Here is a 72,089-nt window from a genome sequence, read left to right on the forward strand (position 1 = left end):
TGAGGACAAGGCTATGGAATTTGCCACTTTGGTTCAAGGAACAATGACGGTACATCAGTATGCTGCTAGGTTTACTGAGTTATCCCGTTTTGCTACTTATTTGATTCCCGATGAGAAAAAGAAGGCACGCAAATTTGAGCAAGGACTGAGTGAGAAACTGTATGTGCGTGTGGTGGGTTTCCAGATTCGGAACTTCTCAGAATTGGTGGATAAAGCAATAGTTTTTTAAAGAACCCTTCAAAGAAGCGCTGCAATGCATGAGCAGAGGAAAAGGACTACTCCTACTGGATACCAGTCTGGCATGGACCAGGGACCATGGAAAAGGAGGAATGAAGGTAGTAGTTCGGGAAAAAGGCCGGTTCAGAGTAATCAACAGCCCTACCAGTGTAGAACATGCAATCAAGTGCACTCCGGAGAGTGCAGAAAAGGGGCGGGATTGTGTTTTCGTTGTGGCAAATCAGGACACTACATCAGGGATTGCCCAATGCAAAATAGGAGCAACCAGACATTCATACCCGCCACCTCAGAGGAATGAAGTATCAGCCCGGGGCAGCAATCAACGTCCTACTGCGCCTGCTCGAGTCTTTGCACTAACACCTGGAGAGGTTGAGGGTAGGAATGACGTGATCACTGGTATGACTCTTTTGTTTTACTTTAAGGATTTATAGTTTCTATTATTTTCTTTTCTTTGATTGGTTCTGGTTAAGACTTTGAATATTCTTGGTTCATGTATGAGTTTGAATGTGATCACAGGTACTCTTTCTTTGTTTTCTAATAATGCTTTTGTGTTATTTGACTCGGGAGCGACACATTCTTTTGTTTCCACAACGTACTCTAAATTTTGCACTTTAGATGCTGAAAGGTTGAGGAACAGGTTAGTGGTTGCGACCCCAACAGGGAATTCTGTAGTCTGTAGTGAGATGTTACCTGGATGCCCTCTTTCTATAGAGGGAAGACTAATGCCAGCAGATTTAATAGTTTTCCACATGGTTGGGTTTGATGTGATTTTGGGTATGGATTGGTTGGCTTCCTACCACGCCAGTATTGATTGTGCTAAAAAGGAAGTGGTGTTCAGGCCCCCTAATGAAGGTGAATTTCGGTTCACAGGGTCGAAAGTGAGGTTGACTCCACCCATCATCTCTGCCATTCAGGTAGGAAAACTGTTGCGTGATGGTTGTCAGGGATTCTTAGCCTGTGTGGTTGAAGCACCAAAGGAAGAGTTGAAGTTGGAACAGATACTTGTTGTGAGAGATTATCCAGAGGTCTTCCCTAAAGATTTATCGGGACTTCCACCCGAGCGGGAGGTAGAGTTTGCTATTGAGTTAATTCCAGGCACGTCACCCCTTTCGAAAGCACCTTATTGCATGGCACCGTCTGAATTAGCGGAACTCAAAGAGTAGTTGCAAGATTTGTTAGACAAGGGTTTCATCAGGCCCAGTGTTTCACCTTGGGGAGCTCCAGTTCTTTTTGTGAAGAAGAAGGATGGATCGATGAGAATGTGTATCGATTATAGGGAACTTAATCGGGTGACCATAAAGAATAAGTACCCGCTACCCCGTATAGAAGATTTGTTTGATCAGCTTCAGGGTGCTCAAGTATTTTCGAAGATTGTTCTTCGATCGGGCTACCACCAGTTGAAGATCAGAGCTGAAGACGTGGCTAAGACGGAGTTCAGGACCCGTTATGGCCATTATGAGTTTTTGGTCATGCCTTTTGGCCTGACTAACGCCCCAGCAGTATTTATGGACTTGATGAACAGGGTGTTCCATGAGTTTTTGGATAAGTTTGTGGTTGTCTTTATTGATGATATACTGATATACTCCAAAAGCGAGACCGAGCATGAAGAACATGTGAAGTTGGTACTTGGGACACTCAGAGACAAGCAGTTGTTTGCTAAGTTGAAGAAGTGTGAATTTTGGCTTAATTCAATCACGTTTCTAGGGCATGTAGTTTCGAAGGATGGTATTTCAGTAGACCCAGGAAAAGTGGAAGCAGTGGTTAATTGGTCGGCACCGAGGAATGTTCATGAGGTTAGAAGCTTCTTGGGATTGGCGGGGTATTACCGTCGATTCATTGATGGGTTTTCCAAGATAGCAGTTCCTCTCACTGCACTCACCAGGAAAAATAATAAGATTGAATGGACAGCAAAGTGTGAAGAAAGCTTCCAAGAGTTGAAACAGAGATTAGTGACAGCTCCGGTGTTAACAGTTCCCACAGCTAGAGGCGGATTTGATGTCTATAGCGATCCTTCTAGGCTTGGTTTCGGGTGTGTACTGATTCAACATGGGAAGGTTATAGCTTATGCCTCATGCCAATTGAAAGTGTATGAGCAGAATTATCCCACTCGTGATCTAGAACTCGCGGCAGTTATTTTTGCACTTAAGCTTTGGAGACATTACTTGTATGGGGAAAAGTGCGAAATTTATACGGATCACAAGAGTTTGAAGTATTTCTTTACCCAAAAAGAATTAAACATGAGACAAAGGAGGTGGCTTGAGTTGATCAAGGATTATGATTGCACCATTAATTATCACCCAGGCAAAGCTAATGTAGTAGCCGACGCTCTGAGTAGGAAGTCAATCGGACCAACAGTTGCAGCCATTACCACTCAGCATAGGTTGTTGATGGATTTAGAAAGAGCCGGTATTGAAGTCCTTTCTAGTGATACAAATGCTGTTATGGCCAATTTAGTGGTTCAACCTGCTTTGATAGATAGAATCAAAGCTGCTCAAAAAGTGGACTCAGAGTTGATGAAGCTAATGGAAGGGATCGGAAACGGGGACAAACCTGATTTTTGTGTTTCCAAGGATGGAGTTTTAAGGTTTAGGGGTAGAGTATGCGTACCTGCTGATGATGAACTAAAAAGGTTAATTCTTGAAGAGGCACACCGTTCTTTGTACACTGTTCACCCAGGGAGTACCAAGATGCATCGGGATTTGAGAGAGTCCTTTTGGTGGAATGGCATGAAAAGAGAAATTGCTAAATTTGTAGAACAATGCCTAACTTGCCAACAAGTGAAGGCGGAACATCAGAGACCTGCAGGATTATTACAGCCACTTCAAATTCCAGAGTGGAAATGGGAACATATCTCCATGGATTTCGTGACAGGTCTACCAAGGACCGTAAGCGGGCAAGATGCTATATGGGTGATCGTGGATCGCTTAACGAAGACCACCCGTTTTGTGCCCATTAAAGTTTCTTATAAACTAGAGAAACTAGTGGAACTGTATGTACGGGATATAGTGAGGTTGCATGGAGTACCGGTATCCATCGTGTCGGATAGAGATCCTCGTTTTACTTCTAAGTTCTGGCGAAGCTTACAAGAGGCAATGGGTACTCAATTAAGTTTCAGTACTACTTTTCACCCTCAGACAGATGGACAGTCAGAAAGAACTATTCAGATTTAGAAGATATGTTGAGGGCATGCTTGATGGATTTCAAGGGATATTGGATGCAACATTTACCATTAGTTGAGTTTGCATATAATAATAGTTTCTAGGCTAGCATTGGGATGGCACCTTACGAGGTTTTGTATAGCAGGAGATATAGGTCTCCATTGTATTGGGATGAAGTAGGTGAAAGGAAACTTCTAGGGCCCGAGATTATTCAACAGACTACAGAGAAGATAGATACCATTCGGGCTAGAATGAAAGCAACTCAAAGCCGACAGAAGAGTTATGCAGATAAACGCCGCCGTCAGTTAGAGTTTGCGATGGGAGATAAGGTATTCTTGAGAATTTCACCAATGAAATGAGTTATGAGATAAGGTAAGTTGAGCCCTAGATACATTGGACCGTTTGAGATTGTTGATCGGATTGGACCAGTGGCGTACAGGGTGGCTCTACCACCGGCGTTCTCGGGAGTGCATAATGTGTTCCATGTGTCCATGTTGAGGAAGTATATCCATGACCCCACTCACATCATAGATCATGAACCCTTGCAGATTCAAGAAGACATGACCTACACCAAGGAACCATTGCGGATTCTGGACAGGAAAGAGCAAGTGTTGCGGAATCGAACAATTTCTTTAGTTAAAGTATTATGGAATAATCATGCTATCAATAAAGCATCTTGGGAATTTGAGGAAGAGATACGGGTAAAGTATCCTCACTTGTTCGAATGAAATTATTATAGCTTGTAGCGAATTCCGAGGACGGAATTCTTGTAAAGGGAGGAGGATGTAAGGCCCAGATTCTTCATCAAGTGGCCCGGACCTGGCGTGTAAATGGCCCAGCCATTTTAGTGTTTAGTAAGAGTCCCGAACGACGTCGTTTTTGGAGGTGAGTGTTTCTCTGCTTCAATTTCAGTTTCTTCCGCAACTTTCTTTCTCCCACGTCTCTCTTTTTCCTTTTCGGTTTCATTTTTTTTTTCTTGTTGTTGCGTTAGTCTGTGAGTTTCGATTCTCTGCCCAAGTTTCCTCAAGTTCGGTTTCTCTCTTGTGCTGCACTTGTTTCAGTTGCCGTACTGCATTCCTCTGTTTTCTCTCCTTTTTGCATTTCGGGTCTTCCTCTGCAAGTCCGTGTGCGGTACCTCTCATTCCTCCATTTTTCGACTGGTAAGGGTTTCTTTCTCATCCTTTTAAGTTTTGGTTTCTTCTACTATAACCGATTCTGCTTCTTAGTATTTGGTTTCACTTATCTTCATTTTCTGTAGTTTCTGTTCTGGCCGTGAGGTTTGGGTTCGTTTTGTGAGTCTGGGTGTTGTGCGTGGTGAGTCTTCGGGTTTGTGTGTTCCGTGTAGTCAGTGAAGCTTTTGCTAGAGATTCTTGTTGCCATAGGTAAATTTTCTTGCCTCTGTTTCCCGCACACACTCACACACAGTTACACTTCCTCTCATTGATTTTTTGTGGGTAATGGTTTCATTTCTAGATTAGCTTAATGGGCGGCTCTTTGGGCTTTTCTTGGTATATTGAATTTCTTGTGGTGATTTGTCCGAGGTTTGAATTGTTTGAAGTTACATTGTAGTGAAACTGTTGGATTAGTGGTTGAGAAAATATTTAGAAGTACCGGTTCATATTTCCTGTTATGGAGTTGTGAATGGAAAGAAGTGTGCTTTGTAAAGTGTTATTTGGTTTGGAATGATGGGTTGTAATTATTTAGGAGGTTGTGATATTTTCTTTTAATACTTAGTTTATATATTTTTTTTATGAATAGGTGGCGAGATTGATAGAGGTCAATTTCAAGGTATAGATAATACGCTGCAGGAGTCAGGTAAGCGGGGTTCCTATGCTAGGCCTTACACGAATTATTTGAAACTGAGGTTGATTTTCTGAAAACTTTACATATTTTTGTGGTGAAATGAGAACTTGGGAAAAACAAAACCAACCTGGGTCATTTATTTGCATACTCATGAAATCTGTACGAAAAAAGAGAAAAATATGTTCTGACATGCATTGTATAGACATGAGCTAAATTCTGTCATGTGATTTCTGAAATCTGAAAAATGAGCGATTTTGAAAATATGAAAAGTTGTGTATTTATTTAGAAAGATGTTCTGGCTTTTGTGTTTAGCGTGTGTAAACTGTCTGATTCTGTTTTGGTACTCTGTATTATTTTGATATAACATCTGAAAACCTTTGGCATGGTGTACTGGTTTTCGTATCTGACTCTGTCACTGCTTTGCTCTGCTCTGCTCTGTTATGCTCTGCTCTGTTTGGGTCGGAACCAATTTCTCTGTCTCTGAGTGCACCCACTTTGGAAACAAAGTGGTTTTATTGTGGTCTTTCCTGTGTGCACACTCGGGGCTCCGAGAAGAATAAAGGAAAGATTTCACCTCTGTCTCCGCCTGGTTTGGCCACCGGGGTTAGCACAACCCTACCACGGGGGTGAAACATGGTCTCTGCTCTGTTTTGATCTGATGATGATACTTAGTTTATGTTATGCCAAAGCACTATGGGTTTTTACTTATCAACACATGCAATCGTCCACTTGCAATATTATCCAGTGAGATCTGTTCAAAGAACATTAATATGTAATGAGTTTAGGAAGATATCATATTAAATTGAATCCAATTGGAAGATTGGAAGATGGCCATTGTCAACATTTCTATCCTTTGTACCAAAGTCTTATGTGATTATTAGCTAACTTTATTTATCCCCTTTAAAGAAAAAGCCATTTTTCCCTCACAGAAGCACATGCTTGTTATATTATTCAAAGTTTTCTTGACACCACTTGAGCTGTATCCTAAGACTTAGCTTGCTTCTGACACAAACCAATCCAGAAAGAGTGCCCAATCAAGTAGAAGTATGGAAAACATAATCTAAATTATGGCGTGTTTGTTAGAGGGAAAAAAATTCCAGACTCGGTGCTTATTGCAAATGAATGCCTGAATATAGAGATATAGGATTGCTTTGTAAGCTTGATATGAAAAAGGCATATGACGATGTTCATTGGGACTTTCTATATTATTTGCTCGGAGAAGAGGCGTTCTTGGACAATGCAGTATATCTCCACAGTTCAATTCTCTGTGTTGCTGAATGGTACTCCTGGTGGTTTCTTCATTGGTTCTTGTGACTTAGACAAGGCGAACCACTGTCTCCTTTACTTTTTGTAATTTTCATGGAAGCTTTTAGTATAATGTTGTCAGTTCAGATGGAGGGTGGTTTTCTATCTAGATTTGCAGTAGGAGATGTCAGCATTTATCATTTGTTGCTTGCAGATGACACTTTAATATTCTGTGGGCATTAACTCTCCAAGGGCTATTCTCTTATGCTTTGAAACTGATTCTGGTATAAAAGTGAACTTAGCCAAGTCAGAATTAGTTCCAGTGGGAAATGTTCCTTTCATAGGGGTTTGGCTAGCATATTGGGTTGCAAGGTATCAACTCTGCCTAATGAATTATGTTGGTCTTCCTTCAGGAGCCTCCTTTGAGGCTAAGTTAAGTTCGAAGGTTAGATTGAAAAGATGGAGCACAGGTTGGCTAGTTGAAAGAGGATGTATTTTTAGGACCACCTTAATTAAGAGCATTTTTTTCCATTTACCTACATATTTCTTATCATTGTTCCCGTTTCCCTCTAGTGTAGCTAATCGCATGGAGAAGCTCCAACATGATTTCTCATGGGGAGGAATTGGGATTAGTTCAAGTTTCACCATATTAATTGGGATGAGGTATGCTCTCTGGTTTTCATGGGAATATTGGGAGTTCAAAACTTACTTAGATTCAATAGAGACCTACTAAGAAATTTTTCGTGGTGTTTCTGATAGGAGAGGGATGCTTTGTGGAAGGAGGTAATTGACTTAGTGCTTGGGGTGGGAGGGTGCATGAAAGAGGTAAATGGACCTATAGCGTGGGTCTGTGGAAATGTGTCAGAAAATGATGCGTCTGTTCACTAAACACCCTAAATTGGAGATGGGTGATGGTTCCAAGATCAAGGCTCTGGCATGATTTATGGCATAGGGACAGGGTCCTCAAGAATACTTTCCCAATAGTCCATGGGATTTCTTGTGAGGTGACTTCAGTGGCTGATTCATTTGAAGTTTTCTATGGCTCTCTTCAGTGGGATGTAAGTTTGTTCAAAGCAGATTTCAATTTGGGATATAGGGGCCTTCACCGATTTCTTCAGCTTATGATCCTCTATTGATCTTGGAGCTGGAAGCACAGACAAAATGCTTTGGAGCGCTTCCAAGAAAGGGAAATTCACTTAAGCTCATTTTACAAGGTCCTCACTTCTCAAGTGAATTCTCCCTTTGCTTGGAAAAGTATCTGGAGTAAGGCATCACTAAAAGCCATTGTTTGCTGGGACAGCTTCCTTAGTGAAGAATTTAACCATTGACAGCCTAAGGAAGTGTCATATCATTGTGATGGATTGATGCTACGTGTGCATGATGAGTGGGAAATCAGTTGACCACTTGCTACTCCACTATGAAGTTGATGGGTAATGCCCGAGAGGGTGGTAGACCTTTTCTTGAGTTGGAGAGAGTTATATGGAAATCCACAAAATGCAGTCATGTGGAAGAAGTGGGAATATATATATATATATATATATATATATATATATATAAAAGCTGACATGGCTAGGGCAAATTTTTTCTCTCGACTTTGAGGCATCCTAGGGCTTTCGTGAGAGAAGGGGAGGTTTGAATTTGTTCTACAGAGCAGTGGGTGACTAATACGGAGGGGAAGGATTTAGCGGATGCCTCGAGGAGGCATTTTGCCGATGTGGTGGGTTCAAATCCTCAGCAGCTACCAAATGTTAACATACCACATCATGATCCAAAGTTTCAAGATGATGAAATGTTTTTTGTATTCTCAATAGCGGAAGTGCAATTATCTTCTGAGCCGTTTGTTTCTTGGTAGTTTTGAAATTCTTATGCCAGAGACCTTCGCTTGATCATATTCGGGGCTTTATAAATAATCGGTGGGGGTTGAAAGCAATACCAGTTACTGGTCAATTGAGAAGCCCACATAATGTGTTGGTGTGGATGGCTAAGGAAGAGGATTTTATCTCGGTGATGGTGAGAGGAAATTCTAAAATACTTGGCGTGCCTTTTCGAGTTTTTCACTGTACTCTGGAGTATGTGCAAGATGAGGATTCGCCTTGGGTTCCGATGCGGATGAATTTGCCAGGATTACCTCCGAGTTATTTTCAGGAATCAATATTGCGTAGTATTGGCGATGGCTTTGGTAAATATCTGAAGCGGGATAATGCTACAGCTTGTGTTTCTCGCCCAGAGGCGACTCGAATTTGTGTGGAAGTAAATATTTTTGCTCCTTTGAGGCATTCTTTTTGGTTGGGTCCTTCACATGGGAGTTCTAGTCTTTTTCAGGAAGTCTTTTATGAGGCGGTGTCGAGTTATTGCGGCTCTTGTCTCAAACAGGGTCACATGGAACTAAGATGCAAACAAGGTCGGGATATTAAGCAGCAAATGAATGTAGCGCCAGGAGGTGGTAATAAGAAATCAGGAAAACTAACGTGGAAGGAGGTCGATCATAAGGATACAAAGGAACAAAGGCCTATTGCACAGGTAGAGATTGGGGAGGCATCAAGGTCTCGGCGTCAGGCAATTTTGGAGAGTATCCAAGTTCGAATAAATGCACAATCGGGTAGATTGGATACAATTTTATTTATCTAACAATTGGGAGTGTACATGAGAATTGTGAGGCTGTCATTAGAGAAGCTAATCTGGTTGCGGCGATGGCTAGCCCTAAGATGCGTATATCTGATGTGTGCAGCTCGAGCACAGTTGTGAATCACCGGCAGCAAAAGGATGAGAAAGATGGTGTGATGGATGATTTCTCGCATACCCAGACGCCTATAGTGAATTCAGAAAAATGGTGTGATATGGCTGAAGAGGTTTTAGAGGAAGAGGCATTGCAGAAAAGGGCTAATTTTGTTCCTAGGAGCTTGTTGAGGGTGGTTGATGAGGCCTTGGAGTTTGGGTTAGGAGGGTTGGGAAGAGAAGATTTTTTGCAGTTAATGATATTATTGAAGAGGATGCTCTATGTCGGGCGGTTTCTGATGTGGAACAAGAATGTGAGTTCAATGAGTTGGCTGCAAAATTTTTTTATTCTGATCCAGAGATGCATGTTCCTTTGAAAAAGGTAAAGGGGCTAAGAAAAGAGAAGTCTATCATTGTCTTGGAGTGTCGTACGCGTTCCAAAAAAATTTTTGTTTTTTATTTTTTTGTCTATTCTCATATGGAATATTAGGGAAATTCTTTCGTCGAAACATAGGCTTCGGTGTATTTTGAATAAAAGCCGTCCATTGGTGGCGGCTATTTTGGAACATTTTCTTAATGCGAATAAATGTAGTAGATGGGCGACATGGTTGCATTTACCATCTTTTGTTAATAATGCGGACATGGGTGGGAAAATATGGTTCTTTTGGGCAGAAGAGCTTGAGTTTGAGCTGATTTCAACTACAGCACAAACTATTTCGGGCTGGTTCTCTTATGGTAATAGGCGTGTGTTGACATCTTTTGTGAATGCCAGTTGTTTCCATGATCAAAGACTACAGCTATGGGATTATCTCAGATTGCAAGACTCTCAAGGGCTTCCATGGCTCATTAGGGGGGATTTTAATATTATCCGAAATGATAGTGAAAAAGTTGGGGGCTTGCTATAGGCTTCTCGGGCTAAGGCTGATTTTAATAGGTGCATTAACGATTGTGCTTTGCTAGATCTCCCTTTCAAAGGAAATCGTTTATCTTGGTGTAATGGAAGACTTGGAGGAAGGCGAAAATGGGCCCGTAGATTGGGTTTATCTGATAATTGGAGAAATCTGGTTTATAATGCGATTGCTTCTCCATATCACTCGATAATGTTGAATGGATGCACTAAAGGTTTTTTTAAGGCTTCGCGTGGCTTACGGCAAGGTGATCCTTTATCGCCTTATCTTTTTATTTTGTCTCAGGAAATTCTCTCTCGTATGCTACATCAACAATTTATTGTGAGTCATATTAAACCTTACCGTCCAGGTGGGATACCCCTATTTCTCATTTGTCGTATGCAGACGATATCCTGATTTTGCAAATGGTGGAAAGGTGTCCATCCGGAATCTTATGTTAACTTTGCACCGGTAAGAAAATATGTCTGGCCAGTCGATTAGCCCTAGTAAGTCTACTATTTTTTTCTCATCTACCACTTCTACGAATAGGAAAAATAGCCTCAAGCTGATTTCCAGTTTTGAAAAGGGATCATGGCCTTATCTATATCTGGGAATTCCACTTTACGTGGAACAGTTGAAGATTAGATTATTTGATTTTTTATTGGCAAAAATTCAGAAAAAGTTAGCAGGTTAGAAAAGTAAGATTTTATCCTTTGGGGGGAAGATCATTCTTATTAAACATGTGTTGAACAACATGCCAATCCACATGTTATCTGTTTTGAAGGTGCCGAAAGCTGTGTTTGCAACTCTTAAAAAAATCGTTTCTGATTTCCTTTGGGGCTCTTCGATGGAGATTACAAAGCGCAAGTGGATATCATGGAGGAGTGTTTGTAAGCCAGTGGAGGAGGGAGGCCTTTGCATTAGAGATTTGATGGAGGTGCAAGATTCTTTACTTATGAAATTTGGTTGGACATTACTAAAGGGGGAATCTATGTGGGCAGAATTTTTCCAGAAAAAATACCTTGGGCAGGACCATATTTATAACGTAATGCAAGTGAACAAAGGTTCCCGGCTCTGGAAGTGAGTTATAGCGTTATTGCCAAACGTGATGTTGAACTCTCAATGGTTGGTTAGGAATGGTCAGTTAAATTTTTGGGTGGATAATTGGGTGGGGTGGGGTGTGGTCCTTTGAGAAGTCTTTGTCCGATGGTAGGAAGTTGTAATCTGACGGTAGCTGAAGTAATTGATGATAGGGGGCCAAAAGTTGAAGAAATTCAGAACCTGGTAACACTGAGGTATTGCAACTAATTTCTAAATCGGGTGTGAGGATTTGGCAGGGGAGGGATGCGTTGGTATGGAAGCATTCCGTGGATGGAGATTTGACCACTAAATCTGCCTAGGATATTTCTAGGTAACGTGGTCAAGTTTGTGAATGGAGAAAGTGGCTTTGGCAAGTGGACATACCCAAGAAAATGTCTTTCTTCTGTTGGAAGGCGAAGCGAGGAGCTGTGCCGACTAATGATTCTATTCAACGTCTGGGCATCTCGTTGGTCTCTAAATGCCACTGTTGTAGCATGCCTCAAGTGGAAACTATGCATCATATTTGATGTGAGAGGACAAATGCTCAAAAGGTATGGAAGTTTTTTGCTGATCTTTGTCAGGTAAGATTGCCGTGAATCCGGAACTGGAAGGGTATGGTCTCTTATTGGTGACTACGAGCGATGGCTCAATCTCAAGCTAGGTGGATTCGTGGAGTTCTTCCCATTATTATTTCCTGGGCTTTATGGAAGTCTCGTTGTGAGGCTAGAATGGAAGGTGTGTTGTTTAAAATAGAAGATGTTATCAAAACTGTGAAGTTTTTACTTAAAGATGCTACTTGTAATTAGAAAAAATTCCAGCATATAAGCAAGAATGAGAGGTCGGTGATGGAGAGCTTAAATATCCCGATTGTCCCTATTCATAAAAAAAGAGCTTCGTTTATTAAATGGAGATTGCTGCCAACAGGTAGGATGAAGCTTAACGTAGACGGTGGTGCTTGTAACAATCCGGGAGAAGCAGGGGGTGGAGGGGTCATCCGAGATTCCAATGATAGAGTTATAGCAGGTTTTGCACACTCCTATGGTGTTGCATCTAATACTATCGCAGAGTGTCGAGCTTTACTTGATGGGCTTCAGGTATGTAAACGTTTAAGTTTGCGCGATGTCTTAGTAGAATCGGATTCGATGGTTATCATAAATTGGCTTGCTTCTGGAATTTGTGGACTTTGGTTTCTTTGAGATTTTTGGGAGGAGATTAAAGAACTTGTTCATGAGCTCAATGTACAGTTTAAGCATATTTTCAGAGAAGCAAATATGGCAGCGGATTTTTTGGCGAAAGAAGGGTCACATGGAGTCACTATGGATTTTATTGGTGCGGAAATATTACAACCTCGGTTGAGAGGATTGTTGCGTATGGATCGTTTAGGAATTCCTTTTCTTAGAGAGAAATGAGGTTGGTTGTTCACGGATTTTTGTTTGGTGAGGTCGACTCTGTTTTTTGGTTCAGGGGTTTGGGTATCACCTTGGTTTGGAAATTATTGTGTGTTTTTTGTTTTGTAGCTTAGTTGGTTGAGTTTTTTGTTTCCACGGTGTTCCCCCGCCATAAAGGAGGGATCTTTAATAATACTTGGGGTAGGGGCCTCTACTGGACATGGGGCCCTGACTTTTTATTAAAAAAAAAAACAAAAAAGAAAAGTCGTGTGGAAGACGACTCTCATCTGTCTTTTGCTGTGCATTTGAAAGGAAAAGAATGGTCGGAATTTTGAAGATTAAGAAAGGAGAATGGAAGAACTTAAATGCCTCTTCTTCAACATTTTGTTCCATTGCGTGCTAGCTATAGATTTCAATTGACTAAGCTTTCATGACTTCCTTGCATCTACTTATCCTTCTTAACTAGGTGGGGTTCTTATATTCATCCCATCTACTTGGGCTATGCCAATTCTTTATTATCAATAAAATTTTTGTTTAACTATCAAAAAAGAGATTAAGCAGCGTATAGTTTAAAAATGACTCACCATAAAGTTTTTCCTCATAAATTGAGGATCTGCGACACGCCATAACATAAAAACAGCTACAATAGCCATAATCAAGCCATAAACCACACCGTCAACAGTGAATCCTTGAAACCATGATCTCCTGACAACAGGAGAGAACTGGTTGACATAGAAGAGCTTAACAACAGTTTTAAATTGCAAACTATATAAGAGCAGAAGTGTCCCATTCTAACAATGGATTACAATATTGAAACCCATCCATTTTTTATGAAGTTAGCACACAAACTGGTAATCTATAAATAAAAATGGATTTTCCTGATTTAAAGTAGAAATAACTTGTAAAATTATTACAAGGAATACTAGAGATCCTATGATTTTTTTACAGTTAGTCAAATTCTATCTATAAACAAAAAGGTATTAAGGTCAGAAATATAGAACGAGCGGCACAGTAGCACAATCCTATATTAAAAAAAGGAAAATTCTTTTTAGAAGCCCAATTAGCACGATCCTATATTAAAGAAAGGAAAATTCTTTTTAGAGTCCAATTATTTTGCACGTACAGTGATAGGATCACTATCCTTATACTATTTATTTACTATTTATAATATTTTTATTTTTTATTATTTTCTTTTAAGTATCTTTTTAACAGTCAAATCATTAAAAAAATTTAAAAAATATATAATTTTATTAATAATTACTTTCTTAACTATTAAGTAAAATAAAAAATTTAAAAAAAATTAAATATAAAAATAATAATAAATAGATAGTAATAGGTATCATTTTCCTATTTTGCACACCTCCACACTTTCCACGTCACGTGGTGAGATTGTCAATTTTACCCCTGTTTAAAACCCCACATTTTTTTCTCCGGAAGCTCGAAAAACTTCTTAGAGGCAAAGTTCTCTTCACGTTCTCGTTTGGGAGGGAAGGTCTCCTCCTTCAGCCATTCAACGGAAAACATCCTCAGGCAATCACAAGTTGCGGAAAGGATCTACGGAAAGGCTCATTCCGGCAGAAATGGATCTTCGTCAGCGTTTTGGGAATATGAACGAAATGGGCATGTTCTTCAAGGATGAAGGGTTTGGAAAGATGGGGTTTAGATCTGGATTTTGACCGGCCTGCTTGCATAAACATTGAATAGGTTTGGACCCATGTACTTAGATTCACACAGCTCACGTTTCTCAATCTTTTGGTTGGTTTGCAGTGAAAAAACAGAGACAGAGAGTGGAATAGAAAGAATGAAGAAAAGGCCTGATTTTGGAGGAGAGATAGAGAGAGAGTAAACTTGCTAAATTGCTAATGCTCCGCCACAATTGGATAGACACTCGAGCAATTTTTTTCCTTCCCTCTTTCCTTGCGCCGATCTGTTTGTTGTACGCAGGGTGTGCAAAATAGAAAGGCTTCTCCGCAACAGAACTCATTGAAAAATGAGCAGGTATTCTTTATTTTTAAATTTTAATATAAAATATAATAAATAATTTAATTTTTTTAAATTTTAAATTAATAATAATATTAAAAATAATATTCTAATAATATTTTATTATTTTAATTCAATTCAATTCAATTCAAAGTTTAAACATATCCTTGATGATAATCAAAGTATAATTTCATTTGAGACTGTTGATATGAGCACATATTTAAAAAAAAAAAAAAGTTAAATAATTTTATTTTTAAAATAATTTTTTTTATTTTATCTTTATTTATTAGTAAGACTGCAAATTATTAATAAGTCTGTACAGGCAATTCTTCATTATAAATAAAATTTTTCTTAAAAAATATCACGACAGATTTGCATTTTAAAACTAAATTACCAAAAATAAAATTTAAATCTTAAATTCAAAATACTAAGATCAGAAACTGAAGAGAAATGAAGTTTTGGTTTAGAAGACGGTTGCTTTTGGTACAAACAGAAAGAGCAATGGAGTGTTTAACCAAAAATGGAAATTGTGCATTTACACCCCTATCTGACACGCACTGTCCTTTTCTGGCCTTGGTATACAGCCTTTACTCTTTCACAAATAAAATCCCCCATGAACCCAGAAGCAAAAAAAAAGGGCTCTGTATATTCTTTTAGGAATATGACTACATTGTGTGCTTTTTCCCGGACAGATAAACAATATAGAAAATGCTTGGATGCAGAGAGAACAAAATAAGATTCCACAAAAGAAATTCCAAATGTTCTTCCTTTTTCTTATAATGTCTAAGCAAACAGACTCTTAAGCACAAAGCAAACACATTACCAGCCATGCCTACGAGAATCAAGACTCGGGTTGAACCCAAAGCTCTGCCTATGAAATTTAGCTCCAACAAACCGAACTGTACAATCTGCAACACTCTTGCTTGAGGCTCTCAAGAGATTATTTGTGGAGTCAAACAAGAACTGCTTTGCAATCGCCGGCTTTGAGAGAAACCCATAAATAGATTTCCCTGAAAAAATATGCCGCGAATGAGACTGGTGGTGAAATGGGTGAAAAGAGCAGAGAAGTTGGTTTTGGGCTGGGTTATTCGGTTTGATAGCAGAATAGAAGGGTATGAAATGGCGAGCATGGAAAAGTGAAGAGGAAGTGGAGGTGTTAAGACTTAAGAGAGTTTCTTGGGGAGGTTTGAGGCAACCTGGAGAGAGAGAAACCTCTGCATTTTTGGGTCAGAGAAAACCACTTTGCCTTCGGTCCTTTGGGGGCCCTTCTTTTAGAACTTATTTCTAAGGGAACGTTGGGGACTCCAATCGGAATTAAAGAACGGAACTTGAGGACATGGGTGAATTTTTTTTTTTTTTTTTAAAAAAAAAAAAACCATCTTTCTTTCATAACTTGCACTATTACATAGACATTAAGCAGTTAGGAAGGTCTTCTATATCAATTACACGTTCTGTTTCACATGGAGCAACCTTGGGCAACTTCATTGCCTTCACCACTTATGTGACTAACAGCAAGTTTCGAGTGTAAGATGAGACATAAAATTTTCATCCGATCTCGTTTCATCTCATTTTATCTTATTTCAAAATATAATAATATAAAAATTTTAAACTAATCATTACAACATTTTTAAACTTTCAAATAAAAATAAAAAATAATTCTAATTTTTTCAAATCTCTAAACAAAAATAATCTTATAAAACTATATTTACAATATTTTAATTCTATAATATTTTTTATTCAACTTTTTCTCTCTCCTTTCTCAAAATTCAAAAAATGCAGAACTCAAACTATTTCAATACTATTCACAAACTATCTAACTATTATTTATAAAATTATCATCTCATCTTACTCCTCAAAGCAGCCCTAAAACAACACTTTTCATACTAGCCATGTTTGTTTGAATATCAGAGATGAGCATTCCAAAATAGCTTTCATCCTTTTTCTTCTGCTGTATTGCATTATCCACTATCTTGGAGTTCCCTTCTAATATTGCCTTTTTCTTTCCCAATTCAAGCACAAAATTGATTACATTAAGAGCTACAGTTACCTCCGCTAGGAGTGGATCTGGAAGTGCTTCATGTTGCTGCCTCAAAGTTGCCAAAAGATTCCCTTCCTTGTCTCTTACATCAACTCCTATACCTATTTTACATTACTTTGAGTCAACTACCACGTCCTAATTTATTTTACAAAAATCTTGAAGTGAACATTCCTAAATAACCCTCTTATTGCTTGTAGTTAAATCTCGAGAATCCTCATCAGTGTTTGATATAGATAATTCAGACGACATGCTTTTCACTATGTGCATCACATTCTAACTCTCGAATTCAATATTAGTAAAGCTGGAATACGGATAATTATTGAGTTTAAATTAGGTTGAATCGATTATATTAAATAAGTACTGAGTTATTACTGATCGAAATTGATTAGGAATTTTTAATTAGTCCATAAGCCAAGAATTCATTTTAAAGCCGGTCAAACTTTAGTGGATAATTTTGAATGATATTAATATTCTAATACTATTTAGGAACCCTAATTAAAATTTATTAGATAATATTAAATATGCTAAGGCCCTAAAAATTATGACCTAGTTATATGTCGCCAAACATAACCAAGTTATAATTTTTCTTATTGAAAGACCCATTTGTCTTAGCGATACATGTGTTACCTTGACATGGTTGAAATTATTAGTTTGAGCCAGATTATCGGTAACACCTCGTCCCCGTGAGTCCAGGGAATTAGTTCATGTCACCTAAAATCATCTCCAATAACACATTTAAAATTATCCATAGTCTCCATAAAATATTAACTTATTTGTTCAACACATGTTCCTCCACATGGACACAAAAGAAGTACCTCAATAACATATATTTAAGTTTCCGCAAATATTCAAAAATATCCATGGCTCAAAATACCAAAGCAACATAAAATATCAATATTACCAAAAAGACTCTCCAAAAAATTCTTGTACCCTAAGGCACTTAATCTTCTACAATTATCAAAACTTGCTTGTACTTGCTATTCTTGAGTTCCAGCTAATGCATCAAAATTATCTAAAAAATATTGTGGAGATAATGTGTCAGTTATCAAGAACTCAGTAAGCAGAGAACATGTACTAGTATGCAAACGTGAGCATTTACAGAGTTTAGAATGCAGAATCAGAACATGTTATCAAAAATATCAGAGCGGAAGTTTAAAAATATTTTTATTCAAAATTTCTTTGGCACAACATAACTAAAACATCATATAATAACAGAATTTCATGTTTAACCCCTGCGGTAGGATTATGCAAACCTCAGCGACCAACCGAGCAGAAACAAAATGTGAATCTTCCCTTTATTATTCTCGAACTCCCGAGTGTGCACACAGAAAAGACCACGCAGAAAACCACTTTATTTTCAAAATGGGTACACAGAAAAGTTGGTACCAACCCAAACAGAGGCGACAGTTTTACACTCGTGGTAAGGTCAAAACATAACAGAAACAAAATATCATGCCAGAGGTTTTAGAAATCACATCATATCATATCAAAGTGCAGAACATTTTTAGAACAAAACAGAATCAGATCACAAAAATATAATTTATTCACAAATTTTCATATTCATTTTTTTTTTGTACCGTTTAGAAATAAAATGTCAAAATAAGATCATATCTTCACCAGTCATGCCTGAAAGTATTTTATTCTTATACAAAATTTCATGCGTAATGTCGAACAAATAACTGAAATTATTTCAAATTTCTTTTCATAACAAAACATGCATATTTTTCCAAAATTGACATCAATTCATTTTATTTTTATACAAAGTCTAATATAAGAACTCCGCTTACCTGAACTTCTTAATTTTTCAGAATATCTTCACAACAGTGCCAAACCAATATCAATCGTCACCTATAGAAAATTCATGTAACTTGAATAAATATCTAATTGAGCAGTTACTTTGTAATTACACCTGAAATACTTATTTTAATACCTCAAAACCTAAAATTTCTCTTAACTCTTAAATACCATCTTTTTCTACATTAATCAATATTCACTTGATGATAATAAATTCTGAATTATGTACTACTAAAATCTAATTATAAAAATTTAATACTAACTAATATAATTTAAAAATCCTAAATATTTTCTGTTAAACAATTTTTTGGAATAGTTTAAATTGAACTGAAGTCGTCTTAAAATAACACAACAATTTTCTACAGTGAAGTTTAGGTCCAACGTAAAACAACCCCAACGAAAAATATAATTAAAACACCTTATGATTTTTTTTTTTTTTTTTTTTGAAATAACCTCAATCATTGATTAACATAAGAGTCCCGCTTCTAAGCGGTCAGGCTGCTTTTCTCAGTATTACAGCCTTCCACACATCTGCTGCCACGTCATAAATTATACCAAACTTACAATACACACTTGCACATGGTAAAACACTGAAATCAAAAGAGGAATAAGCCAAGCCGAGAGGAGATTTTTCATTTCCTTAGCACCGCCGCTTAGAAACCAGAGTTCCACTGCCACTAGTCCGACGCCGATGGTTTTGGGTGTGAAAAAAGAAAAGAAAAAACAAAATATCACAAATATCACAGACCCAAATATGCATCAAATATCACAAATCCAATCCAGATCAAAAAACCAGAGCATCAAAAAATTCTGTATTTCTGATTCACAAATTGAATTCATAAGAAATAATATCACCATTTGCTTTAAAAAAAAAAATCACCATTGGCCTTCATGACTGGTAGTCGTTCATTAGCTAAGAGCCCATTCAAAAAACAAAGAACACCAGTCCGTCGAATAAGAAAAAATTGACTTTTGAATCAGAAATGCAGAACTCGAGAGCGAGAGATAGGGGAAAAAATTGTTGAGTTCAACAGTCTTCCTCTGTTTCTTCACTATCTTCTTCCTCGTAGCCTTCTTCTTTGAGCGGCCATGGTTTTTTCATTACATTCACAAGGATAGCAGATGGAATCGAACCCTTACACTGCAACTTTTGGAGGAGGCAACTTCAAGTTCGGTTTGAACTTTGGGCCTATTGCTTTGTTGGGAGCTGCAGGGGGACGAAGAGATCTGAGGGTGAGAGAGGAGACAGTTGAGGGAGAGGGGAGTCCGGCATCAATGAGAGGAGAGGGGTGAGCTTGGGGCAGCCATGGAGCGATGGGAGAGAGGAAAGGGGACAGTGTCGATCCGAGCGATTTCAGATGGGAGAGAGGAGAGGGGTGGGTGGCATCGATGGGAGCGGTGGGAGAGTGGAGAGGGGGCGGCGTCGATCTGGGTGATTGCGGGACTCGATCGAGCAGAGAGTGATGGAAGAGGGCGCGGGCAGAAGAAGATTGGAGAGTTCTGTATTTTTGGATCAGCTGTAGGCAGGCACGAGATGTAAATTAAACAACTTATGTGGAGGGCTGTGATTGGAGGGCTGTGATTGGACCTTATGATTTAGATTGTAACTTAGAGGGTAAGATTGTAAAATACAAAACAGTTTTCTCCCTTAAAAAGCTTTACGTAACAATGCAAAAGAAAATCATGTTCACTTACAAAAAGAGACCCCGGGCCGTGCGACGGGCTCACCGTGTGGCAGGGAGTTGCGACGGAGCAGGGTGAGTGGGAGGTGGCTGACCCGACGGCTGAACACAGAGAAAAAAAAAGAGAGTGATGAGCAAGAGAAACCAAGTGATGAGAGAAAGAGAGTCCGAGAATGGTGAGAGAGATCGGAGAGGGGACCGTGAGCACGGCATGAGCTTACCAAGCGAGAGCGGCGGTTTGGGGTGGCGTGAGGTGCCGGGCGGAACTTTCTGTGCAGTGTGGTGACGACGGGGTGGGGCTGGCGCCGTGCGATGGCTCCGAACGAGATGGGCACTGAGCTGTTGTTGCTCTGTTTTCGGGAGCTAAAACAGGGAACAACCGGCTGGGTTTCCGTGAGATGGGGGAGGGGTGGTGGCGTTGGTGGCTTCTGCCGTTAGTGGAAGACCTCGGCAAGCTAGTTTCTCCTGAGTGAACGTGGGTCTCCGTTGCTAGATGCCGTGCGTGGAGAAGTTTACTATTGCCTCCGAGTGAATAGAAATTGAGCTGTGGTGGGGCTGGGACGGTGTGGGTCGTTCATGGTGGTCTCGTGGTTGACGCTAGGAGAAGCGGCTGCTGGACAGTGGGCTATGGTGGTTGGCTTATGGAGGTGCTAGCTGAGGAAGGATGAACGTGCATGAGGTTGGTGATGCTACGGTGCGGAGGATGGCGTTCGGTGCAAATCTATTTTGTTTGGCCTCGGGTGCTGGCTGGTTAACAACATGAAGAAATTGTTTCACCGAAAAAAATGTAGCGGTGGCAACCCTAGCTATAGGAAGGAACACCAGTATGGTCTAACGTATACGTGTTGTATATATATATTGTGACAGTTGCCGTAAATGTGAGGGATAGAGATGTGCATGGAGTGGTGAACGTGGACTGTTGCAGTTTTATGGGAAAAAATAAAAATAAAAATTGGGTGGTAGTGATGAAAGATTTGTTTCAGAGCTCGTGCCTGGCCTACCAAGAGATCATGCAGTTCTTCAAACGCCAATGGAGTCTCCCTTGTTCGGATTGGCGCTGCTATCTCTCGAAACTTATGCCCTAACCCATTCAAGACATAAAGGGTGAGATCATCGTCCAAAATCAAGTGATCTATGATGGCGATTTCATCAGCCAAGGTCTTCACAACATGTAAATAGTCTGTAATCAACCAATTTCCATGTTGAATCAAGGTAAGCTCCTCCTTGAGTTGCATAGCCCCAGTTCTTGACCGGCTAGTATACATTGTGGTAAGTTTCTTCCAAGCCTCATGAGAGGTTTTGGCAGTAGCAATGAGGGGAGTGATAGTGGGAGATGTAGATGCTAAAATTGTATTGAGAATTAGCTTATCTTGCCGAACCCAATAGGTTTTGTTTAAAGAGGCAGTGGAGCTGTTTGCAGGGGGGACAAAGGGAGGTGTCATTGACGTAGTCAAGTAGATCGTAGCTAATGAGAAGGGCTTCGAATTGAGCACGCCATTGAGGAAAAGTGGAGGGTGTTAATTTTTCGTTGATTTGTGCAATGATATTGAGGGCAATTAGATGTTAATAATATGTTTCTACATGGAGACTTAACTGAAACTATCTATATGGTGCAACCCCCTGGTTTTAAGGATATGTCCAAGGCTGATTATGTGTGCAGATTAAGAAAGTCCATCTATGGGCTCAAACAAGCTCCTAGGGCTTGGTACACGACTTTGAAAAATTCACTTCTTGAGCTTGGTTTCCAAAACTCCAAAGCTGATACCTCTCTGTTCATCTACAAAAAAGGCTCCATTACTTGTTATTTCTTGGTCTATGTTGATATTTTGTGATTATAGAAAATAACTCTAATTGTGTGGACTCCACCATTAAGCAACTTGGTGACAAGTTCTCTCTTAAAGATATGGGTCTTCTTCATTTTTTCCTAGGAGTGGAAGTTATACCTACTCGACAGGGTCTCTTTTTATCACAACATAAGTATGTTCGTGACCTGTTAACAACCACCAATATGATTGGTGCAAAGGATGTCTCCACTTAAGATATGAACCCGCGAGAATAGAATGTAACACCCGGACCCAATCAAGTTCTATTTTTATTTATTTATTTATTTTTAGTTCATTTTATTTTATTATATTTTCTTCACACGTTTATTCTTCCCACATGTTTTATTTTGTTTTCTTTTCTTTCCGTCTATATTTTCTTTTTCGCCCCTAGGTCTTCCTCTCGTCCACAGCATGCATGCACACACACGGCTCAGCCTTTCATCCGCACACATGTCTCTCTTATCTCTAGGGTTTCACCTCATATATATATATAGACACTCAAAGGTTTTTCCCATGCTATTAAAACCACCCCAAACACTAGCCGCCCACCTTAGAATCGCAAGCCCAACCTCCATTCCCCTCGGTCTCATGCACTCCCATACCGAGAGTTACCCCACGTAAGCCATCCTCCGTCGTCCATACTGCCGCCACCAGTGCACTCCCTCGTAAGCCTCTGATCAACCAACCTATCTCCACCGTGCACCAACCAGAATTCACGTTGCCCTCCATACAAATTGACGCAACCGTGCATGCATTGCATCTCCACGGATCGCAACTCCACTTCTCCGTGTGTCACCTCCACTTGACCATCACTGGTAGTCCAGCTCCTCCGCCGTTCACCGCTGCACTACCACCATAGTGTCGAGAACAACCATCTACGGAGTGATCCGAAACTCCTCTGTTTTGCATCCGAAAAATAGAGCAGTCCTTGCTCAGGCCGTTCCACTGAGCTCCTCCGCTAGCCTCTCCCTCTCCTTGTGCCCCTCGATTTTTCAGCCACGTTACACAACAAAAACCACCACACGTAGCTCCCGACCAGTTGTACGCCTTCTCGTTGTCCCACCGTGAGTTCTCTCCCCTTCCGTACGCCATAGTCTCTTCGTCTCTCACTCATACCTTCACTGTGTTTCTTTCTCTCACTCTCCCTCGCTTCCAGTGCTCCGCTGAGATCACCGTCGCTACGTTGCTAAGCCTCTAGCCCTTGCTGCTGCCGCGTGATTCCTCCGTGTGTAAGCCCCTACTATACAAGATATATGTTTACGTAGGTCATGGCATCTGTTTACGTAGGTATTGTTCGGTTTTCAAAGGAATGAAGGAAATTACATGAGTGCCCTTTTACTAAATGTTTTATTAATGTGCTTTTAATTTTTTTATTTACGTATTAATACACTCTTATATATTTATGATTACATAAATCACTTAAGTACTTTAACATGATATTAAGTAAAGTTTTAACTTGGGTACTTACTAGTTTTTGACCTAATATATATATATATATATATATATATATATATATATATGGAAGGTAGGTTTAACCTAATGTTTTCAGGTGAGAAGTTTTATTGTTTTTGGGGTTTATGTTTAAATGAGTTTTGCTTTAAGTGTCAATAAATATTATTTTTGTATTTTAATAATATTGTTAATTAAAGGAAGTAAACCTATTTTTTAAGAGAGAAGTTTTTCATGACTTATTTTATGGAAATTTTAGAAACCAATGTATTCTTTTTATTTATAAAATATTGTTGGTATTTTAGATATTTTGGATATTAATTTTTATTGAGTTATATAATTATCATTATACTTATTCGATAAATTTTCTTATTCGATTAAGTGGATATTGATGGTTTTGGGAAAATGAGGGTATTTTGAGAATTATGAGAATTTTAGGTTTTGAGGAATTAAATAGGTTATTTTAGAAGTTTAGGATTAAATATCGAAATATGAGATTAATTGAAAATTTACGAAAATTACGTGATTATTTTATAGGTAACGATTAATTATTGTTTGACATTTTGAAGGAAATTCTGAAAAAGCTAAGTCCAGGTAAGCGGGGTTCCTATACTAGACTTTGCATTAAAATAAAATGAGTTGAGGTTGACTTTTTGAAAAATATACATATTTGGTTATAAAAAAAAAATTTGAACTACCTCAGTTATTTGTTCTACATTATTCATGAGATTCTGTTTAAGAAGAAAATATTTTCCATCATGACTGGTGTAGACATGAGCTTATTTTTGACATTTTATTTATGATTTATGCAAAAAGAGCGAATATAAAAATTTGTGCATAAATATTGTAAATATACTTTGGATTTGTTTTAATTATGAAGATAATATGATTTTGTTCAGTACTCTGTTTGGATAAGATGTGATCTCTGAAAACCTTTGGCATGAATCTTTGATTCTGAATTTGATTCTGTTTCCGTTCTGTTCAGTACGGCCCTACCACAGGTTATAATAATGGATACGGCCCAACCACGGGTAATAATAGTGAATACAACCCAACCACGGGTTACAATAGTGGATACGGCCCAACCACGGGTTATAATAGTGGATACGGCCTTGCCACGGGTTATAGTAGTGGTGACAGAGTGATTTATGTTCTGCTTGGTTATCCGCAGATTGCACAACCCTACCACGGGAGTTATACATGGCTTCTGTTCTAATATGATGTTTTGATGATGATGATGATCATTTTTGCTATGTCAAAAGGATATTTTTGAATAAAATTATTTCTAAATCTTCGCTCTGATATTTTGATAACATGTTTTGCTTCCGCACTCTAAAAATGAAAATGTTTTGTTCTGCATTCTGATTTCTGCAAATGCTCATGTTTACACACTAGTATATGTCATCTGCTTACTAAGTTGTTGATAACTCACCCCTTATCTCCATATATTTTTCAGATAATTTTGATGGTTCAGCTGGAGTACAAGAATAGGAAGTTTTAGCAAGGTGTGATGATCGAAGTGGAATAAGTGCCTGAGGGTACAAGTGCTTATTTGAGAGTCGTAGTTAGTAAACCAATTTTATTTTTCGGGTATTTTGATTTGATGAGTTAAGGATAATTTTGAGTTTTGGAGAGTTTTTAATTTATGTTATTGAGATTTTCTTTATTGTCCCCATGGAGGAAACTTAGATATTTGGATTGATTAAATGGATTAATATTTTATGGGATTTTCTAGATTTTATAGTTGTATTATTTAAGCTGATTTTAGGTATTAAAAGTTAACTCTCCAGACCTCTAGGAACGGGGCGTTACATAGAATCCCTTGAAGTCACGATCAAATTAAAAACTCACCCAAGAAAGTCAAAATCAAGTCAAATGGATAGAGAATCTAGACCCGATGAGAACTCATTTCAAGAACCTAGATTATATTAAAATCTAGACCCATTGAAGACCTCGTCTCAAGAACCCAGATTACAAGGAGGAACGCCACAAAGATTGGGATTTACCTTTGATAAGTTCAAAGTTCAATTAAGAATAAGAGGAGTAAAACTCAACTACAATGAATAAATTCATCAAATTTCATAAACTTCTTAAAATGAGGCAACAAAGAGTATTTAAACCAAAATCTAATTAAAACCCTAACCAAAATAAAGCCACAACTTCTAAAAATACCCCTAAGTGAATAATGTCGCGGCTATAGTACGACGCTACAGTAACTCGGCGACATTACTAACCTTAACCCTAGTTCAATAAAATAATAACTTTCCCAACATGCCCTTGCATAGGCTTCCCTTAGTTCATTCCCATAATAAACTCAATTATTGTAAACTAATAAAATAAGTCCTTTAAATGAATCAAACAAGTTGAAAACCTTCAAGTGCCCAAAGCCTTTAAGTCATGTTGTTGCTATCTTTTATAGCTTATCAAATGAATCAAAACTTGATCGCTATCCTTCAAGCCCATCTTGAATGTTGGGCTCTTGCTAAACTTGTTTCAAGTGGATTACATCAATCTTTGCATTGCCTTTTTGATCTTCTTGGCTCTTGACCTTGTAATTGACCCATCTGAAAGTTGCAAAGGATTTTTAGGACTAGGCCCACCTTGGTTCCCATCAATTCCTCTTTCCACTAGTATGCCTCTTCAACTTGTTGATGGAACAACTCCTATGGACAGTTTAGAATTTCGTCGGGTCATTGGAAGTCTTCAGTATCTATCTTTGACACGCCCAGATATTTCGTTTGCTGTCAACAAGCTTTCTCAGTTCATGCACAGGCCAACTAGCACCCACTGAACAACAACCAAAAGGCTCCTACGTTATTTAAAGCAAACAATTTTTCATGATATACAACTTAATAGAGCTGGAGCCCTTGTCTTAACAACCTATTTAGATGTGGATTGGGATGGAAATATTGATGATCGGACATCCACTTCAGCTTATATTACCTTCCTAGGCTCTAATCCTATCTCATGGAGTTCTAAGAAACAAAAAGCGGTTGCACGATCCATGACAGAAGCTGAATACCGAGCCCTTGCAAATGCAGCCTCAGATACCATGTGGCTTCTTGGCCTTTTTACTGAACTCGGTTTTCCACTTAAAGCATCACCTCTCCTCCTACATGGCAATCTTGGAGCAACCCATCTTAGTTTCAATCTTGTTCAACATTCACGTATCAAACATATACAAATTGATCTTCATTTTGTGCATGACTTAGTTCAACGTGAAACATTCCAGGTTCAACATGTTCATACACAAGATCAACTTGCTGACTTATTGACAAAGGCTCTATCAAAGCAATGCATAGAACTTCTACGTCACAAGATTAGTTTTGCCGATGGAAGCTCAATCTTGCATGGGCGTATCAAGGAAGATTGCACAAATCATGGACAAGTCAATACAGAAGATTCCTAGTCTAAAATCACGTTGTAAACAATGTTGTCATCCCTGAAATCATGTAGTAAATATTTGTAGCCTTAACCGTTGTGTATTTCCAAAAAATAGAATTGTAAAGCCATGTATATAGCTCTGTTTTTATGTCAATGAGAATGTGTGAAAATTTCCATTGAAACAGTTTAGTGTTAATATCTTATACAATCAAGCCAGGTGGTGGAAAGTTTGCTCCGTGCTTATTTCCAGGATATGTAAGGACATGCATGGCAATTAGCATGCCGTGCATGCTGAGTATTGTGGTGGCCTCGTCTACTTGAAAGAAATTTATGTAAAAGGTGCCGCGTGATTTATGTGCATAGGTTTAAATATATTTAAGATAGTAGTTTAAGAAATGTTATCACAAAGGGGACTCTAAAATTAACTCTAGTATGCATGAAGAGAAATAATAGTTGCAGTTGTGAGTGTGCAAGCGATGCATAGTTACTTTGAAAAAAATGAATAAATATAAGATCCACATGAAAGAAATTAATTTTTAAATAGTGGACCCTACTCTTTTTTCAATATGACTGCATGACGCTTAGACACTCCATGACTGTAGCATTACTCGTGCTTGAAATTAGACACGTTAATGGGCTTGGACTTGATAAATAAATTGGGCCATAATCCTTGTGTCCACAATAAATCTTTCATCCAACAATAACTTCTATGTTTAGAAAAATTTTCTTGGGCCAAGTTCTAAATATTCCGACTTGGTTCGTGAATTTTTATTTGGGCCTTTGTCCAATCATTGAGCCCAATAAAATTCATACTCTGCTAAAATAAATTTTTGGCCCGTAAGTTACTTTGAAATTACTCGTTAAAATTCAAATGAACTTTTTTATACATAAGCCCAAAAATATTTAATAGACTTGGCTGGCCTTGGTTACATTATCCCTAGATCTAATGCAAGTTTCTCTTTTCTATTATGAGATCGTGTCCCATCGTGATTGAAAGAACATGGATAAGTGGCTTGTGGGATTGGCATGGTGGAAGGACTTTAATACCACCACAAGGACTCGCGGGGTACCACCCTAGGCTTGGGTTATGGGGGTCTGAAAAATTCCGCCACTCAAGGGTCAAACCCCTTTGGCCCAATAAAACTTAGGCCAGTTTGTTAACGACAAGAACACCCACCTACTTATTCTAAGGCAATTAGGATATTCACTCATTCAAAATGAGTGGATAACCTAAAGGCTTCGGGATTCAAATTTCAAATAGTGGGTATGACAGTTAGTCCAGGTGATCCTAAGAAGGCAAGTCCTCTATTTAAATAATCTAGGTACGCTAATAAGTCTATGGAATAATTGACTCTAAGAAGATTCAAATTGTTATTGATATAAGCATTGGAGGGGTATTGTTCAACCCCCAAGCCATCTTGCTCTTTGGTTGCAGAAGATAGGGAGTGCGTAGAGGTGAAACACGTCCTTAACACATGGCAGGAGGATATCAAAGCAAACTTCACGTAAATTTAAAAGCACATAGCACATAGATACAAGTTATCCCTTGAAATGAAAGATAATCCAGAATCTACCTTTTTATGAACAAGGAAGTAGCAAATAATGTAACTACTGTTGATGCATTTTTTTAGAGGAATCGAAGTCTGACAGTTTGAATGAATGGTCCACAATGATGGCATAAGCGTTGATTCGGTGTTCAAATGTTCGTCCATAAAAAAATATAATTAAAGTACATGAAAAATAAATAAGAGATATATACAGATTTACGTAATTCAATATAAAAACTTACATCCAGAGAGAGTCTGGGGAAAAATCTACTATGCTCGATGATTGTACAATCTCTCCTAGTGTCTCCCCATCTTTCAGTATAATGGAAGTTGAAGAACGACTTTTTCCTTCTTCAAAGAGAAGTTCTTCATGTATAATTCCTATTTATGCGACTCGGTTCAAGCAAAGACATAAAACTCCTTCATGTTTTATGCATAGATCTGCAATATACCCTATAGCAGAAACCCACACACAAGCCAAAGATGAATCTTTGGTGCATTTCCATCCAATCCCTTATCGTTGCTCCATTTTTAAATGTTAAAACCCCTTCACATTCGAACACCTTCGCTCCATGGCTGAAACTATCTTAAGCTCAATACCAAAGTTTGTTTTACATTTTCACACAAGCACATTATGCCTTGTCGGAATTGTTATATGTTTCTCGACACTTATTCTTTACCAGGAAAACGAAGGAAATAAAAATGGAGGAATAGAGTGGCTAGGCCAAAAACTCACATTGCTCGACTCCTCCAGGACTTGATGTAGTGCCTCGAGTTACAAGTGGAGGAGGTTTGGTTGTGAGAAAATTGAAGAAAAGGAAGGAAAAGGGGGAAGAAGAGAAGAGGGTGGGCGCTATAGCACCTAGGTGAACTCCACCATGTTTATAGTTGAGCACCAAGTGTCGACGAAGCCGCACTAGATACTACATAGTAGCTCCCAAATTTCCATTTTTAAATTAGTATTTTGAGACTTAAATTTTCTGTCATAACTAAGCTTTCCAATTCCTCTATCTATATTTTTCTTCCTTTTTTTTTTTTTTTTTTTGGGATTTCATCTGTGTGCGCGCTTGTCTGCATTCTCCAGTTAGGGATATTACAATCTACCTCCACCCCCGTGGTCAAATATGGGAGGAGAATATAATGTACTTGTACCGCTTATAGTAATACCAGACTGGTCAATGAATCATTCTACACCTAGCTAAACATGCTATTTTCATGAAATTGATGGGAAAAAAGAAACACAGAAGCCTAGTAGTACTGCTGCTAAACATGCTATTTTCATGAAATTTCCTTTGGAGTAAGAAAGGAAAAATGGATGCATTTCCTAACATGCACTAACTCTAAACCTGACTGGCCTAATAAGCAGTCACGTTTCCACCGTTTCTAGCCTATCACATTACAAGTAATCATGGGGAGTTTTAAACACAAGAAAAGGAAAACCAACGATAATGGCACCAGAGAAAGGAGTTTATAGAATTGTGGTACGATTTAGAAAAATCTTTTTCAAACTTAGGTATGATTTAGAAACGTCCTTTCCGAATTCGAGCCCAGGTTATAGCTGCAACTGCAGCACCCCCCAAGTGTGCTGCTCCTGATATATGGCTGTCTCCCTGCAACAGTAAAACAAAAGCAATAATATAAACCCATATCTTCAATGATGCATTGGTCTGCTCCTACAGCAGGGGCTCTTAAAGATTCATCAATTGAGATTATTAAATCAATAGCACCTGATGCTTATCAGGACAATTTGGCAGAGGTTATCAACTTATCATGCAGTTCCATATATGGGCAGGGTTGTCTCATTTAGAGAATTAAGAAAGGGCATTGAAAATTCACAATAGATAAGGTCAGTTAGCGGTCAGACAAGAATATGGAAGACGTGATGATTCAATGGGAAAATTCATATTTGACATCCCCTGCATATATTGAATCTCACAGCCAACAGAAAAAAAAAAAAAATAAATAAATAAATAGCATCAGTGCAGATCAAGCAGTACAAAAGATAACTGGAGTCACTTTGTTATGTTGTATACCCCCATATAATCATGACACTACCCTTAACCTGCTTCAATCCATAGAAAATTCTAAAGCTTGAGTTGTGTTAAGGAAAATGGCTAGTCATAGAAGAAATTGAGCATACCTCTATTATCCTCAAGATATCTTTTCCTATTAGGAAGATCCCCTGCAATGACAATTAACAAAAGGTGTATTATGAGGAATTTAAGTATTTGTCTCACACAATCAAATCGATAGAGGCTAAAGGTGAGCTTACCAGTAAGATGGCAGGGACTGGGATAATAAATTCAAAATAGAGGGTAGATTTTGGAAAGAGGAATATATCAAGCAGCATGATAGCATTCACAGCCCCACTTGCCCCCTAGACAACACAAATAAACTCAATAGTCAAACAAGTTTCATGTTTCAGCAAATGCTACACGAAATTCAGGAAGTGTCCTGCAATCCTCCACCATTTTCTAGAAAATAAGAGCTTTGAAACAAGTTTTCTCAAGAAAACAAATGTAAACCATGATATAATGAAGAGAAGGTATATACCAATACTAATCAATTATTTTTCATGACTTCCATGCATTGGTTTGTATCATAAAACAACTCATATAGTTTAAGTAACAAAGAAATGATTTGCTTTTGCCTGAATGTAAATAAGGGATTAGGTTTCTTGCCCTTAAAAATCTATTGGGAAAAACTGTACTGTATCGGAAAAATAACAAGGGACTATAAACACAATGGATGTAAGATCAATCTGGTGTGATGTGCACTAGAGTTAATGAAACAAAGCAATGGATAAAATCAAATGTCTTTTTTTTTTTTGGAAATCCAAGTTTTAAGGCAAATTTGCAAAGTTTCATTCCAACTGGCACTGTCTTGTAAAACAAAGCGAACCAAGTATTGGTTTAAGATATCAGTAGACATCATTTTCAAAAAGATTCATTTTTATTCATGTATAATTGACAAATCATGAGAAGGCATACGCATTCATTTAGTTGCCTTTTTCGATTAGAAGATATGAGGCTCTCACTATGAAAAAGGTTGCCAAAAGCATACCAATCCTGGTGTCTTCGATGGGTCCAGATTCCACAGATGTTGGCCCTGCAGCAAAAAGACAGCAAGATAGAGTTACAATGGTCACGTTTACAATAATATAGTGCGTGATATATCTTTCCAAGTTATTAGGGAGGGTTGGGAGGATTTCTTTTGTAATTTCAGATTTATGGTGGGTCAAGGCACTAGGGTCAGATTTTGGCTTGATGTCTAGTGTGGTGAGGTTGCTCTTAAGGAGGCTTTCCCTTAATCTTATGGACACGTCACGTCAAATGGCCAGCTGCAGTGGAACATGCCATTTATAAGAGCAGTCCCAGATTGGGAAGTGGGAGATATTTCTGACTTATACAGCACCCTGTACGCATTGATTTTGGAGCATGGTGTAGAGGACAAACTGTTGTGGATTCATCCCGGGAACAATAACTTCTCAGCAAGATCCTTTTATAATGCTTTGACTTCTCAATCTTCTACTATTTTCCCTTGGAAGCATATTTGGAAAAGCAAAGTGCCTCTAAAAGTTGCTTTTTTTGGTTGGTTGGCCTCTCATGGAAAAATTCGGACCATAGACAAGCTGAGGAAGTGCGGTATTATCATAATGGATTGGTGTTTTATGTGCAAAAGAAATGGAGAATCAACAGACCATCTTGTTCTCCATTGTGAAGTGGCGAAGTCTCTTTGGGATGATATATTTGTAAGGCTGGACATTGTGTGGGTGGTGCCTAAGAGGGTGGTGGAACTCTTGGCTTGTTGGAGTGGATTACGGGGAAATCGTCAAGTAGCGGAGGTTTGGAAAATGGTGCCTATATGTCTTATGTGGTGTATATGTAACGAGAGGAATGGATGATGTTTTGAAAATAGAGAACATTCTTCAGGGGTTATTAGAGCTTTCTCTTATCAATCTTTGTTACGTTGGGCTAAGACCATTGTATTAGAGGGGGCCAATTTTAATGACTTGTATGCTTCTTTGTTTGCAGTAGGCTGTAATTAGGTATATTTCTCTTGTATACTACATGTGTACTGGGGCTTTGCTAATTATAAGGATTAATAAATTTTGCTTACTTATAAAAAAAAATAATTGACACATTTTCTTTAAAGACTGAAGTTTCAATAGGCTTTGTAGTCATCCATAGAACAAATTTATTTTCTCCTTTCTTCTTTCTGATAAGAACCAGAAATTAGTTAGGCACTGCAAAACGGCATAATGCGTGAGAGACACACCAGAAAAGATTCCATTGGACTAATTATTTACAAAATTTATTTCTAAAGGTGCTTATAAAAAAATATTTCTCAAGGATATTAGCATCAATGAGAAAGATTCATCAAATAAAATTTGATTAATAGTGCTCAGAGAGAAGTATGTTGATTCATACTTTTTATCGCAGCTCATACTAGTTAAGTCACTCTCCCCAGGCATTTGTACCTTTGATGATGAGGCAATAAAGGCTTTGTGTGCCAAGAAAAATATTGAACCACCAAGAGCCCCGGCAAGATACAACTTAAGCAAAAATTCAGGTCCGAAAGCTCTTCCAATCTGCCAATGTGAGAAATTAGCAGAACAGCCATATATGAAACATACAAACTCAAAATTAATTGACAGAAAGATGAAATTTTACAAACTCCAAATTTTAGAAGCAAAACAAACAGGAAAGAGAACTAATTCGTTTCTTAAGATTAAAATGGTGTCTTTTTCCTTCAGCCAATCCTGACCAACAAGAGTGCACACTGGAAAGTTAAATAAAACCTACAAATTTCCTATATATCATATGGCAGTGATTATCTGACTAGGATTCTCCATTGCCTACAAGGAAAATTAGATAATCCAAGTTAACGAAATCAGTCAATTGGGTTCTACATGGAAACTCAATAAAAAAATTGGTAGCACAAATCATTTATAGAAATTTTAGATTCCCGACTCAACTAATAGAAACACAGCTGACTCTATTTCCATCAGATGACCAAATGTCAACATCTTTTTTCGTGGTTTTAAAATCTTAACCATAGAGGGTTCATATTTAGTTTTTATGTATCCTCCTTCTATGAGGCTTAAAGGCTATTACATCCTATGTGAAATGTGTTCTCTGTTCTTTGATAAAACTCCCTTTGTTCATCAGAAAACAAAACCTAAGCTTCTCTCTCACGCTCCTAATAGTAAGGCTAGAGCTAGGATGATATGCTTAACAAACCTAACAGCTTGACAAGGTGTGTAGACTATAGTAATCTGGTACATTTACGCAACCAAAAAAAAAAAAATAGAGAGACACAATTATCAATACCTTTATCACATAAAAATCTAATTTCTAGTAATTCCCATACATCCCCAAACTAGAAGCTGTTAAAAAAATCTCAAAAATCTGAATCTTTTGTTCATATTCAAAAATTAAATTTTATTTATTTATTTAAAAAATTGTATATTTGTTTCAATTATATTAAAAAATGGATTAAAATGTCATGTTTGCAAATTGTCAGACACAAGTATAAAACAACAGACACAGAAGCAAAGAACTCTTACATTCATTCCAAAGAAGTATAATCCGATCATGTTGGAAACAATATGCCCAACATCAATATGACTGAATGCAGAAGTTATCAACACATGCAGTCGTCCACTTGTAATATTATCCAGTGAGATCTGTTCAGAGAACATCAATAAGTTATGAGTTTAGGAAGATATCATATTAAATTGAATCCAATTGGAAGATTGGAAGATAGCCATTGTCAACATGTCTATCCTTTGTTCCAAAGTCTTATGTGATTATTAGCTAACTTTATTTAGCCCCCTTAAAGAAAAAGCCATTTTTCACTCACAGAAGCACATGCTTGTTATATTATTTAAAGTTTTCTTGACACCGCTTGAGCTGTATCCTAAAGACTTAGCTTGCTTCTGACACAAACCAATCTAGAAACAGAGTGCCCAATCAAGTAGAAGTATGGAAAACATAATCTACATTATGGCATGTTTGTTAGAGGGAAATAAACTCCAGACTCTGTGCTTATTGCAAATGAATGCCTTAATAGAAACTTAAGTCTAGAGATATAGGATTGCTTTGTAAGCTTGATATGGAAGGCATATGACGATGTTGACTGGGACTTTCTATATTATTTGCTGGGAGGTGTGGTTTTGGGGAGAAGTGGCATTCTAGGACAATGCAGTATATGTCCACAGTTCAATTCTCTGTAATGCTGAATGGTACTCCTGGTGGTTTCTTCAGGGGTCCTTTACTTTTTGTAATTTTCATGGGTGCTTTTAGTAGAATGTTGTCAGTTCTGGTGGAGGGTGGTTTCCTATCTAGATTTTCAGTAGGAGATCTCAGCATTTATCATTTGTTGCTTGCAGATGACACTTTAATATTCTGTGGGCATTACCTCTCCAAGGGCTATTCTCTTATGCTTTGAAACTGTTTCTGGTATAAAAGTGAACTTAGCCCAGTCAGAATTAGTTCCAGTGGGAAATGTTCCTTTCATAGGGGGTTTGGCTAGCATATTGGGTTGCAAGGTATCAACTCTGCCTAATGAATTACGTTGGTCTTCCTTCAGGAGCCTCCTTTGTGGCTAAGTTCATTTGCGAAGGTCTGACTGAAAAAATGGAGCACAGGTTGGCTAGTTGGAAGAGGATGTATTTTTAGGACCACCTTAATTAAGAGCATTATTTTCCATTTACCTACATATTTCTTATCATTGTTCCCTTTTCCCTCTAGTCTAGCTAATCGCATGTAGAAGGTCCAACGTGATTTCTCAATTCTCATGGGAGGAATTGGGATTAGTTCAAGTTTTCACCTTATTAATTGGGATGAGGTATGCTCTCTGATTTCCAGGGGAATATTGGGAGTTCAAAACTTACTTAGATTCAATCAAGACCAACTAGGAAAGTCATCGTGGTGTTACTGACAGAAGAGGGATGCTTTGTGGAAGGAGGTAATTGACTTAGTGTTTGGGGGGGGAGGGTGCACGAAAGAGGCAAATGGACCTATAGCGTGGGTCTGTGGAAATATATCAGAAAATGATGGGTCTGTTCACTAAACACCCTAAAGTGGAGATGGGTGATGGTTCCAGGATCAAGCTTTGGCATGATTTATGGTGTAGGGACAGGGTCCTCAAGAATGCTTTCCCAATAATAGTCCATGGGATTTCTCGTGAGGAGGCTTCAGTGGCTGATTCATTTGAAGTTTTCTATGGCTCTCTTCAGTGGGATGTAAGTTTGTTCAAAGCAGATTTCAATTTGGGAGATAGGGGCCTTCACCGATTTCTTCACCTTATGATCCTCTATTGATCTTGGAGCTGGAAGCACAGACAAAATGCTTTGGAGCGCTTCCAAGAAAGGGAAATTCACTTAAAGCTCATTTTACAAGGTCCTCACTTCTCAAGTGAATTCTCCCTTTCCTTGGAAAAGTATCAGGAGTAAGGCGTCACTAAAAGCCATTGTTTGCTGGGACAGCATCCTTAGTGAAGAATTTAACCATTGACAACCTAAGGAAGTGCCATATCATTGTGATGGATTGATGCTGCGTGTGCAAGAAGAGTGGGAAATCAGTTGACCACTTGCTACTCCACTATGAAGTTGATGGGTAATGCCCAAGAGGGTGGTAGACCTTTTCTTGAGTTGGAGAGGGTTATATGGCAATCCATAAAATGCAGCCATGTGGAAGATGACTCCCATCTGTCTTTTGCTGTGCATTTGAAAGGAAAAGAATGGTCGGAATTTTGAAGATTGATAAAGGAGAATGGAAGAACTTAAATGCCTCTTTTTCAACATTTTGTTCCTTTGGGTGCTAGCTATAGATTTCAATAGACTAAGCTTTCTTGACTTCCTTTCATCTACTTATCCTTCTTAACTAGGTGTGGTTCTTATATTCATCCCATCTACTTGAGCTATGCCAATTCTTTATTAACAATAAAATTTTTGTTTAACTATCAAAAAAAGGATTAAGCAGCATATAGTTTAAAAATGACTAACCATAAAGTTTTTCCTCATAAATTGAGGATCTGCGACACGCCATAACATAAAAACAGCTACATTAGCCGTAATCAAGCCATAAACCACACCATCAACAGTGAATCCTTGAAACCATGATCTCCTGACAACAGGAGAGAACTTGTTGACATAGAAGAACTTAACAACAGTTTTAAATTGCAAACTATATAAGAGCAGAAGGGTCCCATTCTAACAATGGTTTACAATAGTGAAACCCATCCATTTTTTAGGAAGTTAACACACAAACTGGTAATCTATAAATAAAAAAGGATTTTCTTGATTTGGATTCAGAGATGAGTTGAGATGTTTGTGAATAGTAGAATAAAATATTGTTAGAATATTATTTTTTAATATTATTATTGTTTTTGGATTTAAAAAAATTCAATTGTTTATTATATTTTGTATGGAAATTTGAAAAAGTTGTAATGATGAGATGAGAAGAGTTGAGGTGAGTTTCCAATCCAAACAGGGGCTGAAAATAAAATTTAAATCTTAAATTCAAAATATTAAGATCAGAAACTGAAGAGAAATGAAGTTTAGGTTTAGAAGACAGTTTGGTACAAACAGAAAGAGCAATGGAGTGTTTAACCTTAATGGAAATTGAGCATTTACACCCCTATCTGACACGTACTGTCCTTCTCCGACCTTGGTATACAGCCTTTACTCTTACAAATAAAATCAACCATAAACCCAGAAGCGAAAAAAAGGGCTCTGTATATTATTCTCAGGAAAATTACACAAGTTTTTTCGGGCTAAAAAGTTCGCGCTAAATTTGAGAAATCTAAAAACCCTCAATTTCCGGTTCACATAATGACTACATTGTGTGCTTTTTCCCGGACAGATAAACATTATAGATAATGCTTGGATGCAGAGAGAACAAAATAAGATTCCACAAAAGAAATTTCAAATGTTCTTCCTTTTTCTTATAATGTCTAAGCAAACAGACTCTTAAGCACAAAGCAAACACATTACCAGCCACGCCTACGAGAATCAAAACTCGGGTTGAACCTAAAGCTCTGCCTGTGAAATTGAGCTCCAACAAACCGAACTCTACAATCTGCAATAGTCTTGCTTGAGGCCCTCAAGAGATTATTTGTGGAGTCCAACAAGAAATGCTTTGCAATCGCCGGCTTTGAGAGAAACCCATAAAAAGATTTCCCTGAAAAAATATGCCGCGAATGAGACTGGTGGTGAAATGGGTGAAAAGAGCAGAGAAGTTGGTTTTGGGCTGTGTTATTCGGTTTGATAGCAGAATAGAAGGGTATGAAACGGCGAGCATGGAGAAGTGAAGAGGAAGTGGAGGTGTTAGAGAGTTTCTTGGGGAGGTTTGAGGCAACCTGGAGAGAGAGAAACCTCTGCATTTTGGGGTCAGAGAAAACCACTTTGCCTTTGGTCCTTTGGGGGCCCTTCTTTTAGAACTTATTTCTAATGGAACGTTGGGACTTCAAACGGAACTTGAGGACATGGGAGTTTTTCTTTTGTAAAAAAAAAAAAAAAAAAAAAAAAAAAAAAAAAACACCCATCTTTCATTCATAACTTGCACTATTACATAGCCATTATGCAGTTAGGAAGGTCTTCTATATCAATTATACATTTTGTTTCACATAGAGCAGCCTTGCCTAACACTTCATTGCTCTCACGACATATGTGACTGGCAGGTATGGGGCGAGATACATAATTTTTATCTGATGTCATTTCATTTCATCTCATCCTATCTTATTTTTAAATATAATTCAAATATAAAATTTTTAAACTAATCATTACAACTTTTTCAAACTTTTAAATAAAAAATAAAAAACAATTCTAACTTTTTCAAATTCCTAAACAAAAATAATATTATAAAATTATATTCTAATAATATTTTAACTTTATAATATTTTTTATTTAATTTTTTCTCTCTCATTTTCCAAAACATAAAAAATACACAACTCAAACTATTTCAGTAATATTTACAAATTATCTTACTATTATTTATAAAATTATCATCTCATCTTACTCCTCAAACCAGTCCTAAAACAACACTTTTCATATCTAACCATATGGTTATTCGAATATCAGAGATGAGCATTTCAAAATAGCTTTCATCTTTTTTTTTTTTTCTCTCTCTCTATTGTACTGCATTAATCACTATCTTAGAGTCCCCTTCTAATATCACCTTTTACATTTCCAATTCAAGCCCAAAATTGATTGCTTTAAGAGATGCAGTTACTTCTGCCAGGAGTGGATTTGGAAGTGCTTCCTGTTGCTACCTCAAAGTTGCCAAAAGATTCCCTTCCTCGTCTCTTACAACAACTCCTATACCTATTTTATATTGCTTTGAGTCAACTGCCACATCCTAATTTATTTTACAAAAATCTTGAGGTGGACATTCCCATATAACCCTCCTATTACTTGTAGTTAAATCCTGAACATCCTCATCAGTGTTTGATATAGATAATTCAGATAGCATGCTTTTCACTTTGTGCATCACATTCTGTCTAACTCTCAAATTCAATATTAGTAAAAATGGAATATGGATAATTATTGAGTTTAAATTAGATTGAATCGATTATATTGAATTAGTCCCGAGTTATTATTGATCGAAATTGATTAGGGATATAAGCCAAGAATTCATTTTAAAGCCCGTCAAAGTTTAGTGGATAATTTTGAATGATATTAATAAGCTAATACATTTTAGGAAGCCTAATTAAAATTTATTAGATAATATTAAATAAGCTAAAGCCCTAAAAAGTATGACATAGTTATATGTCGCCAAACATAACCAAGTTATAATTTTTCCTATTGAAAGACCCATTTGTCTTAGCGATACAGGTGTTACCTTGACATGGTGGAAATTATTAGTTTGAGCCATATTATCCCAAGATCTAATGCAAGTTTTTCTTTTCTTTTATGACTTCTTGTCCCATCGTGATTGAAAGAACATAGATAAGTGGCTTGTGGGATTGGCATGAGGGGATTGGCATGGTGGAAGAGCTTTAATACCACCGTAAGGGCTCGCGGGGCACCACCTTGGGCCTGGGTCAAGGGGGCTCGAAAAATTCCGCCACTCAAGGCTTAAACCCCTCTAACCCAATAAAGCTTAGGCCAGCTTGTTAAAGATAGGAACGCCTGCCTACTTATTTTGGGACAATTAGGATATTCACTCATTTAAAATGAGTGGATAACCAGAAGGTTCCGGGACTCAAATTTCAAATAGTGGACAAGGTAGTTAGTCTGGGTGATCCTAAGAAAGCAAGTCCTCTATTTAAATAATCTAGGTATGCTAATGAAAGTCTCTGGAATAATTGACTCTAAGAAGATTATATTGTTACTGACTTCGGTATCGGAGGGGCCTTGTTCAACCCTCCAAACCATCTTGCTCTTTGGTTGCAGGAGATCGGGAGTACGTAGTGGTGAAACACGTCTTTAACACATGGCATGAGGATATCGAAGCAAACTTCACGTAAATTTAAAAGCACATAGCACATAGATACAAGTTTTCCCTTGAAATGAATGATAATCCAGAATCTACCTTTTTATGAACAAGGAAGTTGCAAATAATGTAACTATTGTTGATGCATTTTTTTAGAGGACTCGAAGTCTGACGGTTTGAATGAATGGTCCACGATGATGGCATAAGCGTTGATTCGGTGTTCGGATGTTCGTCCATAAAAATAAATAATAAATAAAGTACATGAAAAATAAATAAGAGAGATACACAAATTTACGTAATTCGACATAAAAACTTACATTCATAAGGAGTCTAGGGGCAAAATCTACTATGTTCGATGATTGTACAATCTCTCATGATCTCTTCCATCTTTCAGTACAATGGAAGTTGAAGAAAGACTTTTCCTTCTTCAAAGAGAAGATGTCTATGTATAATTCCTAACAGCTTTATGTCGCTTTCACATTTACATGTCTGAGTCAACTTCCTTTACTTTCTCACTTTTTTCAACTTTTTGGTAATTGTTTTCCTGTGGGCTGGGCTTGGTTTATTTCTGTAACACTCGAGACCAAATTTATTGAACTTTTTAAAACTTTTCATTTCCTTCCTACGATATAAAAGATTCTATAGTTGAAATTAAAAACTACTTTGTAAATTAAATGAGAGTTTGCAGCGGAATCCATTATATTAAAATACAAAGTCTTTTTACAAAACGTGAGCTCATACATTACATAAAATATGTCTAGGCTTTTGTTACCTCTTTCTTGGGCCATATATGTCCTATGCTTCATCCTCATTTCATTCCTGGGTGGAGCACACATGAAACATTACTTCATTGATGCATTTATCATTCCTCTACATGCTATACATAAATCATTATGATTTCTTTCCTTTATAAAACATTACAAGATGGAGTTTTTCTTTAAAACGATTTTCATTCTTCATAAAAACATTTTTCACCTTGTACATTCCTTCATAAGGAACTAAACCATTTGATACATTTAATTAAATGTTATCACTTTTGTTTGGCCGGTATATACTATTATGTCTCGTGTGTTGAGGTTAGAGGTTTTTTGGACCCAATTCTGCCTATGGACACGGGTTGGGAATCCCTCAATCAAGGTTAGCATTAGTTGCACTACCAGTACTACTTACTCAGTATTGCAATATACCCCTCATTTGGTACTATCTTTCATTTAGTCATGACCGTTACATAGCTTCATATATTAAAACACTCATTCCTTTCATTTCCTTTCATTCATTCCTTCAACCTTTTCCTTTTCATTCATTGGTCTATTTCATTTCATAACATAAAGCCTAAAAGCTCATCATTTCATTTCATAGAACATAAATACAATAAGTACTACATCTAACATCCATACAACTATTCTTAGGGTGCATAAAAAGGAACTGCCAAAGAATGTCATTACATACATATACTATAAAACATTACTTCCTTAGCATACTTTCGTAAAATATCGTGTCATTTCTAAGAAAAATTTTATTTTTCTTTCATGCATAAAAAAATATTTTTCTTATAAAAGCATTTTATTTCATTTTCATAAAGAGAAACATTTCATTTCCATTTTCATAACAATTAGAAAACTCTAGAAGAGTATAAACATAATACTTACCTGGATTCCACACTATTTTCAATTCATGTAGTCCATTTACGTGTGTCAGATGGCAACCTACATGCATTCATAACTTAATGTCCTTTCCTTTCCATTTACATAAGAACATTAAACTTATAACTTGCATAAGAAGACTACTCCTAACTCTTAGCGCATTCTCTTCCACATGGCCTTAACCTCCGATTAATCTTGACTTAAACTTCCTCTACTTAGACTATCCGTTTCATTTAACTTATACAAGCTACTATTCAATCCTTGAAGTATAACCATTTTCATAAATCCTAAGCTTAAACTATGAACCTAAAAGCCCAACTTCATTTATAACTAATAAAGTGAGCTCATATGTTTCACTTTAACCTCCAAACTATCACTCAACAAGCCTTATAAAATAATTACATTTCTTCATGAATTTTACTACACTTACAATACCATTTTTCCATACACATATAATCCAATCCAACATCAACTCGAGTTTTCATTCACTTCCTTATATACGGCATATAACATGATCCAAAACAAGTGTACATATACAACCAACCAAAACACACATCGACATTGCTTCCTGAGTTTCACCCATACACAATACATTCAAAGTATACAAAAATATCCATTACATGCAACCAATCAAATTATACATTTACCCTACCTTATTTATCACCTAAGATTAACGTAAAATTCATTTAAAGCACTCATTTTGTTTACAAACTTTATACACATACCACACATTCAATACATGCTTCTTTTGTCAACCCAATATATCACTCTTTCTAACTTATCAAGTTGAATACATTACATGTATAAATCTGTCCATATCATAAACTCTTATATATTTAACTCATCATACACCAACACAAATAAGATTATAAAGCTTAATAAGCTTCATACCCACCAATTAATTATATAACCCAACGCAAAATATCACTTCAATATTTAGTATCAATTCATATCATTCCATTCCATCTTTCCATATTCCTAACTCAAATTGTAAAACATACTAACATATTTGATGCCCATGTAAATCAATCCAACACCAATACAATTCATAAAGATTAACAAGTTTCATTCATGGCTCCACAAAATCCCAACCTTCACAAATACTTTACTCAATCAATAAGCCTATTAACAATAACTACAACACATATAACCAAGCCAACATCCGTTTAAACTCACATACAACAAACCCAAATAGTCACATACCTTCACAAATCTCAAACCGATACAATAATCATGCTTTTCAAAATTTCTCAGCCTCCACATAGCACACGGCACATCACAATTACATAATCATTTCTTCTAAATTATCAAAATAAATACATTCAATATAAATAAATACAAATATGCTGATACTATTAATTTCTTGCACATATAAACTTAATATACACCAACCTACCAATTTACAAAACTTTGCTAGCTCAACTACGAACTTCCTTAGTCCATTAAATCAAACACCATATCATGCAACTACACACACATATATGCCCATAAAAGAGATCTAAAGACAAATTGCAAGGTTACCTGGTGTGATGGCCAAGCATGCAGGCTTGCTAGTGGTGTTCTACCTTTCGATGCAAGGCGATAATGGTTGTGTGATTGTGGCTAGCAGCAGGCTAGGTCCTCTGTGAGTGGTGACTTTGGTGTTTCATGGCCGTAGGTGGAGTCTAATGTTTTGGCCATACGTGGAGGGAAGGGAAAGAATGTGCTTTGTTTTGTGGTTATTAGGATTGCCGTGAAAAGGAGATGGGGAAGGAAATCAAAACAAGGGAGCGTTGAGCTTTACAGTGGCCGAGTTGGGCTTCTTTTGCCATGCACGGTGGAGGGAGAGAGAGAGGTGTGCACGCTGTCGTGGCTAAGGTACAGTGAGGAGGAGGGAGATTGAGAGGAAGGTTTTGTTGGGAGGAAACAACAGTGGCTCGTGGTGGATTGGCCATGAGGGAAGTGTTGCCGAAGGTGGGGCTGGGTTACGGTGGTGAGTTTCAAGTTGGGTTGTGTTGCGTAACCAACTACAAATAGACAAACAATTCTAGAAATTCGAGGGTCCAAACCTTCGAAATGCACTCAAGGCAAATTTGAATAGGATAAAAATCATATGTTTCATTAACAAATGCTCAATATTTAAAGTAGACGGACTCCCAAATAACTTGATAATTACCTCAAAACAACTAACCCACTAACCCATTAACCCACTTCAAATAATAACAGACTTATAGGCCACTAAGCTCATTACTCCTAAAGACTAGTTCACTTCCATAAGACCATCACACTACTCAACAACCTATGACTCAGACTGACAAAACAACAAAATAAATAGACAGAGAGCAAAGTAAAGGCAGGCCAACACATTAAATAAATGCTCACACATGTGGCTAACTAAGACAACACAAGTAACTTAAACACAAGACACTTAACACATTGGACACGTAACACACTCTCCCCCTTAAGAGGACCTTGCCCACAAGGTCTGAAAATCTCTTTTGAAGTTCATCCAAAATGTAACACCCTAAACCCGGGTGGCTTGGAGAATTACTATCTGTCACTCATAAACACGTCTCCCAACACATCCAAAGAATAATCTCCAAAAAACTTCATAAATGAAATCAATCTCATATCTTCTCGATAATCTCACTACAAACTCCACACAATCTTAAATGCAATAATAAAAAAAACATATCAAAGGGGTCCACAATCTCCCGGTAATAGTAACATACCAAACTGATAAAACCATAGGTCCTACTAAACCTGAAAATATAATTAAAACTCAAAGACATTAAAAATTAAGAATATCAGAAGTCCTTCTTCTAACCACATTTCCTCAACTTAAACACGTTCACCAATCTAATCCAGGTCCTCATTTGGATTCTCCATATCATCTAAAAAATGTTATCATGATAGGGGGTGAGTTATCACAATTCAGTAAGCAGAAATCATATGCTAGCGTGCAAACATGAGCATTTACAAAGAATAACATGTAGAACAAAATATTTTTCAGAGTTATCATGCAGAACAGAACATATTTTTCAAGAGTAACAGAGCGATGGTTTTAAGACAAGTAAAAACCCATAGTGCTTTGGCATAACATAAACTGAGTATCATCATCAGATCAAAACAGAGCATCAAACAGAGCAGAGACCATGTTTCACCCCCGTGGTAGGGTTGTGCTAACCCCGGTGGCCAAACCAGGCAGAGACAGAGGTGAATCTTTCATTTATTCTTCTCGGAGCCCCGAGTGTGCACACAGGAAAGACCACAATAAAACCACTTTGTTTCCAAAGTGGGTGCACTCAGAGACAGAAAAGTTGGTACCAACCCAAACAGAGCAGAGCATAATAGAGCAGAGCAGAGCAAAGCAGAGACAGAGTCAGATACGAAAATCAGTATACCATGCCAAAGGTTTTCAGATGTTATATCAAATAATACAGAGTATCAAAACAGAATCAGACAGTTTACACACACTGAACACAAAAGCCAGAATATTTTTTCAAATAAATGCACAACTTTTCATATTCTCAATATCGCTTATTTTTTAGATTTCAGAAATCACATGACAGAATTTAGCTCATGTCTACACAATGCATGTCAGAACATATTTTTCTCTTTTTCGTACAGATTTCATGAGTATGCAAATAAACGACCGAGGTTGGTTTTTGTTTAAGTTCTCATTTCACCACAAAAAATATGCAAAGTTTTCAGAAAATCAACCTCAGTCTCAAATAATTCGTGTAAGGCCTAGCATAGAAACCCGGCTTACCTGACTCCTGTAGCGTATTATCTATACCTTGAAATTGACCTCTATCAATCTCGTCGCCTATTCATAAAAAAAAATATATAAACTAAGTATTAAAAGAAAATAACACAACCTCCATCTAAATAATTAAAACCCACAATTCCAAACCATATTATAGCAAAAATAGCTTACTAAGTCAACCAAGTAGTAAACTGGACAGCCCTAAATTCAATCCAAAATATCATATACTAATCTTAATATTTACTAAAACATCCTCCAAAGTCAACGTCCAACACCAATAATCAAAAATTCTAAGACCATTCTAATACAAAGTGTTGGCTTACTCACTTAAATGACCAAAAACTAGGAATCACAAGCCACGAAAGCCCAAGAACTGACGAAATGCAAACTCAACTCACGGCAACAAGAAGCTGCAGAAATGAGGATAAAATCAAAATAAATTCGAAGAAGAAATTGCATGAGTACGCTACAGCAATAAGAAATTCCAGCAAAGGCTTCAATGCCTACCCGAAACACACCAACCCAAAATACTCCCACGCACAGCAACCAGAAACTCACAAAATGCTACTCAAACTCATGGCAAGGACCAAAAACTGCAGAAACGAAATGGAGAGAGGATTGGCTGAGAGGATGCATTAAAATAGAGTCTTGTTGCAGAACAAAAAAAATGGAAGGAGAAGAGGTTATTCCTGAAGACGAAATCTTGAACAAGAGGAAGAGAACCAACGGAAAAGCTGGAGAGATGCGAGAGGGAACCCCGTGCTCTGCTGCAAAGTGAGGGATTGATTTAAGTGAAAACTGAAATGGGGAGTCATGGGTATGAGTTTCGGAAGCCACAAAATAACGCCAACAACAAGGAATATAAATGAAACCGAAAAAAAAAAGAGAATGGAGAGACGTGCGAGAGAGAGAGGTGCGGAAGAAACTGAAATTGAAGCAGAGAAATGCGGAAAGAAATGAGAGAAAGAAACGGAAGTTGAAGAAGAAACACTCACCTCCAAAAACGACGTCGTTCGGGACTCATACTAAACACTAAAATGGCTGGGCCATTCACGCCATGATCCGGGCCTCGCAACGCCTGGGCTTTACACAAAATCTTCCCATGTAGCATTGCCATCCATGTCCTCCTTAGATGCATCCTCCTCAGTTCCTTCCAGCAAATAAATTCGTGGCCTATTACATCGATGTCCAGGTTGAAACTTTTCATCATAGTAATAGCAATGGCCACCGCCCTTCTCTCCTTCAGATGATTTTTGTAACAACCTGCTACAAATTCAATGGTGAAATTTTTATAAGCTTTATGAATCTTGTGGAAACTTCATAAGTTTTCATTAATCGACCACTCGCATAGGTTTTAGTTTGTCAGCATAGTCAGTGTTACCACTTACTATGGTGTCAGAAGTGCAACCTTATTTATTTGAGATAGTTAGAAGTGTCAAAATGCAATATAGTTTGCACCATTAGGCTCAGAGGAATATTTAGGATTTTATGGCGCAATAAACCCATTTTCAATTTTCAGACAAAACACTTGTTTAAAAACACATTTTGTTTATTTTGAGGCACTTTGAGATTGAATTTCAATAAAATAATTACATAGTTAGGTTAGTTTGCATATTTAGGGTTTTACAATACAAAGTTTATTTTCACTTTTCACGGAGTTACTAGAAACTTCAATAGTAGCACCAAGTGTAGTTTTTTCAAAACCACGATGTGAAATGCCCAAATTAGGTTAGAGAAATTTTATTTGGACAATTTGAAAGATTTTAGCCACACTTGGAGAATAATATTAGACACTTGGCACCGAGAGGAACCATGAGATGGAAATGTGATGGAAATCAAGGTGTGAGATCATGCCACTTAAGAAAATCATATTCCATCCAATCATCAATTTTGTGTCAAACCAAATAGGGTTTCAACCCTACTGAAATCTTAAGGCTTGGAAGAAAACTAAAACCTTAAACGGTTACCCCAAATGTCAAACTTGATTTCAAAACCCTATTGGATCCCAATTTCTAGTATTGTATTTAATCACTCGAGTAAATTACTTTCACATACTAATTCTTCAAATTCATGTTATGACATCCTCATTCAACTTTTTAAACCTTGAAAATTTGATTAGATTAAAAAAAATCGGATTTGAGTTTGATAGCATCTCAAACCCTAACCAAATTTTCTTTAAACCCAAAAATAAAGTCCACTTATTTAAGAGCATTAACATTGACTTAGTTAAATGCCAGTGAAATTTATAATTTAACTAATATGTAGAAAAAATTATTTATATTAAATTAGCTAAACAAATTTCATTTACGATATGAGCTACAATAATTCCAAAACCAACTCATATTAGAATTGAACTGTGGCTCAGTCATATCGAATTTTTAATCATTTTCTAAGTTCAATTTGTACGGCTGCCTTTTGTTTTCCTTCCCGCGGCCAAGTCTCCTCCTCCCCTCTCTATCTCCCGCGTCTATCTCTTTCTTCCCTCCCTATCTTTGATGGCTCTATCTCCTTCTTCCCTCCCTATCTCCTGTACGGCTCCTTTCTCGCAGCTCTGGGCAACTCTATCTCCTTTCCTGCAGCTCTTGGCAGCTTGTGTCGCAACCCCCTGGCCACAACTCCATCTCTTTTTGAAAACCCCCCAGATTACAAGCTTCAATGGTATAAGATATCAAGGACCCATTTCATTAAATAGGATCAATAATCATATCCACAAAATAAATAAATCCATGTACGAACTCCAGTAAAAAATTTAAAATAATAATAAATAATTAAAAAAAATGAATGGGAACAAAGATCAGAACTTTACGTCGAGAAGAGGTAGGTGCTCAACCACAGAGGAAGGAGGGTCAACCAGCTTATTCTCAGCTTGCAGAATTTGTTCTTTGAGCTCTGTATCCGAAGACGCCATTGTCGCTCGAGTTGTAACCCTAGATCCCTTCAAATCTCACACTCGCTGCATTGATTTCACACCATACTATACGGAGTGCACTAATACAAGGAGATATTGAGGATTTTTGAGTGTTTTTAGAAAGAAGGTGCTACGATTTTCACAGAAATTTTTAGGGTTTTTTTTTTTTTTTTTTTTTTTTTTTTAATTTTCAAAAAGAATATCGGAGGCTAGAGTTTTCGGAATTAAAATCTCAAATCTCACACTCGTTGGAGTTTATTAGAGATTATAAAAATAAAATAAAAAATTAATTAAAAAATAAAAATTAATTAAAGAAATATAAATAATAAAAAATAATAATATTGTACTATTATAGAGATTGTGATGACTAATCCAATGTAGACTTCAAATTTTAAGTGATTAGCTAAAAGTAAAAAAGTTATATATTTTTATAAAATGATTTTAGAAAAGACGACAGAAATTACTATTCGATTTAAAACTTTTTGCTTCCATACCCAATGTGTAAGACTTTACGTTATAAAATAAAATGTGCTTTGGGAATAAAAGAAGTTTACATCGAAAAATTTAATCTTAAGATAAAAATGCCTCTCATACAGTTAAAACTCTCATGCCTAGACTTCCGAGCTCTTCCTCTTGGGCCGTGTCTGTCCTGACGTGTACTGCTCATTCAGTTCCTGTAGGGGGAGGGACATACATAAAAACTAAAATGAGTTGATGACTCGTAAGCATTACTTCATACAGTTAAAATATAATAACATAAGTTTTCATTCATGCATTTATCATTCCATATATATTATACGTACATGCATACATACATTCGTTTGAAAACATCACTAGACGGAATTTTTGTTTAAAAAGGGATTTTCTTTTCGTAAAATGTATCTCCCGTCAATGCCTTCATTTCTTCAAGAGTTCGATGCAGTCATGCATTCATACATTATTTCTTATCACTTCATTGGCTGGTACACACTGTTAAGCCCCGTATGTTGGGGTTAGTGGTCTTTTGGATCTAGACTCCGCCCGTGGCCAGGGGTTGAGAATCCCTTTTCCGTTATGGGGCAGCATTGAGTGAACTATCAGTACTACTTATCCGGCATTGCAATCTACCCATTCCTTTGGTACCCTTTTCATTCATTCATGTGGCCGTTACATATTTTCATACGTTAAACGTTCAGTCCTTTCTTTCAGTTCAGTCTTTTCATTCAGTTTAATCCTTTCATTTTTAGTCATTTTCATTTAATAGTTCATTCATGGAAAAATGTCATTTAAGAGTATGGACTTAAACATCATCTTTCATGGCATCATTTAAAATATCAGTTCATGGCATCCTTAAAACATCAGTTCATAGATGGACATTTTAAAACACTTTCTTCGCGTTAGTCAAAGCTCGAGGCACATGTCTCAACATTTCTTTTCATGGAAAATACATATAATAGATATTGCGTATAGTCATTCATTCACATGCATACAATTAAAATTTTGGTTGCGTAAAAAGCGGCTGCCAAGGAGAGTTGTACATACGTATACCTTTGAACACTTAGCATATTTTTGTAAAACATCTTTCGTGCTGTTTTGTAATGAATCATAAAGGAAAAACATTTCATTTTCATTTCGTGTATTTTAGAAAACTCTAGAAGGGTATGAATGTAATACTTACTTGGACTCCATGCTACTTTCATATCATACAGTTCATTCATGTGCGTGTCAGATGACAACCTACATGCATATACATAACCTTGACGTCATTCTTTATCTAATATATAAGTAACTAAACTTAGAAGACATAAACTACAATTCACTTGGAACACTCTCATTCTATCTCGTGCTCTTACGTGCCTTCTACTATGTTAAAACTTTCGGGATCCACTTACGGTCACTACATCTTCCAAACTCAAGGTCTTACCTCGAGTGCCCATCCACTAAAGTGAACCCATGATTCACCTTAGGATTAAGACACTAAGACCTTCATCTTACTCTTCCTATTGACCACATTCTGACGCATGATTCTGACCAACTGAGTCACGCATCCCAATCCTAGACAATACACCTGTCACTACCTCCATGCACCTTAGCTCACACTAAATCCTCATTCCCATCCATACATGCCACACGGCTCTAAGCCAATTCTGAGGCTTAAGCACCGTGTGACCATGCTTAGGACAGATTACCCATTACGTATGGTGAATCTGTCTGGTACATGTGTCTCATCAGATTACACATGTACTTTACCCCTTCATCACCTAAGACCAACATATAACATGTTGATCACATGCTCGTAGGGATAAGCGTCATACTCGGATACCAACCTTCTCTTAACCCTGCTAGCATGAATCTTCATATTACTCGTCCTTTTTGACAGTTCATCCCAACACTTAACATGACAAGACTCCATTCACAACTACGCCTTACGTCACGTCATATAGCTCGAGACTACTCCCAAGCTACACCGTGACCTTGTCACGTCATCTGACATCCTACTACGTCATTTCTACGCCATTCCTAACTCACTGTGAGTACGGTTCCTCACGTACTCCTGTCACATCGCAACATCTAATTACGTTTCTGCTATGCCACTCCTATACTAACTTCTCACACATCACAAGCATGACTTCTGGTTTAACTATGTCACTTCGTGATATTCCCCAGTCATGCTTTCACTGTGCACTCTTACACTTGTTCCGTCACTTCACACATACTCCCAGCCATAAGCCAGCTACACGGTGACACCTGTCACCTCAGACTACAGGCCACATCTCAGCTACTTCGGGATACTATTCCACAGTTCTTGACACTACTCACCACGCTTTACGCCCATCAACTGCACAACCATCCTTATCTCTACGACATACCATGTGGTGTGTCGCTTCACCTCATGGAGTGCGCTCCACGTGTACTCCTTCCATACACGCTACGATCTATCACCACTACGGTATACACGTCATATGGTGCATCATTCCACCACATGGAGTACACTCCATGTGTACTCCCTTCACACATGCTATGTCACATAGAGTACACTCCATATGTACCCTTTCCGATCCACACAACGCCATGTCACTATTAAAGCATATACTTCACAACTATACTTCACAGCATAGTCCACAACACTACACAGCAGACTACACAGATACGCCCAACACTTCACTACATGGCACATCACAGTCCACAACCTAACCAACCAACATCTAATATAAATAACGAGGGATAAAGGGTTATACCATTGTCGGGATAACCCGTGCGTTGCTCACTGATCGTCACAGTTGATGACGTCGGAAGGGTTGTACGTGGCGGCTAACCAATGTACAGTGGCTGTTTGGGCATTTGGATAGTAGGTGTAGTCTTAGAAGGGCTCATGGTGGCCGTGAGGGGCGGAACACGGCGTATATAGCCGTGTACAGTGGCGATTAGCCATGTACATTGGCTATTTTGGCTACTGGAGGTGGCAAGAGGTGCGGGTCTGGAAGGGGCTAGGCATGGAAGGGCTTGGGAGGACCTTGGTGAGGTGGTGGTGGCAGTGTCGGTATAGTGGTGCAACGGCTCTACGGCGGTAGATCTAGGCCGTGAGGTAGAGAGGAGCCGGGGGAGAGAGAGAGAGAAAGAGAGGGCTTGAGAGAGGTGGAGGGCTTGGCTGGCTTGGAGGAGCTCGGGGAGGAGTCACGGTGGTCAGGGGAGGTGCTCGGTGGGGCTAGGATGCCATGGGTGGTGACGTATGGCAGTGGAAAGGGGAGAAACCCATGCGTGAGGGAGGGAGCCCGTGTGTGTGAGGGAGGGGCTATGGGTTTCGGCCAAGGTGAGGAGGAGGGGGGAGGTCAGGGGGAGCTCGGTGGCCTTGGGTGGCCGCGTACGGCGGCGTTAGGTGTGGTGAGGTAGAACCTGGCCTTGGGTTTGTACATGCGTGCATAGGGGAGGACGGCTGCGAGGTAGAAGCTGGCTTCGGTAGTGGAAGGTCACCGGTGTGGGAGGAAGCCGATGGTGGTGGCGGTGAGGCACAAACGTGCACGGCGGCGCCTGGCTGGGCTGAGGAGAGAATCGGTGAGAGGGAGAGAGGCGTGCGCGGCTTACCCTGGGGAGAGGGAGGAGAGAGAGAGGGAAGGGAAAAGTGTGGGAGAAAGAGAGAGGGGTCTGAGTTTTAATCCTAGTGCCTCTATCATAGGGACCTCAAAACGATCTAACGGTGGGTTTTAAATATTGATTTGGAAATGCGTAAACATTAAGTTAATTAAAAGTACCGAGAGGAATTAAGGTAGAATATTATTTAAACTAAAATTTAGTTTATAAAATAATATTCCTTCATCATTAATAAAATGATGAAGTCTTATTTAATATCTTTAAAAGAATAAAACCATTTAATTAGTTAGAGTTTTCAACATAATTTAAATCTCATAATATTTTAAATAACTGAAATCATTTTAATAATTGAAATTAAAATGATTTATGAGAATTATAATATTTTTGGAGCTCTTCAAAAATATTATAATTATCTTATTTAAAACCAAACTTAGTTCAATAACACTGAAAATACTCCATATAAATATTTTTAGTGCATTTAAAACATTGGACGTATTTTATAAATCACATAATATCTTTACAAATAAGCCATCGGGGTTCGGCACGCATAACGAGGCTCACAGTTGCTAGAGAGAAGGGGCAGATTGTTACATAATTTTCGTCCTCGGAACTTGCTTACGTCAAAAAGAAGAAGTGGTGTGTTACATTTAAGGCCCCCGAATTTTGGCCACCTTGACAAAAGACTTTGAGGAAGTTTCCAACCACCCATGGCAGGCCAACTTCTGCCTATGACAGCCCCAAATATTCACTTGATGTGAGAAGAAAAGGCTACCTCACCACCACCCTCTATTGGAAGTTTCCTTGGCTATAAACCACTCACTATTTGCACCTTTTTGTGACCTAATCACCAACTATCAAGGTGTCACTCAGGCCCTACTTTACTTTTCAGAAGTGTATTAGGCGTGCAAATCATCCTTTCACACATTTCTCCCCTTTTCATTTCCGTTCTCGGAGAGAACATTTAGAAACTCTCTCGAGCAGTTTTATGAGCCTTTTTGAGTGCAGGTTTTGAAACCCTTGTGTGTATTATCTCACTAAGCTTCCTTCATAAAAGTTGTTATAATTTGAGTCTAGTTTCTGTGGATACATTTTTTGTTTAATTTCATGGTCATTTGATTGGTTCAAAATTATTTTGACCATAGAAAAGTCAATCTAGGTGATAAACTGGATAATATGTTGTATTTTGGAGTTTTTGACCAAGCTAATGGACAAAACTTGATCCGAAATTTTTATGGAGTGTTTTACACATGTTTATATGAATGATTTTTGGAGACTTGTTGCATGATTCAAGATTTTGATGAAAGAGTTCTTAGATCTAAAAGGTTAGAAATTGGAAGAGGAAAAACAATTTATATTTTAAGAAAGTTTGGATGTTTTGTGGTTTATTCTTACTCCAATGACTTTGATAAATTTATTTGATGATACAATCCTTTTATATGGATGTTAGGATGTTAGTTTGAGGAGTTTTAGTGTTATTTTTAAAGATATGCATTTTTATGGAAGAGAATACTCGGTTCAGTCAAAACTTTGATGATTTCGGCTAGATCCATATTTTGGGTTTACTTTTAGCAATGTAATTCTAAGTTTAATGCTTGGATCTACTTCAGAACACATTTTTAAATCATATGATGTTTTAGTTTGAAGACTCATCATGGTATGCCTCGGATCAAATGTTTGATCAAAGAAAAGTTTGGAAACAATTCTATTTTTGACTAACTGTTGGAGCCGAGTACTTCAAGTCTGATTTTTTGATTTTTGGTGATTTTGATGCGTTGATTCAAAGCATGTTAGTTCTTAAGAATGTGTTATGAACATGTTAGAAGAAATTTTTGAAATTTTGAAAGTTCTTGGAGATGTTTTGAAAAAGGTCAAAACCTTGAGCTTTAAGGGCTTTTATTGTGGTCTTTTTTTTTTTCCAAGAAGAGCCAGATCATGTGTCCAATAGTGACTGACCCCTTCCCATTTTTATTATAAAACCCTCACATATGGTGGAGGAATACCCAAAAATAACAAACACCATGAGTTCCTAAGCCTCAGGCATAAAATCCCAACAAACCAAAAACATTTCCTCAAAATCAATCAAAATCAACATCTAAAAAAAGGAATTCCAAGTTTATCCATACGTATGATACCCCAAATAAGCCCATGCATAGAAGAATCATCATAAAAATCTAAAATGGCCCCTCACATCCCTTACTTAGCTAGAAAGTCAGCTGCCATGTTCGTTTATCTAAAAATGTGCCGAAACCGAACATTAAGCTCCCCAACCATAGTTGTAATTTCCTCCCAAAAATTCCAAGAAACCAATACTTACACACTCTTGATGCTAACCATCCAACTATGACTATTGAGTCTGATTCTACCAAAACATCTCTCAACCCCAGTTGCCTGCACAGCCGAAGCCCATCTAGGAGAGCTCTACACTCTGCAATGGTATTAGTAGCATGACCGTAGTAGTGAGCAAAACTCGCCACTACTCCACCTTGATCATCACGAATAATCCCTCCCCAACCTGAAATACCCGGGTTGCCGCAAGAACCTTCATCAACATTCAACTTTACCCGTCCTCACTCCGGTGGCCGCCATGCAATTAATTTAACTTTCCTTGTGACAATCGGAATAATTGAACAACCTAGCTCCTGCAAAATCACTTGATCCAATGGGCCTTGGCACTAAAAATGTTTTATCTTGCTTGACATATCAGCAATTAAAATTTTAATAGATCGAATAACAGCATCCGAATTAAAGTTCATACCTTCCATTCTAGCAGCACATCGAGCTCTCCATAGAGCCCAGGAGATAGCAATAGGGAGAGCCCCCCAAAGCCAGCCAACTTGCGTAGACATGGAAGCTCGTTGCCACCAAAAGCTCATCATGCCCTCCCAGTTTTGAATCTATGGAACTCTCATTCTACAGGAAGTCGCAAAAAATTGCCATATTTTTTGAGTGCCAACTCCCACACATAAAATGTGATTCAATGTCTCCATTTTTTACTGTTCACAACATTCACACTTATAAACGATCGGTATGTCTAGCTGCTGAATGGTGCCATCTATCGGAATAGCCTTCTTCTTAGCCTGCCAAACAAAGAAAGATATCTTCTTTGGAACCCAATTTTACCACAACCATTTTTTCCATGCACAACTCTCACCTTGTTTTCACACCATATGCCAAGCAGACTTGGTGTTGAATCTTCCGTTAACTGTGGGCTGCCATACGCATACATCCCTCCCTGGTTTCAACTTAATATCCGCATCATGAACTTTGATTAGATATTCATCTGGAACGAGTTCCCTTAAGACGTGATCAATTGGCCCGGCATCCGAAAACACTTCCGCCACGTGCAAGTCAAGACTCCCCACAACAGGTAAATGAGAAATATGAGGACCCTTTCCTAACCAGTTATCTTGCCAAAAATTAACATGGCCTGACCGTGTAATCCACTGAGAATTCTGTAACACCTGGGGCATGAGATCCAAAATCCCTTTTCAAAATCGAGACCCAGTCCTACATTGTCTCACAAAAAAAAATATGAGAATTACCAATATATTTGGAAGCAAAAAAATTGGACCACATCAACTTTTCATTGATAATCTTCCATGCAAATTTCACAAGTAGAGAAGCTTGCACCTCGTGCAAATCCCGAATACCCAACCCACCTTCATCCATCGGCATATAAATTTTGTGCCAAGATATCCACTTCTTTTTTTTATTCTCCAACGCCGAACCACATAAAAAATTCGAGAAAATTCTCTTAATCTCCGATAACACTCCTTTTGGTAAATTCAAGACGGAAAGCATATGTATAGGCATGCTATTCAAAACATGCTTGATTAGAACAATTTTACCTCCAAAAGAAAGCAACTTACTCTTCCACCCCGCCAATATCTTTTGGATTTTCAGCAAGAGAGAATCAAACGCTCGGATAGTCACGCGACCCACAATCAAAGGTACTCCCAAATACGTACAAGGCTAACTACGTTCCACAAAACCTGAAATCGCCTTCAAATCATTTTTGCTGCCAGCCAATATAGAGGAAGAAAAAAGCATTGAAGATTTACTCGAATTAATAAATGAACCAGACATCAATTCATACCTATGCAATACCTCCATAAGAGTATGAATAGACGACTTGCTCCCATTAGAAAAAATCATAATATCATCCGTATATAACAAATATGAAATCAAGGTACCTCCACTTGGATGAAACGACTTTATTCGATCCAAACCAAACTCTTTAAGAAGCATTTGAGAGAGAATCTCCTCTGATAAAATAAATAAGGAGAGAGAGGATCACCATGGCAGAGCCCACATGATGGCTTGAAAAAACCTTTAGCACACCCATTCAACAAAACCGAGTAGTAGGGGAGGAAATAGCATTAAAAACAAGAGTGTGCCTCTTCTCTGAAAAACCCAACTTACATATAATCTCTAGAAGAAAATTCCAGTTGGCTCGATCATAAGCTTTGGCTATATCAATTTTCAACAAAACATTACCCCTTCTCGCCTTCCTATTGATGCCTTGAACCATTTCTTGAACCAACGAGATATTCTCGAAAATACTTCTACCTGGAATAAATGCTGCCTGCTTAGGAGAAATAATTTTATCTAGGATGATGCCAACCGAAAAACCATTATCTTTGACATAATTTTATAGACAATAGAACAAAGACTGATCAATCAAAACTGACCAAAACCCATCGGCTCATCGACTTTAGGGATCAGAGCCAAATTCGTAGCCCCAAAGAAAGTTGTAAACGGTTGTCCTACAAAAAAATCTTTAGCCGTTTCCAATAAATCATCTTTAATAATATCCCAAGCAAGCATGAAAAAACTAGCCGTAAAACTGTCCGAACCCGGGCTACTATCCCCCGAGATAGACCCAAGATCTTACTTGAGTTCCTGTGAGTTTGGTTCTGCACATAAAGTCTCTGTCTCATCGCTGGACACAATTGGCTGTAACAACTCCAAATCCTCCATGTAACTTTCAACCAGCGTACTTGTGAGTAGCGATTGAAAGAACATAATAGCACCATCGTGAATCTCTTCCGCTGAAGCGAATGTGCTACCATCTTCCATATGCATTTTCTCTATATTTTTACTTCTTTTTCTGAGCCGTAAGGTAGCATAGAAAACCTAGAGTTCTCATCCCCTTTAGCAAGCCATCTGACTCGAGACTTCTGACAGGCCAAGACCTCCTCTCTGTGGACCCATTGCAGGTGCTCTTTTTTACACTTTAACAACTCAAGTTCAGTTTGAACAGCATAAGCACGTGACAATGAGACTTCGATCCCAGTGATTCATTCTTCCAATTTTTTAAGTTCAATTTCCACTCTACCAAAAACCTCTCGGTTCGACGTCCGGAGCACATGTTTCAACTTCTTCAATTTTTTACTTATCCTTACCGTGGCACAACCTCCAATTTGCTCATCACACACCATCTGCACTAAAGGTAAAAAGTCTGCATGAGATCCCCGCATACGGAGGAGCTTGAATGGGAGAATAGCAGGAACTCTATCTTGATTGAGCCGAACCAACATTAGTGCATGATTCGAAGAAGTCCTTGGCAAATACGAAATCATAGCATCCCCAAAAAATTCCGTAAAAGGCACTTTCACAAGGACACAGTCTAGCCGAGCCCAAATTCTTCTACCCCCTAACCTCCCATTACACCACGATAATCAATTACCTTCACACAGAAGGTCCACCAGCACACACGCATGAATACAATCATTAAAATCCCGTTTTGCCTGAGGAGCCTGCAAAAGCCTGCCAACCTTTTCACTATCATCTCGAATTATATTAAAATCTCCCCCAATAAACCATGGTAGCCCACAAACATTTTGAGCCTTTAAAAACTCCCATAAATCAACTCTTTTATTTTGAAAGCAACTCGCATAAACAAAGGTGGCAAACACCCGACAATTACCATGAACAAACCATCCACTAATAGCTTGGTCCGACATTGAAACCAACTTGAACTCCACATCCGTATTCTAGAATAACCAAAATTTTCCTCCTACCTCTACATTATTCAAACAAAACAGCATGTTTATCCAACGTGCCCATCTACTGCACTTATTAGAATTTAAAAATGGTTCTAAAATGGCCACTACAGAAGGATGGATTTTATTCAAAATGTGCCGAAGTCTACTCTTCGACGAACGAATCCCCCTAATATTCCAGGTAAGAATGTACTTTAAAAAATTAGAGAAATTCTTTTCTTACCCCTTTTATGTTTTTCAGAGGAACATTCATATTTGGATATGAATCAAAAGGTTTAGCCGCTAACTCATTCAATTCCTCTTCAAACTCACCTTCGGACCCCGCCTTGGACATAAAATCCATATGATGCAAATCGCCCTTAACAAACAGATCACTTTCGCTACCTAATTCAAACTCCAAGGCTTCATCTACTAGCCTCAAGGTGCTTCGTAGTGCAGAACGTTCCAAAAATTCCTGGTCATCTTCATCCTTTGCCGCTGTAATTTCGAACTAGTTATCTTGAGGCTTAGACGACATCCCCACCATCAGTACAGAATCTGCCAGCGCCTCCACAGTCAGAGGAATACTCCCCATTTGCAACTCTCTAGATCTAACGTTCTCTGAAGAACCATCGCAAGTCTCAACCAGGCATTCTTCAAATATTACACCCGTGGGCAAAATAAACCAAATGTCTCGAACTGCCCTAATGTTCTCTGCTCGTCTCCTGCGGATATCCTCTAAAATCGCCTCCCTTCTCGATTTCGACTATTCCCCCACCATTGTCTCCTTAACAGGTAAGGATTGCGCCCCACCACGATTGCCTATGGCTTTCCACTGAGTATTTGATTCCTTTCTTTTCCCTTCAAGATTCCTCACACTTTGTTTATTCTTATTTTTAGCCAATGGACGTTCCCGCCTGGAGCACCTTGCCTCAAGGTGACCATATTTCTTGCACAGGACACAAAACGACGGCATCGATTCAGACATAATCTCTTGGAAGTGACTTGACGCAAGACTTGGGGAACCCAACCAAAATGACTTGCGTAAAGGCTGTGAGACATCGACTTCAATACATATACGTGTAGCCTCCGGACAAGTCACACACACCGTCGCATTATCCTTCTTTAGATAACGACCAATACCATTCCCCATACTACGTAACATTGACTCGTGAAAATAATTTGGAGGCAAACTCGGCAACATAATCCATATCGGCACCCATGGCGAATCCTCTTCTTCCACAAAATTCGATGACCAATGAAAAACCCAAAAAGGAACTCCATGGATTTCAGAATTACCGCACGCCATCACACTAATAAAATCCTCCTCTGCCACCATTTTAACCAGTACATTCTGTGGATTACATAATTGCCCAACCACCGGCATCGATCGCAAACCCCAACGATTTTTGATAGAAGCCTGAATATGATCAAGGGAAGGACTTCTAAGAAGGAATTTCAGAACCACTGAAAATCGGAATGGCTCTGCTAACTGTTGAATCTCTGCCTTTGAAAATAAGACAAACATATTCCCATCCTAGAACCGTGGTTCCCTTGGAGGAAGAGACCCTTCTATGAACCCCATTGCCCCCAACAACCCCTGCATGACCAGACTGCAACCTCCTATGAACCGTGTCCAAAGCCCCCCCGGCCTGCCTCCAGAAGCGGAGAACTGGCAACTACATGACGCACAGAAAGTGTTGTTGTCCCCTTCTTCATACGATCCAAATTCAATAAGCCAACCCTTTGTCCTGCTGGTGGAGGCAGGGGGCCGGCAGCTAGCACCATAGCAGAAATCCCTTATCGCCCTGCAAGTTGAGAGAAAAAAATTACCCTATGCCATGTCAGCTTTTTTGAAAAAGTTTGGACCTTTTGCTTAAAATGTTTTGTGTTTATAAGAAGTAGATTTTGTTGGATATTTTAGGCATGTTTTTAAGCTTAGGATATGAAGATCTTTGTTGTAATATTTCAGGTTGATCATGAGTTTTGGAGTTGGATGAAATTGCAACATAGTCAAGAGATATGGCATATCTTTGGAAGTTTCGATCCTATGATTTTTTTTCATAGTTGTGATTGGTTTTAAATTTTTCTAAGTTGATATTTAAATTTAGAACAAAATTTACACAAGAAATGTAAATTTTGCTATTTTTGGAGTTAGGATGTAAAATATTTAAGTTAGAGGGTGAAATGATAATTTTACTCTAAATTAGAATTTTTCATGTTTCTAAATTATTAGTGATAAAGTTTCTAACATTATAATTTCTCGTATTTTATACTTTACCTCGTAAAATGCAATGATTACTGTAACTAACTTACTATCAGATTAATAGTCTTGTCTCATGGAGATACAGTTAAGTTATTATTCAATTCGTTGTTATTCTGAAACATTGTGACAACCCCATAGGACAAGACTATTCTATTATGGTAACTCCATGAGACAAGACTACTCTATTATGGTAACCACAAGAAACAATATTACTCTATTACAATAATTTCATTAGACAAGATTACTCTATCATTATGGTAACCCTATGAGATAACAATATCAATATGGTGACCCCATGAGACAAGAACATCGTGGTAACTCCATGTGACAAGGATACATTTCAAATTCATGTTATTTCATGTTAAGTTCATGTCCAAGTTAGTTCACGTTAAGTTCATGTCCAAGTCAGTTCACGTTAGTTCATGTCATGTCAAGTTAAGGCTCAATTCAGTTCATGTCAAGTTTCATGCTCAGTTTCAAGCTTAGTTTCACATCACGTTTATTTCACATTCAATTCAAGTTCAATTCATGTTCAATTCACGTTTAGTTTTATGTCATGTCTAGTTAACATAAGTTTAGTTCTTCTCATGCCAGTTCAAGTCATGTCCATTCATGACATGTTATATGTGAAGTACGTCATGCTTATTCATAATTATGATTTTGCATTCATGCCTTTACTGCCATGCCTACATTTGTAAATTGTTTGTTAAGTTATCAGTTAATTTGCTGAAATTTGTAATCAAATATCAACGTGGCAGTCCCAACTACCATTCTCCCCGGAATGGTAGATCATGTGCTAGGATTAGGAGATGCGGTAGAAGATCGTTTAAAGGCAGTTGACTAGACAGTGATAGCACGACGTGGAGCCCATCGCTTCGATGCTCCGTTTCATCTATAGTATTATGATGTCCTTGATCGAGTTGTGTGAGCTACTTGATGGCTTACCTTAGTAGTTACCTTAGTTTTACATGTACTTAGGGAACTCTGTCTCCAATACTCTTTATGTTATAGACCTACTGGATAAATACTGTAACCTTTGGATACCAGCTATCACATGAATTTTTTGAAGCATGTTTATGTTTTGAGGTATATTACTTTTGGTACATAGTATTGTTCAAAGAAAAAACATTATCCGCTGCGAATATTGCATATTGCTAGATGCATGTTAGGTGCATTGCATCCTTTATTGTCATGAACGGGGGTAGGTAATCTTGTGTTGCATGTCTCGATGCTTCAAAGTCTTTTCAATTCCAAGCTCAATCTGGGGGCATCACATGTGATATCAGTGCAATACGACTCAAGGTTAAACCCACACATCCCTAGGAAAATGTACAGAGTATATGATTGAAATTTTACTCTTTCTTTTGGCTTTTCTTGAGTATAAGAGTTAGTACGTTTATCTAAAACATACATATGTGTTTTAGGAAGTAACACATGACGCGTGGTAGATTACCTAGGAACCGTAGTGGAGATAACAACCAGGAAGATCGGAATCCTCCAATGGATGGAGGGCAAGGATTCAATGAAGCAATACGTCTGCTGACTGACGTGTTTAAACATCAGTAATAGAAGCAAGTGCATGCACCTAGAGCCGAAGTTAGGGGTTGTTCGTATGAGAAATTCCTGATCCACCGTTACCTGAACTTTTTTGGTAATCAAGAGCTTGCATCTCTATCCCAAGGTAGCTTGATTGTGGAGTAGTACGTTGTCAATTTCATGGCTTTGGGGAGGTTTGCACCTCACCTAATTTCTATGGAAAAGATACAAGCACAGAAGTTCCAAGGAGGACTTTATCCAATTATCTGCTGCCAAGTGGCTTGTCATAGGATTGAGAACTACCAGGAGTTGGTAAATGTCGCTGCCTTAAGAGGCTGAACATAAGGGTTTAACCGCCCATATCATTTTTGAAAGAAATAGGACTTCACCGTATGCTACTAAAGAGAGTTCATAAAGTAAGAAGATGTTTACTGGATCAGATAAAGGAAAAGGCATTGAGATTGGGAGCTCAATGCTGATCACATTTCCACTTTGTGGTGAGTGCAACAAACACCATAGAGGCAAGTGCAGAACTGCATTGGTGACTTGTTTCAGGTGTCGTCAACCAGGTCATATGATAAAAAACTGCCCCAGTGTTGCTTTCAGGAAGGAAAGAAAAGGGGTTACCCTCAACGGTGACTACAAATCGAAGCCGAGGTAGCACGTACCCGTTAGAGTGTATGTTGTCACTCAGGGAGATGCGATTGCTAACGGCCCAGGAATTGAAGGAGCTAGCATTGTCTTTGGTGTTTTTCTAAGACCTATGTATTGTTAAGCTTAGTTAAGGTTGATTTGATTGCAATTGATGGTATTATTGCATTATTGTTATTTTGGGTTAATGTCAAGTCATTGAAGTTTGTAACCTGTGCGCTGTTTCATTCATGCAAGTCCCTATTTTTAGTGATTGTGGTGTTGTATGAGAGTTTAGTTTGTAATCTGAATTGTTACCAGGTGATAAGAGTAACAATTCTCATTATGAGTATTACTGTTCATACCAGTATAGATATAGAATACCTTTTAGTAATATGAGGACGGATATTGAAGGTTGATGAATTAGTATTCCGCGTATTTGGAGTTTGTTTGGATTCTGAGGAGGCAATGGAATTTGTGTTCGGATGAGTAAAGTGTTTGGGAGAATGTTTGGTCTTAGTAGGATTCACTTATGATAGTAGTTTTACCCAGCCATCAGTAAATAGTTTCTGGTGAAGAACTGTGTATGTGAATACATAGATTGCCTTTATATCGGAGACAAATATGTTGGGACTAAAATAGAAGAGCTATGTCAATCATAAGAGAGAGAGTCCTGAGATTAGATTAATACCTGAACTGTAACAGCCCACTAGAAATTCATTGGTAGAATTTCTATTGACTTTAGGAATCTCGTGAAAATCCCATAAGTTTTTACGAATCGACCAATTGCTTAGGTTTTAATTTGTCAACATGGTTAGTGTTATCACTCACTATGATATTAGAAATATGAGTTTAATTATTTAGGTAGTTAGAAGTGTTAGAATGCGTTATGGTCTACGCCATTAGGCTCAGTTGATTATTTAGGATTTTATGGCGCATTAACTCATTTTTATAATTTCGAACAAAACGACTATTCGAAATTGTGAAATTATTTTTCGGGCCACTTCGGGGTTGAATTTTGGTAAACGATTTTCACTATAGGTTAATCTGAATATTTAGAATTTTTCAATACTAAGTTTGTATGCATTTTTTTGGAGTGAATAGTAACATCGATAAACGCACCCAGTGCAATGTTTTCAAAATCACAGTATGGAATGTCCAAATTAGGTTAGAGAAGTTATAGTTGGACACTTGGCAAGATCTTAGCCACACATAGTGAATGGTATTAGACACTTGGCACAAAGAGGAACCATTAGATAGATTTGTGAAGGAAATCAAGGTGTGAGATTATGCCACCTAAGCAAAACGTTGCTTCATTTGTTCAACCAAATTGTGACACAAAGAAGGTTTCAATTCTAGTGAAATTCTAAATGGTTGGAATCTAATTGAAACCCCAAAACCTTGGTTGAAATCGAAACCCTAAACGGTTTTCTAAACCCTAAAGTTGGCCTCCAAACTCGATTTCTAGTATTGTGTTTAATCACTTGATTAAATCACTTTCACATACTATTAATTAATCAAATTCTTGTTATGACATCATTATCCAACTTTTTAAACCTTGAAAATTTGATTGGGCCAAGAAAAATTGGTTTTGAGCTTGATAGCATCTCAAACCCTAACAAAACCCCCATTAAACCCCAAATTGAAGCCCACTTGGTTGAGGCCCACCAAGGCCCATGAAATTGGCCACCTTGGCAAAGATTCTTGAAGAAGTTTCCTCCCCCACATAGCAGGCCATCCCTTACCATTGGCTGCACCCATTAGTGCCTTGATGTGAAGGAGAAGTCCACTCCATCAACCTCCATCTCTCACAGCTACTGCAGGTAGTCTTTTGCCCTCATTACTCTCCACTTTATGTCACATAGCCAACTCCAATCAAGGGTCTTTCAAACCCATAACTTCTCCCTCCAGGAGTCTAAAGTCATGCAAGACACACTTCTCTCCATTTTATCATTTCTTTCCATGTTCTTAGAGAAAAACCCAAAAGAGCTTTCTCGGACAGATTTCTGGGTCTTTTTGCGTGGTCCTTTTCGACCCTTTGTAAGTATTTTCTCACGATGACTCATTCGTAAAAGTTGTTATTCTTTGAGTCTACTTTTGGTGGATATCTTATTAGTCTCATTATATGTTCATTTGATCGGTCAATAACCATGGAAAGGTCATTCTGGGCGTGAAACTGGAGAGTATGATATGTTTTGAAAATTTTGACCAAGCTAATGGACATATCTTGATCTGAAAATTTTATGGAGTGTTGCTAGCATGTGTTTAAGAATGTTCATTGAGGTTTTGTTGCATGAATAAAGCTTTTGATGATAGATTTCCTTAGCTTTAGAAACTTGAAAACTGGAAGTGGAAAAACAGTTTTTGTTTTGTGAAAGTTTGAATATTTCATGGTTTAATCTTATTCCAAAGGGTTTGATATTTTTATATGATGATCCTAAGCCTCTTATGTTAGGATGTTACTTCGAAGATATTTAGTATTAGTTTTAAAGATACGATTTTCTATGCAAGAGGATTTCGATTTGGCCTAAGATTTGATGTTTTTGGGTTAGATTCATGTTTTGTTGAATTTTAGCCATTTGATTTTAAGTTTGATGGTTGAATCTTCTTTAGGACAAATTTTTAAACCATGACATGTTTTAGTTTGAAGATCACATGTCTTTAAGCCATGGATCAAGAGATTGATCCAAGTTAGTGGAGAGAAAAGTTTCTATCTTGGACTCAGTTTAAAACCAAAAACTCCAAGTGTTGTTTTGTAATTTTTGGTGACTTTTATTTGATCATTTAAAATATGGTTGATCTTAGGATGATGTTATGAATGCGTTAGAAGTAAGATTTTATTTTTTGGAATTCTTGGAGATGTTTTATTAAGGTCAAAACTTGTAATTCAAGGGTTTATTTTTTGTTAAAAAGTTTGGATCTTTTTACAAAAAAAAGTTTAGTGTTGATGATTAGCTTTTTCTTAATAGATATTTAAGTGTGCTTTTAAAATTAGGTTAGGAAAATCTTTGTTACAAAATTTGGTTTAATCTTGAGTTTTGAAGATGGAAGAAATTGCAACCAAAATTCAAGGGAAAAATCCTATGGATGTTTCGGCCATAGTGAGTTTTTCATAGTTGTGAATGATTTTAAATTTTTCTGATTGGATATTTGAGTTTAGAACAAAATTTACATGAGGAATGTAAATTTTGGTAATTTTTATACTTAGAATGTGAAATCCTTAAGTTAGGGGTAAAATGATAATTTTACTCTAAGTTGTCTCTTTCACATTTCTAATTGTTAGTAAATTAATTTCTATCTTTTAGAATACTCTCTTACAGTTCTTCGTGTTTCGCACTTTATTCTCATAGAACGCGACTATTGAGGTAAGTTAGCTCTTAACTTACTATCAGTTTACTGTGTATGTGTGATGGGTAGGGGAACTACATTTATGTTCGTATGTTGTTATATATGTCATGCCATGCTATGTCATCACATGTTTATCTATTACACGAATTATTCTGTCACAAAAATCTTATATGTTACATAATATATTCTGTCACATGTTACTATCTGTTGCAAGTATTCTGTTGCAAGTATGTCACATTCCGTATGCCATCTTTTACATGTATATCATGTCACATAATATCACTGTCACATATTATGCCATGTTACGAAATATTGTTTGTTACATGTTATGCCATATCACTAAATATTGTCTGTTACATGTATGCCATGTTACGAAATATTTTGTTACATTTATGTCTCAAAGTATGTCATGTCTGTCATCTTACGTTCATGTCACATTATGTACTTCAGGACTTCTGTCTTTTCGTATTCATGTTATCTCGTCTCGAATACTGTTTATGTATCTCGAGAACAGTTTTGTTAAGTCATTCATGTCAATCAAGACCCTAGGCGCTAGGATGGGGTAATATCCTAGTGTAACTCTTTTGTTCACGCTGGAGTGTCTAAATAGATGTGAAATTCCTTGGGTTGACAAAGTACAGTCAACAGGTTGCGAATGTGGCCTAACTAGCTGGTCACCGGACCGCGCCGGACACTAACGCAGATGAAGCCACACTTTATGTTATGTGTGTCCACTACAAGTGTGGCACAAACAATTCATGGGGCCCCAACAACTATGAAGTATGAAGTATGGGGCCACAACAACTGTGGAGCGTACATTACGTGAGACATAGCAATTGTGACACGTAGAATACGTGGGGCCACAACAATTGTGAAGTATGTATTAACGCATTCACAGCTGATATAGACACCTGTGTTGTAATGCGGTAATCGGTAGGGATACATGGCTCAAGGGGACGGGACCCGTGTAGCACCCGTATGGTCACTTTATGATTAAGTCTACTGAATAAGATTCCAAGTTTATGTATTTCCCATTCAAGTCATATTTCACGTTATGTTATATTCAAGTTTATGTCACGTCAAGCTAAGTTTCAGTTTCAGTTCAAGTTATGTCAGCTCATACAATGTTATGTCAAGTCACGTTATGCGTATTATTTCATGCCATGTTATGTCAAGTCACGTTATGCTTATTATTTAATGCCATGTTATGTCAGGTTATGTTATGTTTACTATTGACTTTGATTGTGCATTCATGCCTTTATTGCCATGCATACATCATTAACCTATGTGAAGGTTTCTTGTTAACTTGCTGAGATTTGTAATTAAATCTCATTGTGGTAATCCGAACTACCATTCCCCCCAAATGGTAGATCTTGTTACAGGATCTGAAGGAGAATCAAGAATCGACTAATTGGAAACGATCGACTAAGCAACGGTGTGATGTAGATGTAGTTGCCTTAGATTACTACTTGTATTTTGTGGAGTTCAATCTCCAGCACTCTTTTATTCACAACCATTTTGGATAGTGTTGTGATCTCAGTTGTTTAGTATGTCTTTATGTATGAAGTATGTTTTAAGTATTTGGGATATTATAAGTTTGGTGCATAGTATTGCTAAAAAAAAATTATTCACTGCGAATATTGCATAATACTATATGCATGTTAGGAACATTGCATCTTATATGTCATGAACAGGGGCAGGTAACCTTATGTTGAATGTCCCGACGCTTCAAATGTCCGTCCGATCCCAAGCGGAATCTGTGGGCGTCATAGGGTGGTATCAGAGCAATACGTCTATGGGTTGTAAATCCACCTGTCCTTAGGGAATGCACCAAATATTAGGCTTGAAGTTGTTGAAGTATGGGAGATAATACGTGTTCTAATACGTGTACTCGTGTGTTTCAGGAAGTGACACATGACTAGCAGTAGGATACCTCGAAACCTGGAGGGAGGCATCAATCAAGAGAATCAGAATCCCCCAATGGATGGAGGATTAGCTGAAGCTGTACGTTTACTGGCTAACGTGCTTAGACAACAGCAATAGCAGCAAGTGCACATACCCAGACCCAAAGTTAGGGGTTGTCCGTATTAGAAGTTCTTGATCCACCGTTATCCAAAATTTTCTGGTAGTCCACTGAAAGTCGAGAAATGGATTATGGATCTCAAAAGAACATACGAGATCTATGGTTGTACTAAGGACCAGAAGGTTCTATACGCTGGATACCTATTCTAAGGAGAAGCTGGAATATGATGGGATACATGAAGGCAGCTCGTAGCTAGGGAACTAGGAAGTCTCGCTGCACTTTCATTGAAGAGATTTAAGGAAGAGTTTGACAACAGATTCTTCCCGAATTCTGCCAAATAGCTGAAGGCGCAGGAGTTCGCGAGTTTAACTCAAGACAGTCTGATCGTAGAACAGTATGCTGCTAAGTTCATGGCGTTAGGAAGGTTTGCACCGCACTTGATTTCTACTCAAAGGACGTAGGCGCAGAAGTTTCAAGCAGGACTTCAAGCAAGGATCCATAGTCAAGTAGCTTGCCTACGAATAGAGAATTACCAAGAGTTGGTAAATGTGGTCGCAATAGTAGAGGCTGAGCAGAGAGGTCTAGCAATCCAGATCAATTCCGAACGGAAGAGGACCATGCCATTTGCTGCAAGCGGTAGTGCCGAGAAGAAGAGGTCTTTTTCCAGCCAAGCGAAAGGCAAGGGCATAGTGACAGGAGGACATATACTGTCTGCTTATCCGTTATGCCTTAAGTGTGGAAAGTGTCATCCTGGAGAATGTCGCAGTGGTTATGGAGTTTGTTATTGTTGCGGGAAACCAGGACATTTGATCAGAGATTGTCCTAACATTGCACAAGGTAGTGGAACTGGTGATCACAAGCCAAGGCCCCACATCCCAGCACTCGTGTATGTTGTAACCCTAGGTGATATCAATGCTGATGCATTAGAGGTTGAGGAAGCTGGCGTCATCACTGGTATTTTCCTTAAAGTCTTTATGCTTTTATTATTAACTTGAGTGTTGGAAATATACTTATTAATAGAATCACGTTATATTTTATTAGGAAACGTCAATTTGTTAAGGTTCACAGCTTGTGTGCTATTTGATTCGGGCACGTCGTAGTCCTTTGTGTCTACAGTGTTTGCATGGATTTGTAATTTCCAAACTGAGCTATTACCTCGACGGGTTGTAGTGTTAATTCCTGACAGGAATACGGTAGCTTGTACCCGTTTAGTTAAGGATTGTCCTGTAAAGCTAGATGGGAGGACTCTAAAGGCTGACCTACTAGTATTCAGTTAGATGGAGTTTGACCTAATCTTGGGTATGGATTGGCTATTCAAGCACTATGCTAAGATATACTGTCAGAAGCGAGAAGTGGTGTTTGAATCCCGAAGTGACGACATAATTAGGAGTAGCAGTGGACCCAAGCAAGATTGAAGCCGTAACGAACTGGTAGAAACCGACCAGTGTGCATGAGATTCGAAGTTTCTTAGGACTGGCTGGTTATTATAGGAGGTTTGTTGAAGGATTCTCTAGTTTGTCTGGACCACTCACGGCCTTGACTAAGAAGAATGTGAAGTTTGTTTGGAACGATAAGTGTGAGGCAAGTTTTCTTGAGTTGAAGAAAAGACTCACAACCGCACCGGTACTTACACTGCCGGAGCCTCTTAAGCCTTTTATAGTATATAGTGACGCATCTAAAGTAGGACTCGGATGTGTGCTAATGTAAGTAGGGAAAGTAGTTGCTTATGCTTCACGTGAATTGAAGAATCATGAGCAGAATTATCCTCTGCATGATTTGGAATTAGCTGTAGTGGTTTTTACTCTTAAGATTTGGAGATACTACTTGCATGGCGAAAAGTGTGAAGTTTTCACAGATCACAAAAGCCTCCAGTATCTGTTCGAGCAGAAGAACCTTAATAGAGAAGAAGGTTGGAATTAATAAGCGATTATCAGTGCAACATCAAGTACCACCCTGGAAAGGCCAATGTGGTAGCTGATGCTTTGAGTCACAAGAGCAGATAGGAGGATTCGTCTATCTTGTTGTCAGAAGTAAATTCACTCTTATGTAGTATGAGGAAACTGTTGATCGAGAACCATAGTCGGGAAGTCGTTCTGACCACTGTTCAGGAGTTCATCCATTGGATTGGGAAGAACTGAAAGACTGTCAAAAGAAAGACAGTAAGCTTGCAGAAGTCATCGAGAAAATTGAGAAGTCAGAAGCACCGAAGGACTTTAGCATCAAAGAGGATGGAACTTTGTATTTCAAGAACCGAAGGGTCATCCCATGTAACGACCCGATCCTAAGTTCAGGCTATAATATAAGTTTTATGTTTTTTTTTTTCACATAACTATTATTATTATTATTATTATTATTATTATTATTATTATCATCATCATCAGATTTTACATTATTCATTTTCTTATTGGTATTTTATTATAACCCGATTTGGCAATAGTTTTGAATTTAAAGCCTTATTTCTTCTTATCTGATAAGCCTCATCCTTATCCCCTAATTGATAAATCCGAATCCTATTAGGAGACCAACTCATATGAGAAACCCTACCATATATCCTTCATTTTTTTCCTCTATAAAAGCTCACGGAGCCTTTTATTAAATACAACACAAAACATGGACAAACCTTCTCCCATGCACATCTCAGCCTTGCTTCACAACAAATCGCTGCTAGTAGTTGTGAAAGTCGACCACCGTGAGCCTAAAACATGCACAATGAATGCAGCCCTGTCTTGCACCCATCGAACAGAGCATTGTTAGCAACAACCATGAAGGGCCACGCGACGAAACCACCGTGGCAACTCCACCATCTAGACCATGCACAACCATGCACGCCATTGTGAAGAGACTTCCACCATCGTGACCTCACTTCGCACCACCATCGTGACATCAACAGACCCCATGCACGACAGTTTGCGTTAGGGAGCCATGAAGCCGAAGCTTAGATAGCCACCACCCAACACACAAAATCAACTGTCGACCACCCCAGGAGTTGGAGCACCACCCACAGTGCCAGAAACCGCCGACCAACTCTTCCCCGTGGCACCTACTCCATCCCTGCAGGCCTACGATCGTCGCCCTTGCTTTCTCTCTCGATTGCTTTTCGGCGTAACAGAATTCTCTATTCCTCTCTCGGCGTCGCACCTCCTTGCCCAAAGGACCACCCAGTCGAGTTGCCATGACCCTTGCCAGCCACCTAGAGCCGCCACACGTCAGTTCTTCTTTCGGTGAGTCCCCTGCTTCGCACGCCACTTCCTCGAGCCTCTGTTTCTCTTCATTATATAAGTTGTGCTTGTTTTTAAGTTTCAGTTTAATGCCACTATTAAATGAGATTTCAAAGTTTGCCCTTGACCCTTGATGCGTAAACCCTCAGGCCCCCTGTGTTACAAACTACCTGTATGATTTTAATGGGCTTCGGGCCTTAAAGCCCATCCAACCAAAAGCCCTGGTTCCCAGTGGACTTCTTCACGCGGGTCTCAGGCTTTCTTCTTTTTTATGAAAGGGGCTAATTTTTGTAAACTAGTATATGTTTTTAAATGGGCTTGGACTCTTGGGGGATGGATTATTGCAATTGAAATGTGCTTAAGAAAATGTTTAAGGAATTTAAAATGTGTTTCGGAGTATATTATGGAGCCTATTATTTTAATTAATATTCCTTTATCTATTTAGTCGGATTTTAATAAAATTATCATGTTGTACTTTAAAAAGAAATAAAGGAATAAGTTATGAGTATTGAATAATATTATGATTGAGTCTACTTTTATTAATCAAATGTTTCCACCAATTATTTTGGATTCATATATATATATATATATATATAGTTAAATTATATTTGAAAGATTAGATATCATATTCAGCAGTAAAGGTTTTTAAATTATTTTGAATGCTTTATTAAACGAGATTCTACTGTCTACTTTAATAGATGTTGGTATATTATGCTATTAAAGTTGTAATTTTTAATAAAGAAACATGTTAAGAATATTTAAATAATATTATTATTTCTTGTTTAATTATGTAAATTATAAGAAATGAAACCTATTTTAAGAATTTAAGTTTTTATGACTTATTTTTAATAGAATTGATTATATCTCAAGTATTATACTAAGTTATATTTTGAAAGTAAGAATATGCTATTAGTATTGTAAATAATTTAAGATATCAGTATTCATTGATTTGTTGTGATAAACAGAATATTTATTTGATTATGTTCTATGATGTGAATTTAATTAAGTAATATATTAGTACTTATTTGTTCCCAAACAAATTTAGTAATAGTTATTATTGCATATA

General features: G+C 37.9%; 2 protein-coding genes across 4 annotated transcripts in view; one reads left to right on the forward strand and one right to left on the reverse strand.

Annotated features, from left to right (window-relative positions):
- LOC121236538 overlaps positions 1–229 on the forward strand; it is a 2,463-nt gene extending 2,234 nt beyond the window's left edge. The window contains exon 2 of the mRNA XM_041132989.1: positions 1–229. This exon is cut by the window's left edge and continues 450 nt beyond it. Coding sequence (XP_040988923.1) covers positions 1–229 — 229 coding nt within the window.
- Positions 230–29,468: 29,239 nt separating this feature from the next.
- On the reverse strand, positions 29,469–37,654 carry LOC121237323 (RHOMBOID-like protein 12, mitochondrial). Of its 3 annotated transcripts, none has more exons than XM_041134015.1 (8): positions 37,212–37,651; positions 36,222–36,342; positions 33,780–33,899; positions 32,691–32,801; positions 31,274–31,318; positions 30,483–30,587; positions 30,351–30,392; positions 29,469–29,820 (listed from the first exon to the last, which is right to left on the reverse strand). In XM_041134015.1, the coding sequence occupies exons 1-8, from the start codon at positions 37,598–37,600 to the stop codon at positions 29,731–29,733; spliced, it is 1,023 nt and encodes a 340-aa protein (XP_040989949.1). In that variant the 5' UTR covers positions 37,601–37,651; the 3' UTR covers positions 29,469–29,730. The 3 variants fall into 3 exon arrangements, 1 of the variants encoding a protein (XP_040989949.1); XR_005934905.1 differs by having other exon boundaries at positions 29,678–29,820; positions 31,248–31,318; positions 32,641–32,801; positions 37,212–37,654; XR_005934906.1 differs by having other exon boundaries at positions 29,678–29,820; positions 32,641–32,801; positions 37,212–37,653.
- Positions 37,655–72,089: the final 34,435 nt, after the last annotated feature.

The sequence above is a fragment of the Juglans microcarpa x Juglans regia genome, chromosome 6S (assembly GCF_004785595.1).
Source record: "Juglans microcarpa x Juglans regia isolate MS1-56 chromosome 6S, Jm3101_v1.0, whole genome shotgun sequence".
Classification (NCBI taxonomy): domain Eukaryota; kingdom Viridiplantae; phylum Streptophyta; class Magnoliopsida; order Fagales; family Juglandaceae; genus Juglans; species Juglans microcarpa x Juglans regia.

Bases quoted from the DNA above. Each gene is read 5' to 3' on its own strand.
- LOC121237323 (XM_041134015.1), bottom strand. From the start codon at position 37,600: ATGCAGAGGTTTCTCTCTCTCCAGGTTGCCTCAAACCTCCCCAAGAAA. The intron at 33,900-36,221 runs GTTAGTCATTTT...TTCTCTGAACAG, and splicing joins TTATGAGGAAAAACTTTATG to ATCTCACTGGATAATATTAC. The intron at 30,393-30,482 runs GTAAGCTCACCT...TTGTCATTGCAG, and splicing joins CAGTCCCTGCCATCTTACTG to GGGATCTTCCTAATAGGAAA.